Source organism: Cyrtonyx montezumae, unplaced genomic scaffold, assembly GCF_038088225.1.
Source record: "Cyrtonyx montezumae isolate F1298 unplaced genomic scaffold, pur_monq_1.0 scaffold_5, whole genome shotgun sequence".
NCBI lineage: Eukaryota > Metazoa > Chordata > Aves > Galliformes > Odontophoridae > Cyrtonyx > Cyrtonyx montezumae.
The window spans coordinates 19,102,847-19,155,000 of NW_027072056.1; the positions used below are offsets into that span (position 1 = coordinate 19,102,847).

Sequence of the window (52,154 nt, forward strand, 5' to 3'; positions counted from 1 at the left end):
TCTAGTGCAAAAAATACCTGAAACCTCTATGTTTTAAAATTTAGTTTCCCCTTCCCCAAACATTTTAATTTGTGTGAATGCATTAAAGCTACATAATTGTGAGATTTGGAAAGCATCCCAGCAACTCAGGATTACACATCAGTCAAGTAAGAAGAAAACAGCAGGAGTTGTTCTACCTCTGCTATGGCTCTCAGTGCCATCTGATAGCACAGATGAATCCTGCATACAGAATCAGCATAAAATCAAGGTAAGAAACATATGGTTGTTGTCTTTGCAAGCCTAAGACAAGGGAAACGCTGAAGTAGGTTAGATCAGGTAAGTCCTGCTATCTTAGCAATGATCTGGAATACTGAGCAATTAATAAGCATTCTGGATTAGGTTATTTAAGAATCTCAGGATATTCCGCAGGTACTCGTTCATATCCTGAGGTGTCCCAGATTTAACTGGATTGAGTTCTGTGTACTGACCCAGTGACACAGCACAAAATGATACCTTCAGATTGGAGATTATGATCCTGAGCATATCAAAATCAGTAGGAATATTTGGAGTGCCTTTATGCTTTCTGCAATCAAGTCTAATCCATTAGCTTTTAAAACACTCTGTGGCATAAACTGTTCTTATTCTTACTCTAAACATGGAGGAAATCAATCCAGGGAAGCAAAAGCTATTATTAAAAGCCACAGGGCAGCTTCTAGCTAGGAGCAGACCACCCTGCTTTGCACCCAAAACCTGTTAGAAAATGTACCAGCTTGGGTCATATAAATGGCTCCTCTTTTTATGTTTGGTGATTTCTTATTTGGTGTTTTATTGGATTTGCTTACACAGAGCCATATTCTGGCATACTCATTTATGTCATGGAACATCTTAACCCACATGTGAGCTCGAGGACTGCTCTGGGATTATTCATTGGTAAGGTATTTTAGGAAGTAAAGATATTAGATCTGCCCACTGAGTGAGGAGTCTTAGAGAAATCCTGAGGGATAAAGTACTGCTCAATTAGCCCTGAGTTTGTCTACACACTGCAGCAGTCTCCTGGATGTAAGGCACAAGAAAATAATCAGCTGGCACTTTGCTAACTTCCCAGACCCCTTCAGCATGTTTTCCCATAGAGATGCAGGTCAGTATTCAGCCTTCAATGTGGGTGACCCCTCTATCACCAATTTCTGACCGGCCGTGTTCATTAGTAGCAGCTAACCATGTTGTGCTGATACCTCTCCATTGCTTAATCCATGACTTCACATGAGGGTCTCCCTGGATTTCCTGGTTCCAGTTTCAGTTCCACTGAAAAGTGCACTTTGCTCCCACAAGCTCTGAGGGATGTGGGATTAACCATAGTGTCATGGTCAGAGGTAGCAGTGAACTGCTGCAAAGTGGGATTGGTTATTTTCTGCAGATTTCTTCAACCCCTGAAGTGAAGCAAAGAGCCCCTGTTTCATACAGTGCTAACAAAGGAGCCTTTCAAACTCTTATTCAAGGCAGGAGAGTTATCATCTCTTGTTTCAGAGCTGCACACCAACCTTCTCTTTCAATTGCTTGTCTTAATGGGACTTTCCTTCTCAAATTTGCCTTTGGTTGATCTGGAGAAACGATCCTCTGTCTGTTCTTTGGGGACGTTTGTGAATCACTCCTCTCTCACTTGAACCTCTCTAATTCAGAATGAGATGGACTTCACTGTTAGTTTGCTTGTGGTTTCTCTCGGTTCTCATCTCCAGAGTGCAGTAAGGACTTACTGTCAGCAACCTCTCCACTTGCTTTTTTTAAATTCCCTTCTCAGGCCTTTGCCCACTCGTGAATCTGTCATGCCTCTACTGCCACAAATATCTTTTACATCATTTTGATTATCCCATCTATCTGTCCGTCTTCCCAGAAATCCATCTTCCAATGTTTTCTTCCTCAGAAGTCTCTGCTGTCAAAACGGCACCAGTTTCCTAGTCAGGTGGAAAACCAAAACCGAGCAATCTCACCTTTCTGCATTTAATAGTCCCCAGTTCTCTCCTACCAACGAGCACATTAGTGGCATTTCTGTATCAACGGGTTCAAGAACCAAACAGAAATAAGATCCACAGCCTGGATGCAGATGTAGCCCTGGCACTCAGAGCAGCATGACCTGGAGGTGGAGCTCTTGGGAGAGCTGAGCATCAGTGAACCTGCCTTCACCACCAGGGCCACCAGCTTCTGGTTCTCTGCGGGAGCTCAGGCATGGGGAGGGAGAGCTGGACCGAAGTTCTGACCTGGCAGTTTAAGCAGAGAGACCTGCTCCCACCCACTCGTGCGTTTTGAATCTGTACAGTGGCTGGTCCTGATTCAGCTCTGTGCTTGTGGTGTGTTATTACAGTGTTATGTGACAGGATCCAGAGTCACTGTGGAATACTGCATTTTGCAAACTTGAGGTTGTACACAGCCATTTTACAGACTGTAACCAAGCTACCTCAGAGATGAGCTATAACACTCAGCATTTCACAACTTGCAGCCATTCAAAATACTGTAACTACAGATTGTCAGAACGTTAGTAGGCATTTCTGCAGAAGCATGGATGTGTGTAGGGATACTTTGAAACAGCCCTTTGCACTCCTGTAAGGCAGGAGAGTTGTACAGACTGTGGCAGATGTGTGTATGTTCTGACTGCTGGGGATCCTCCATGTTTCCATGTTTCTGAATGTCAAAGACATTAAGTGCCAGTATGTATGGGGCTACAGGTGTCGTTCAGTCTAGATATGGATATACCTCACCAATTGGGATACAAATTTCTAAGGATTCCATGTAAAATACTTGGAATTCATAACAACAAGCAGTTCACTGCACCACATTCCTACAGATGAGATTAATTTCAGTCATCTGCCTCCGTGCCTCAAGGTAGCATCCGTTCAGGATGATCTGCCTTATTCAGCTGCAGAAGCTACACAGAAACAACCTCCCAAAAATTCGCGTTTTCATTGGAATGTTCACTGGTCTGAATGCTTTAATACTGTTTGTTTGGTACTCACTCAAACAGCTTTAATACTGTTTGGTACTCTGCTCGCACCACTCTTCTTGCAGCTGACGGGTTCTGCTCAGATTGCTGCACAAAAATCACTTTTTGGCTTTTGCTTCTTTTCCAGGCTTCTGTTTTCCCTTTTTGTTTCCTTTCTTTTCCTTTTGTTTGTTTGCCATATTCTTAAAGGCCAAGAAAGGTCTGATCCCCTTTTTAGTAACCAGCCCCACGCCACATATTTTGGATCTGAGAGAGAATATAGTCTGGTTACCTTGAGGAAATGGTTAAGAAAGCCAGGCACTATGGTCTCCAAAACAACTCTGCAGTGGACTACTTTGGCTTGCTTGCCACCTGACTTTTCTTTTATCAAGTGTTACTTTTCAAGAGGAGCTCCTTATCAGGGAGGACACCAACGCTGTCATCCTCCAGATCCTCTGAGGAGTAAATGGCAACAGCCACACATTTTTAAGTGCCACCACTAAGTTCAGAAAAAGCAGTCTGGGAGAAACGTCAATTCATGAAGAAATAGCAGACACTACAGGAAAAGAATTCTAGTTTTGGAAGAACCAAGGACTGTTTGCCTTTCCTTCCTTCTTGCTTCAGTTTTTTTTTTTTCCAAGCTCATTAATTTCATAGTCCGTTAGTGACGTAGGCTGATCTTTTGGGAAAACAAAACAAAACAACAGCAACAGTATCCCACAACACAGTGTGTTTTGTTCAGTGTGTCTGCACAACGGAACTTCAGTTCTCTACAGCCAGATCACAGCAAGGTGCCGGTTAGACTCATCTTTAAGCAATGCCTGGACTTAGAGGACTTACTTTGAATTTAGATGCTGTGACCCATTCCCCTGTCACTGGACAAAGAGGTAAAGAAAACTCCATTGCAAGTTGTAAGGCTGTTCTGCTGGTGGTGAACAGTTAGGGCAGTGACAATCTGTGATGTTTTTGAATGATGCCCAGTGCTCTATTTCCCCATGGTTCCCCATGGTGTGATCAGCATTGCTCCAGGTAGCTGAAGTGTTGCACAGAGTACCCTGTAAATTGTTCTAAAGTATCTGATCACTAAAAGCACTGCTTTGTATGTACATGCATCATGGTTGCTTTAAAACACCTACCTTTGAAGCCTTCACTTTAAGTCTTTTTTGCTGTAAGTACTGCAAGATAGCAGGTGTCCCCTGACAGCACACTTCAATGGGAGGGTCTGTCATAGGGTTCCCATCCACAAAGATCACCTGCAGCTGTTCCAGGCTGTCCAGATCCTCAGGCAGCTGGGACAGCTGATTGTTCTGAATGAGCAGTTTCTGCAAACCTGAGCACACAAGCAGACAGCTGTGACACAAAGGACAGGAAGGATATGAAGCATTCCTGCATTCTCCCTGTAGAACAGCATATGGAGGAGACATAAGCAATTCAATCTGTGCTTATTAAGAGTTTGAGTACTAAACATCCCACCAAGAACACTGTTTAAGATTCAGAGTGCTTCTCACAGATGTGGTAAGATGAGACTTGGGCTTTCCTAGCAATGCATATACTTTACTAGGTGAAGACTTTGTAGTCCAGTGGCCAAATCTGCTAATATTGTGCACAGCAGCACTATTGAACTTACTTGCCATGCATAGAGACGTATTGAAGAACTGGGGAGGTTGGAAGGACTGATCTGAGGAGCAGAAGTCATGTTTCTCATCACTACTCTGGAATCATGGTGCTGACCCACCAGTCTTCTCCCATCAGTGATGTGCTAGGAGCTGAGCCCCAGGAACCCCACCCTTCCCAGTCCTCCAAGCTTGGGCACAGCATTTTCTTCACCCTCTCACCCCTTAACTTCTCTCCTATTTGTCCCTTACTGTTGCTGGGCCAGCACCGAACGATGCTCTGCCTTCCTTCTCTCCCTCCTTCCAGAAGACTTAGGTCCTTGTGGCCACTAACACAAAGATGATTTCTCACCTTGCATTTGGCCTAGAGACTCTGGGAGCTCCTTAAGGAGATTGTTGTGACAGTTGAGTATTTTCAGGTGGGTCAGTGATCCAACAGCTGTGGGCAGGTATTCCAGGCAATTATTCTCTATATGCAGTTCTTTCAGATTCTGGAAAATATGTGTGCATAATAACTTTTCATAATTAAAGGAATTTTCTTTAGCTTGCTGTATAATATCCTCCTCCCCACCCCCCACTGCCCTCCTGTTGTCCCTACCTGCAATTTGATATCTTCTGGCAGATTTGTCAGTTTAGCACCTTTATCTTGTCCCAGATATAATTTCTCTAATGATTCCATAAGAAAGATTTCCATTGGAAAAATACTGTATTGATTTTTGGACAGGCTGAGGCATTTTAGATTTGTCAGTTCTTGTATTTCTGCTGGTATCTAGACACAGTTGTTAAAGATACATTATGTCAATTAAACAGTTATCACAGGGACTTTTCTTTGGGAAAAATCTCTAGGAAAAGGTTGGAGCTTCACTATTATTGATGTGAACAGAGAATATTCTACTCATTAATATAACGTTATGTCTCACAGTATGGTGGAAATGTGGGGGGAAAAATTTGTATTGTTTCTTCTGCTGGAAAGATTTCTTATGTTCTTATTTTATTCTTAGCAGAAATGTTTGCCTGCTTCTTCACTTCTTTTGTAAGCTCAGTGCAAGGGAGAGTCTTTTAATGGAATCAGATCTGAAAGTGACTCTTTTGCATGAATTACTACTTGTCTGAATGTAACCTTCAAAAAGAAAATTGCACCAGTGAAAATCTCCTCAGGGTGGGGGGAGAGTTGCATTACTTATCAAGGGAGGTATATCCTCAGCCCTCAGATGAGCATGTCATACTTTAAAGCGCTGTTCGTTATCAAATGATTAATATCATCTGCTAATGATTTTGAAGGCATTCAGTGTATGACATCTATTTGAATGTTGTCCTATTCTCTGTTTCAGTTTTCGATGCATTGGTTCTACAGAAATGCAGCTCTTATTTTCCAGCTTACACAGAAAAATGATGAAAAAAAAAACCCCACCCGACTCTGAGAGCAGTCCCTCCTGTCAGCATTCATCTTCATGACAGAGCGCAAAAGTAAGTGTTGCTATGCTCCTGCTTTTCCCTCTCTGTCTGTGTACCCAGGCTGGTGATGAAGTGTTACCCAGGCTCAGGTGCACGCCATGGCAGTGTGTCTTCATGCTTGAGTGGGGGAAGGCGGTTCATGGTTGTAATGAAGACTTTGCAGAAGGGAGAGCTCAGTGAAACAAAAATGAAGAGAAAGGAACAAATATCTCCTGTATTTGATTGTCATCCAGGTTCAGTATTTCCAGGTTTTTCATGGAGCATATTCCTTTAGGAATTTCATCAAAGCAGTTTTCACTCAGATCTAGTACCCTGGTTAGCTTGGTGAAGGACCTGTGTGCAGTCCGGTGTTCCTCAGATAAACATGGGTAAGAGATGTCCAGGTGCCTGCCTGGGCCAGGAGCTCCTCCAGGCTGTTACCAGGCAGGACGAGTTCTCTCTTTTCAGTGAGATTCTTCAAACCTGGGGGAAGCTTGTGCAGGGGATTATGAGACAGATCCAGCACCGCCAGCTTCTGGCAGTGTCGCAGCGTAGGAGGAATGGAGGATAAGTTATTAAAAGCTAAAAATAGTTTCAGTAAGTTTGTCAAGCAGCCTACCTCTTCTGGGATGTGACTGATTAGATTTTGTTCCAGATCTATTATTTCTAAATTAACAATTTTACAGAGCTCAATGGGAAATTTTTCAAATCTATTGTTTTTGAGGTAAATTTCCTTGAGTTTTTTCAGGTTCACTGTTTCTTTTGGCAGACACTGTAGATTATTGTCAGAAAGGCCAAGAAGTTCAATATCATTGAGGTATTTGGAGATCTGCACTGGGATTTCATGCAGGTTTGTTTGATAGAGCCTGAGCTGATGAAGGGAATGCAAGTTGCTGATAACCAGCAGCGAACTGTAATACAGGGGGTTGTTACTTAAATCAAAGCTCAGAATGCTTTTCATCTTCCCCAGCTCTTCACGTATGTCCTGCATGTGATTGTGATCCAAGTAGAGCACCTTCATGTTCCTTAGGAGATTTATTTCTTTGGGGATGTTTACTATCAGGTTCTTCTCCATGTGCAGCTCTTCCAGATGCTCTAGACTGAAGACCTCTGGTGAGATAGATTGCAGATGCTTATTGGCTAAATCAATAAAAAAATCCTATCCGTGGCATGCCTGGGAATCATTGAGCTTCATTCTCTGGCATTTCATTCATTGGTAGTTATTGTGCAGTGTGAACATGCTTATCCTCAAATCCAACAGGGTCACCTTTAGGGTAATGAGTGGCCTTTGTACTGGCCTCCACGCTCTGCTGAGACTCAGCCATCTGTAATCCTTGTTTTTATTTCAGAAGAGAAAAATAATAACTTAAAAATCAACAGTTCTCAAACACTGAGTCAATAAGAGAGGAAGTTAAGATTCAGGGATAGGTCCTACCTACTCTCAGTTGTACCCCTGCAAAAGCTGCTTAGATTCATTGACACTGACACCTGCAATATGAACAGTGTGACTGTGAATTGGAATCCAGAACCCCAAAATGCCAAATCAGAGGGTGGCCTTTGTGAAGTCAGTGGGGCTGGAGAAAGCAACCTCCGTGGGTTTTCATTTAAAAAGATTTTTAGGAAAAGGATCTTCTATAATTGAATAGTTTCTGAGCCAGGGAGATACCAGTGAGCCTGATATTTGATAGCCCTTGAGTTGCAGAATTTGGACTGCAGAAGAGTGAGAGGTGGAAAGGTGACTGCCTGGCTGACCCTGCTGTCTCCAGGAGAGGATGGTGGCACCTTTCAGCTGACGGTTACGGGGCTGAAGTCAGGAGGAGCCTGCCAGCCACCTGGTGCCTCAGGCCCTTCATGTCCACAGTGAGGGACCACGATGAGGGGGAAAAGCCAAAGGGCACTGAGGTGTGGGGAGAGCCGTGCTAAGCTCTGTGGTCTCGTTTAAGCTTTGTATAGCGGCGTTTCTTTCTCATTAGTTCAGTGGTAAGGAGTGAGCGTCCTGTGGGGTGGTGGGAGTGTGTGATCCCAGCTCAACCTTGGGTCATATGGGAGTCAGTGGGAGGATCTCAGTAGAAAGCACACTTCTAAAGCAGGTAACCATGCAACCATGCTGGTTTGTGCCGAGGCTGCTCGGAGGGTGTGGGCAGTGCACTCAGTAAACATTGTAAGGATAAGCGAGGCTGCTGCTGCTGGAAGCAAAACACCCTGCCCAGCACCAAGCCTCCCCTCCAAGACAGGCAGCGGAGTGGTTCCTGCTCTGCTGGGTGCCCAGATCCTGCATCAGAGGTCAGCTCCATGGTAATGGGCTCAGCCTGCAGTGTGGGTTTACATGGGGAGGGTGTGGGGGAGTTGGGGTCTCTGCTGGTTTCATATTGGCCAGTGAGCAGCTCGGACACGGCTGCCTCATGCAGAGCAGGGCAAGAGGGCAGTGTGCGGGGAGCTTTGCAGCTCTCTGAGAGCCTGGGATTCATCCCAAAGCTTCTTGTTTGGGCTTTCTCATATAACTGCAGCACACGCGGAACTAACTGTCATCACAGACTGCAGGACACTGCCCTTTTTACAAAAGGAAAGGCAGCAGTCTTTGTGAACATTACTTCTACATGTTCACATTCCCTGTGATGGCAAATCAAGAGTATATACAAAAAGTCCACGCGTTTTTCCTTTTATTTTTTCCATCTGTTTGTCCATAATTCAGTTATTTTTGCATTACATTCAGGTAACTGTAACTCTTTTCATACCAGGAACCTTTTTACTGTTACCCATCCCCTGGCACAACAGAACGTGCGTCCATGGAGACGTTGTTAGGCTGCCATGGCGATGCAATAACTTTGTTTTGTTTTCAGACACGTCATGTCTGTTCCTCCAGATCTTCATCAGCAGTATTTGCAGGCTTGCCAAAACCTAAGGCAACCTGAAAATCACTTCGTTGCTCGTGTGCTTCAAGAGGCAGATGGAAGTGATAATATGTAAGGAAACAACAATCAGCATGTTTCTGAACTCCATAAACAAGATGGTAGGACAAGGAATGGAGCTGTGGGAAAGTTTGTGCAGTTTCAGGCTTGATCACAAATCACACTTAACATTTACTGCAGAAGTTCTGCTTTGACTCATCCTGACATCATCTTGGCAAAAGCCTGCAACTGCATATCCCTCCTGGGCAGCTTTACAAGCAATAAAATAAAAAAAAGTGAAAAATGGGAAGAACAGTAACTTTACATCCCTTAGAGAAGCCAAACTCACTCCCCAGTCATCCTAACTCCCTTCCTGCTGTCTTGCTCCTGTTTAGAAAGGCTGAGCTCCATGCAGTTAGCTCCCAGCTGGTAGTGCTTTCCTGAGCTGTCTCTGAGTCCTGACAAGGTGTTGACCACACTAATTGCTTTCTCTATTTGATTAGATAGACCTTTCACTCAGGGAAGCACCTGAGTAAAAGGTTGGAGTTAATTGTTGTTTGGAAAGAGAACACAAGAGAAGACAAGGTCAGGCAGGAGTTTGTGTTAGCTGTTCTGCCCTGAGAGCAGGATGGAACAGGTAAAGGAAAGAAGGAACTGATGAGGATACTATTTTCATCTGTGCTCCTCTTGTCTTGTTGTTTCCTTCTTTCTGGGCACTTTTGGTCTTGTAGCTGTGCAGTATCTTCAGAGTCATGAAATGGATCACTAGCCGTAAGCAAGTGCACCAGGGAGGGCAAATATGAATATAACTCTTAGCATGAAGAAATAATTCCTTTTACTATCATTTTCCTTCTGATGTGATAATGCTTTTATGTTATAGCAAATGGACAAAAGGGATCACATTAAAAATAGCTGGAAATAATCGCTTAGTGCCTGTGCAGAGAGTTACAGATGAAGATGTTCAAGTTCTTGCCTCTGTCTTATGCAGTGCTGTATTTGTCACTGGTAAGTATTGTGTCATGTTTGATGTTAGTGCTCGTTCTGTGCTGGTTTATCACTTGGTGGCTAACATCACACAAAAACGTAAAAGAAATATAAGATAAAACATATGTAATCTTGATTTCTGTTTGAGTTCATCTTTATTTCTTTTTATTTAATGATAAATTAATTGTATATGTTATATATGTTATATATAATTAATGCACATGTTGCATTATTCTCGATCTCTTTCAGGTTTGGATCTTAGATATAACGTATTGACTGATGTTGGAGTAAAGAACATGGCAACATTCCTCCAGGTGCCAAAACTTTCATTTCTGATAGCTTAAGAATTTGATATTTGATTAGGGTGTCTGAAGAAAGAATGGTGCAGTGAACCCAGGGGCTTTTAAGCTAACATTCAGTTAAACAGAGGCTGTAACAGAAGTGTCAAGTGCACCAGGGCCTTAGTTTTAGGTATTTTATCCTTTCTCTTATTCTTTCTGTGGGTCTAAAAACTTAGGAACCTTGAAAGCTGCCTTTTCACAATTGTAAGCACTGGCACACAGTCCAAAAATGATGACTTTCCTTTGTTGTTCACAAAGTCCCTGCAGGTCTATATCTCAGCTTGACCACCGGCTTTGTCTGATCCTGTGGGTTCCTAGGTGGCTCTTGTATGACTGTGAGGATTTACCCACTGTGTTTTTCTGTTTCTCCCCCACCTGATGTCCTTCAGCTTTCTTTAACTGCTCTTCCACATCAGGGGCTGCCTGCAGTGTGGTGCAGGACAGGAGGCTGTAAGTACACGTACAGCATGCCTCGTTTTTGAACGGTGCAGGTGTGTGATAGAAGAAGTTCTCATTGCTTTCTGCTTTATTTGTCCCGAAGCAAAACTCAACTCTGCGATACCTTAACCTGATGTTCAATGATATTGGCACGAGTGGAGCAGAGCTGATAGCGAATGCTCTCCATGTGAGTATTAATCTGGGAGATTTAGACAGTGGCAACTCGTTGGACATTTTCTGCTTCTGACGAGCAGTACTAGCTGTCCTGCCAACATCAAAGCTGGCTGAAAGGGCCCTCTGTCCTCAGCCTGCTCTGCACTGTGCTGTAACACAGCCACTGCTTGTTTTCCCAAGGCAGACTTCAGAAATCAGATTTCACACAAGAGAAAGTATTCCTGCACTGCCATTAGGACCTAATTACCACAACCATTGCTGCTGGGCTTTCCTGTGTGAAAAATATCGTTATACTGCAGGATGTGTCCTGTCATCAATGTTTTCCTCAGGTTATGAATATTTAAATTTTGTATTAAATTTGCCTGTACCTTAATGCCAACAAATGTCTTGATTCTAGATGCCTGAGACACGTTTTCAAAGCTTTGCCTTTACAGCAGCATGAAAATGTTTGTTGTTTTTAACGTGGTTTCCCAAGGCAAACGGGGCGAGCATGTAAGGTTTGTCTATGAAGTGAGACTCACGTGGGTTCTTCGTAGAAGAACCTTCCTTCTTCGTAGTCTTTGAAGTAATCTTATAATCTCAACTAAATTTGAGAGGCCTGAAATGCTGAGACTGTGTGATAGGACTGTGCATTGCCAGTCTGTGCAGAAGTATCTGCCTGGATTATTTTCAGCTTAGTGCTATCTGTTGGGCACGGTTCTGGAGGGACCTTTTGTCTGTGTGTGACAATGAGAAGGATTCACAGGAAAAAGGGCAGTGATGTTTTTATTCAGGGAATTGAAAGGAACTGATTTTTACTGTATTTTATTATTATTATTAATTTTGTCCAGAGGAATGAGACTCTTCTGCACCTGAGAATGACTGGAAACAAAATAGGCAATAAGGGTGGAATGCACTTTGCTTCAATGCTACAAGTTAATTGCACCTTAGAGAAGTTAGATCTTGGAGACTGTGATCTGGTGAGTAAAGCAGAAGAACCATCAGCAATGACATAATTATTTCAAGAGTACTACAAAGGAGCTGCAGTGCTTGATTGAGAGGAATTATCATCTGCTGTTATTGATGTGGCATTCTGTGATGGCTGGAGGTAACACAATATATAGTATTGCAGCGTGTGCTTGGAGAGGCATGTTGCAAAAAGCACTGTGAAGTAATGACCAGCTATGACACAATACAGCCACTGTCCTTGGGAATTTGGCTTTATGTGTATTATGTGTATTCCAGCATTGGAAAGGTGTTCTTCTAAAGTGCACAGTACTATCTACTGAAAGTCATCCTCCTCATAGCTCTGCTGCTCATGTTGGAGCTCAGCTCATCGATGCCACAGGTGCAGCAGTGCTGAGTTGAGCAGGAAGGTTCCTAGCTTGATTTTAGACAACTTGCTGCCTCCTGGAGTTGAGCGCTGGGACTCCCCTAAACTTCAAGGGGAAAGCCAGGAGAACAGGAGCAGGCACAAGGAGTAAGTTGGACTGTAATGTAACAGCTGTGACTGTCACCTGGAGGCTGGGAGAGATCTGGGGGTCAGGGTAAGATGTTATTATACAATATTTGTTTCCTGGAATTAGAGAACTTTCTCCCAGTCTGGAAGGGAGGAATACCTTCCAGAAACTCGGGAGGATGTTACCAATACATAAACAAGGAAAGTGTTGTCTGAGCAAAATTTATTTGAATGCTTCATCTGTTTATGATTGGCAGGGAATTAACAGAACTGTTTTAAAATGAAATGCCCTTGGATGTAGACAAGCCTAATTAGAAGGAAACATAACTGTAAGTTAGTGACCGAAATGTGGAAATACAGAAGTCTGAGCTGGCTTGTATTCTAAACTGACTTCACACGTAGTATGCGTTCACCTAGTGGAGGAGTGTTAGCTAAGACTTTTACTGAAGGCTGTAGGGAGCACACACAAGTTGATTTTGCTTCTTAAATCAGGAAGACCAACATACAGGATTGATGAAATGGTCAAGTGCCTCTCAGAGGTCCATCATTCTTGCTTTTTATTTTCTGAGTTGCTGAATTTCCTAAGTTGTTTATAGTTCTTAGTCTCATTCCACTGTTGTTCTACAGGAATTGGTGTTGGTGCCCATAAGCACTTGCCAACTGCACTTGTATTTCTCCAAGGTACAGGAGATAGAAATAATACTGCTTCCAACCAGAGCCTGCCTAGTGGTTTTGATCTTCTGCCAATCCGTTCTAGGATGCCGTGGCAATACGGTAGCTTGACCTGTACGTTGGGCAGGGTTACCTACAGGACTTGTCTGTTTTTGTTTGCAGGGTACACAGTGTCTAATAGCAATAGCATCAGTCCTGACTCAGAACAAAGCAGTCAAAGCAGTAAACCTCAATCGTCCTCTGCTGTACAGCCAAGAGGTAAGGTGCTAGACTGCAGTGCCAGCCCAGGCAAAGCGAGGGGCACAAGTGAAGACAGCACTGATGCGTTTATGGACATCTGGGCTACTCTGAGTTTTCTTAACACAATAATTGATTGTGGAAATACTTTATTTTCTTTTTGGTCCCACGTTTTGTGCAACCTCGGGCTGCCCTTGTTTAACTAGAAAGTTAATTTTGTTTTATTTTTTTCTTGGTATGTATGCATTTGTGGAACAGTGGGCTAATGGAGATGGCTGAGTATTGCTGAACTAAATATTCATTCTGCTGCCAGGCTTGGAGTTTTATGCATCATTCAGCAAACTGAGGGATAAAAGCTGTTTAGCAGAACTGAGGGAAGGACAAAAGACTGCTTTTTATCTGAGCAGAGCATTGGTGATTGCCAGAGGCTGCAGCCTAAAGAAAGGCATACGTAACAATATCCCTTATTCACTGCCCTGTGAGGTTTTGTTTCACTATGTGAACTTGTAGCTTGAATTTAACAACTGAATGAACCTCATCAATGTAAAACCTATGACGTGTTTTCTATCCAAAACAAAAGACACAAGGACTTCCAAAACAATCGAGCACTTCAGAGAGATCTGTAAGGCAGTGTTTGCTGGAGGGCAGCACCCCTGGGCACTGGATATGTACATGCAGACTGAGTCTGGGCTTCTGCCTGCAGCCATGCAGCTCCTGAGCTCATTGCTCCCACTGTTTCATCAGTGTCAGCGGTTTTCAGGCACGTGTGGTACATAGATTTTCCTGATGGCATGGTAATATAATGAATCGTTGTGAAGGCCCGCGGGATCCTCCTGTGCCCCAGAGATGTTTTCAACAGTGTAAGCAGTTATAGCTTCGGATTCCTGTCTCAGTAGAGAAGATATGCCTAACCACAGCTTTACAAGTCAATTTACATCACTGGCATTGAAAGTAAGGGCCTAGGCTGTATCTGGGGAAACTTCCTTTGCCGTTGTTCTCACCTTCAGCCCCTTCGTTCACTTAGGCCTGTGGATTATTCCCTTAATATTGGCTCAAAGAACTCATTCAGTTATTTTTGTGACAAAATGTGATGACCTCAAAGTAAATTTCCTGCGTCTCACAGTGACAGGACATATTTCTCTCCATAGCAGTCCCATCTCTTTTCATAAGTGTAATGACAAAATACTTGTAATGCTGGTGAAAGCTGATCCAAACACAGTTTTGTTGGAGCAATGACTGGGAAGGAAACTGGATTCGAGCACTGATGCTCCTCATATTTGCAGGGATGTACGGTACTGTAAATCTGCAAATGTTCTTGTTATTTTTCACTATTTTTGTTGTTGCAATAATACATCATTTCCTGGCTGTTTTCAACACAAGGCTGTAATATGCAAAACAGAACACAGGATAGCTGTTGTACATGTCTTTTACTAAAGGAAGACCATGTCCTGTCCTGAAGTATAATTTAATAACTGTGTATGCTTCTAGGAAGAGACCACAATCCACATAGCTTTGATGCTGAAAAATAATTCTTCTCTTGTGGAACTACACTTGTGCAAGCACGAAATGAAAAGCCTTGGTGTGGAGAGACTGTGTGAGGCACTGCATGAGAACTGCAGCCTGAGATACCTCGATCTTAGCTGGTAAGAGTTAGTACACGACCTATCCCTGACTGACACTGGACGCTCATTTTCTCAGTAACTTAAATACATATATGTATGTGCATATCTCTTTCAGTAATAAAATAACTCGTGATGATGTGAGATTTTTGGGAGAACTGCTGAAACAGAACCGAACTCTGGAAATCCTAGATCTCAGTTCAAACCGAATAGAAGATGACGGAGCTATCTACTTGAGTGGAGCTTTGGCTCTGTACAACAGGACTCTAAAGGCGTTAGTATTTCAAGTAACTTCCTCAGGGGCTGCAGCCATAACCTCTGAACATAAACTCAGACTCTGCAGTGGCTGAAGTGATGTGAAAATCGTGCTTTGACATTACCAGTCAAAACAGAAAACTCATCAAGTTCAGACTTCTCGGTTCAGCCAAGGAAGGAGAAAATGAGTGTCAGTGTGGAATTCATTTGCCCAGGCACCTTTTTAATTTATTTTTTTACTTTGAGAAGAGGGGGATGAAATTTCAGTTGGTTTCGTATTGGTCCTAACCACCTTACCTGTGATTCACAGACATTTTTACATTCATTTTGAGGAGGCGGAGGGAGGTGATTAGATCTTTACTGTTCTTTTTCCATCTTTAAAGCACAAGTCCCTGTGCTGCACAAGTGTAAACAAACTGGGATCTGTAGGTCTCCAGAGTTTTAAGGTAATCAGGTTCCATAAAAGGCGAAGGCTCTATATTTGCTGATTCTGATCTTCAACACTGAAGAAAATCCTCTGTTTAAGTTAGCTTCTGGGTGAACCCAAAAGAGATGTAATCTCTCCATCAGGGTGCATTCTGCAGCCCGCATTAAGCCATGTGCCAGCAGGAGGTATAAAGCTGATCAGAGGTGTTACCTGAAGCCATTAGTTCCAAGTAGCGGAGCGAGGCGGCGGTGGCTGCTAGGTGCCTCTGAAAGCCTTCCAGGTTCACCAATATAAAAATAACTGCCACTCTGTGAAGATCAAAGCTTAACCTTGGCCACGAGCCAAAGCCCGGGCTTCAAAGCAGAGGAAAGATGAGATGTGGCCACGGCACAGTGAGTCACTGCCACTGAACAACTGAACCATGGAGCTGCCTTGAGAGTGTGCACTTCCAGAGCTCACCCTGCCTATGGCAACCCCAGGAAAGGCTTTTTTTAATAGTAATGGGCTTCATGCAAATATTAACAACTAGAAAATTTCAATATGCATGCAGTTATATGAAGTAAAAACTAAGGGTTTTACTCAGTTCAACTAAGATATGTGAACACAGTGGCCTAGCACGCTTACATAACTATTCTGTTTATTAGGTTGTCGGTAGTAAGCAACAATATAAGTGGCAAAGGGCTGGTAGCTCTCTCACAGTCAATGAAAATAAACATGGAACTCTCCTATATTTATATCTGGGGGAACAACTTGGATGAAGCTGCCTGTATGGTAAGTACTCATTTCTGAACTCTGAGAGTCTGTTTATGTTTTAATGTTTTCACCATCACTGGGGAAACTACAGCAATTAGTGAACGAGGCACCTAATTTACTCAAAAAAATATTTATAGTGTGGTTTTCTATGGTAACGTGGCAGTGAGAGCAACTGGACTGAAATGATGAGTGCTTGCACACCGTGTTTTATCTTTGAGAGCCTTCCTTGCAATCAAAGTGAAATAGCAGATGTCAGATTGTTGCTTCATTCATTTCAGGCATTTTCAGAATTAATCCAGGCTGGCCGCTTGAAACCTGCTGGCACAGATGTGGACCCATATGAAGTGGAGGGGCACGTTCACCTTGCAGAGCTCTCCCATGGCCTTAAGAAGCATTACTACTGGACACCAAGCTACGGGGAGGAGAACAACGCTGCTGCTAATGCCAGTCTGGCAATTGCAGCTGTCTCAGAGTATTTCTAAGGTAGGAGCTCGGAGCACTCAGAGAGAGGTTTATCTGTCTTCTAGTAAAATAGATATCAAACATGCTGCTTGCTTCTTTGGTGTCTCTACCCTAGGAGCCTAAAAAGACTTTAAAATGCTGGAAATGCTGGAAATGCTGGAAATACAATACTGCGCAGAGGAAGCAGTCCTTGAGATTTCTAGAATGTGTGGATGATTGCTTCCTGACTCAGCTGGTGCAAGAGCCTACCAGGGGAGATGCCTTGCTTGACCTACTTTTCACTAACAGGGAAGGACTAGTAGGGGATGTGAAGGTTGGAGATTGTCTTGGCCAGAGTGACCATGAAATGGTGGAGTTTGCTATTCTGGGTGCCGTCAAGAGGGTGACTAGCAAAACTATTACCTTGGACTTCCGGAGGGCAGACTTTGACCTGTTCAGGACACTTGTTGCAAGGGTCCCTTGGGACTTGCTCCTGAAGGGTAAAGGGGTCCAGGAAGCCTGGATGCTCTTCAAGATGGAAATCTTAAAGGCACAGGAGCAGGCAGTCCCGGAGTCCTGTAAGTCAAGCCGGAGGAGCAAAAGACCAGTGTGGATGAACCGGGATCTTTTGTTGAGACTCCGAGAGAAAAAGAGAGTCTATGTCCTCTGGAAGATGGGTCAGGCTACTTGGGGTGACTACAGAGAACTGGCCAAGATCTGCAGGCAGAAAATTAGAAATGCTAAAGCCCAGCTTGAAATTAGGCTGGCTACTGCTGTAAAGGAGAACAGGAAACCCTTTTACAAATATATTAACAGCAGGAGAAAAACTAAGGAAAATTTCCCTCCTTTACTCAACGAGGCAGGCAATATAACCACAGACGATAAGGAAAAGGCTGAGGTTCTCAATGCCTTCTTCACATCTGTCTTTAATAGACAGGACAGTTATCCAAATGGTACTTGCCCTGACCTGGAAGTCCGGGACGGGGTGCATAATGCACCCCCTGTGATTCAAGCAGAGACGGTCAGAGATCTTCTCCTCCATCTGAACTGCCACAAGTCCATGGGGCCAGATGGGATCCACCCAAGGGTGCTGAGGGAGCTAGCAGAGGTGATTGCTGAGCCACTTTCTGCCATCTATCAGCATTCCTGGTTATCAGGAGAGGTCCCACAAGATTGGAGGCTTGCCGATGTGACTCCCATCTTCAAGAAAGGACGTAAGGAAGACCCGGGGAACTACAGGCCTGTCAGCCTGACCTCGGTATCAGGGAAAGTTATGGAACAGATGATATTGAGGGAGATCACACGACACGTGCATGGCAATAAAGGGATCAGACCCAGCCAGCACGGGTTCACCAGGGGCAGGTCGTGCTTGTCCAACCTCATCTCCTTCTATGACTGGGTGACCAGACAGGTAGATGAGGGAAAGGCTGTTGATGTAGTCTACCTGGACTTCAGCAAGGCCTTTGACACGGTCTCCCACAGTATTCTCCTAAGGAAACTGGCAGCCCGTGGTGTGGACAGGTTCACTCTTCTCTGGGTGGAGAACTGGCTGGAGGGCCGTGCCCAGAGGGTAGTGGTTAATGGAGTTAAGTCCAGCTGGCGTCCTGTAACGAGTGGTGTCCCCCAAGGGTCAGTTTTGGGGCCCATCTTGTTTAATATCTTTATTGATGACCTAGATGAGGGAATTGAGTGTACCCTCAGTAAGTTTGCAGATGACACAAAGCTGGGAGGATGTGTCAAACTGCCTGAGGGTAGGGAGGCCCTTCAGAGGGATTTGGATAGGCTGAACAGCTGGGCTGAGCAAAATGGGATGAGGTTCAATAAGACCAAGTGCCGGGTCCTGCACTTTGGCCACAATAACCCCATGCAATGCTATAGGCTTGGGGCAGAATGGCTTGAAGAATGTAGAGAGGAAAAGGACCTGGGGGTGTTGGTTGATGCTCGGCTCAACATGAGCCGGCAGTGTGCCCAGGTGGCCAAGAAGGCCAACAGCATCCTGGCCTGTATTAGAAATAGTGTAGCCAGCAGGAGCAGGGAGGTGATCATCCCCCTGTACTCAGCTCTGGTGCGGCCCCACCTCGAGTACTGTGTTCAGTTTTGGGCCCCTCACTACAAGAAGGACATTGAGGCCCTGGAGCGTGTTCAGAGAAGGGCAACAAAACTGGTGAGGGGCCTGGAGCACAAGTCTTATGAGGAGCGGCTGAGGGAGCTGGGATTGTTTAGTCTGGAGAAGAGGAGGCTCAGAGGAGACCTTATTGCACTCTACCACTTCCTGAAGGGGGGTTGTGGTGAGGAGGGGGTAGGCCTCTTCTCCCTGATAAGTAATGACAGGACGAGAGGGAATGGCCACAAGTTGCGCCAGGGAAGATTTAGATTAGACCTCAGGAAGCATTTCTTTTCTGAAAGAGTGGTCAGGCACTGGAATGGCCTGCCTAGGGAGGTGGTTGAGGCACCATCCCTAGCGCTGTTCAAGAAGCGTTTAGATGAGGTGCTTAAGGACTTAATTTAGTAGTTGGGTAGAGATAGTGATAGGAGGATGGTTGGACTAGATGATCTTATAGGTCCTTTCCAACCTTATGAACTTATGAACTTATGAATAGCCGTAAAATCTGTTATTAAATAATGGCCAATCTACTAAAAGCCCATTATTATGAAAACACATTTGTTTTGCTAGTCATGACTATTGTGCATGCATGTCCTTTGCTGCACCATGATTAGGCACAGTTCCCTGTTTGCCTGTGTGTATTGAAGTGACGTGCTGAGATGGGAACAACTTTCACTGTGGCATAACGAACCGTGAGACACCAGGTATTCTCTGCAGTGATGCAGAACGTAGCACTCACTGACAAGAGGTGTTGTGAAGGCTTTAGACATCAGCAGTGGCATAAACTGAGCTTCTAGCAGCTGCACTGCTCAGCTCTATTTAGGAGTCCTTCTCAGTTGAGAAGTTACCAAGTGCTTATTTAAAGAGGATGCAGGAAGTGCTTCAGAGCAGCAGCAGAGCCTATGGATTGAGCTCTGAGACCATACGTCCTCTGCCCCAGGGCTGCTGCACAGAAGCAGCTGCTGCTGCCCTTCCTGCAGTCAGGTTTCCCCATAGCAGGAAGAGCCCACAGCCGTTACTACTGCCTCTCTGAGGGCTGAGTGCAGCTAGGCAGACCACGCAGATTAAAACAAACAGAAAACTCAAACTTCCATCTAGGACTGCTGCTCAGCAGCAGATTTGCTTGAGAGCAAATGAAACGTGGTGGAACAAGATTCCTGTCCGTTAGGAGTTTGAGTAAATCCATTTGTCACTACTAGGCTCTCTATGCTTTCTCTTTTTCTTTAGTAATGGCATGCTTTTGTTGTTTATCCAAGCGTACTTTATATTTCTTTTTAAACAAGTTCAGTGAATTTAAGCATTTACTTCTGGAAGTGTTTATAACAACTGGATGTTTGACCCAGAGGAGCACTCTGTGTTATTGACAAGATCAGTAAAAATAGCTGGTGCTGCAGCTTGCTTTGCAGGAAAGGGCTGCAACATCATTCTTACTGAGTTCTGGATCGATGCTTTCCTGCAAGCTAAGGTAACTAGCAAAAAAAAAGAAGAGTTTGGGGTAAGAAGGCCCATGCCAGAGACACTGCTTTCCTTGAAATTCCTTGCGTCCTTCTGAACGAGAGAGTTCACATAGGCTGGAAGTTCTTGCCACGTGGCAAGGTTTTGTGGTTTTTGTTGTGTTTTCTATTCTAGTAGCTAAAAAAAAAAAGCACAATCCTGCTCTGTAAGCCATTTCTTCAGCTGCTAGAACTCAAAGCTCCTTTCAGAAAGGCATTTGGGCCCCAGTTTAAAGGGAAGGGAAATGAGTGATCCAGCAGGCCGGTGGTACAGTGCAGGTCCACGAAGCCCTGCTGAGGGCTCTAGCCCTTATACACCTTCTGTGAAGTTAAACAATTCAGTACAAATAAGTTAATAAACACATTTTGATGATGAAATTCACTGTCATCTTTAACAGAAACAATGAACTTTCAAAGCGCTCTAATAAAACAACACAGTGCTAACAAAAGAGTGATCATATTAGACTGCATCTAGAAGAAAAATGTTTAATTTGGTTTGAACAGATCCAAAATATCTTTCATCAAAAGATCAGGTGTTTTTACTGCCAGGGAAGTGCAGTAAACCTTGTTGTACTAGTATGCTGTGCAAAGGGCAACCTTGTGACAGGGTGCTTCGGTGGTTATGTTAGACTGCTTCCCTCCTCCTCTTGTTGTTACCCCTTGCAGTTGTAAACAGCAGACACGAGGTGAGGGAAAAATACAAAACAAGTTTATTAAAGTCTAACATAAAACACTTCAGGCTAAGTATGTACAACTCCCTGCCCAGGAGATTATAAAACTGAGAGTTGAGCTATATACAAACAACAGAGGAAATACTGTATATACACGAAAGATACTTCAAAAATAATTTAACCAAAAAGCAGTCATTCATCTTAACTCCGCTGCAAGGCTTACTGATATCCACTCCAAAATCACAGCCCTGAAATCCTTGACGAGGGACTTGTCCATACTTGACAACTTTTCTTAAACCATTTTTCAAGAAAACTTTTGTACTTTGTGCCTACAGATAGGCACAGATTCAGAAGGAAATGCCATACAAGGTGTTATGCTAACCTGAGTATTTGAAACAGCTGATTTAGAGCTCTGTAGATGCAAATAACCTATTCAGGTAGAACAGAAACACTACTGAGACAAGTGGTGTTTCTGAGATAAATTGTCATTTTCTGTAAATTACCAATCATGGATTTAAATTCTCTTTTGTTTTGCAGGTAGGTCTCCAGAATGAGAAGTCTCCCTAGAAAAATTCACTGCTTTCCCCCATTAAACTCTTAAAGAAGTTATTAATGCTGGTACACCATGTACCTCCAAAATGAACTTGGACTCTTCAAGGCTATGAAATGATGTGCAGCTGATTTCCATGCATCTATTGGCACAAGGTACTGTACACACCTGCTGCTTCAGGCCCTACAGCACCCAGTCTGAACACTCCTACAAATTTTATACATATATATATATATTTCTATATATATTTAAAATCTATATTCTATTAAATGAATACAGTTGATAGAGATCATACCTCAGCAGCTGAGATATCTTTGCAAAAGATGAGGGGAAGAATCAAGATTCTCAGATAAGGACTGAAGAGTGCAGTTCACTAAATTATTGCTCCAAGACGAAATGAGAATGCTACTAAGAAAGGTTAAAAGTGTTGTCCTGTAAAAAATAATGATTACCTTCTTGTCTACAAAGAAAACTAAATGACTACAAAAGAAAGCAGTACTGTTATAAGTATCTAAACAAATCCTGTATAAACCTAAGCACTGTTCTTTTAAAAAGTCTGAAAATCTAAGACTACAGCAATAAGCTATTATGTTAGAAATACACAAACAGTTCAAACAAGCATTGCTATGGAATGCATTTTCTCAGTAGGAATGTGGTTACTTCTTTCTAGAGCAAAACAGCTCTTGTCTTTTATTCTGGGTTTTACATTAATCTTCAGATAACAATAGCATATCACTAGTTTATCTTCCAAAGTTGGTTAAACATGAAACTTATCAGCCATATGATGTTGCTCTTTGCCTATTCTCATGGTTAAGTCTACATCTACCCCAAGGCTCCTGCTCTGTTTTCAGAAAGTAAAGAGGGATCTCAGAGCAAGGTTTACAAAGTGTTGCTTCTGTTCAGTGGAGTCAGGATTCTGATCTTTGTGAATGTTTGTTAGCTATGAAATCCTTCAGCTCCTACCTCGACAAAAGACACTTGGAAGAAAAAAACAAACCACGGAGAAGCATTAGTGAGGGGATGCCAACCAAAACCTATTGTCCCATGCCAGCCTTATGAAGGACATCAGCTGTTCACAAATGGCGCAGCATGGAAAAGCAAAGAAATTAGGTGTCAAGAAGTATGGCAATAATTAGCAAACAAAGTGAGAAACGCCTGCATTAAAAAGTTCCTGGGCCACTCCATGCTGTCTGTGGTAATTTTATCATTAAATTGGCCACATATTACAACTTATAATATGATAAAGGAGCACAGTTCTAACCACGCCCCATCCAAAGATAATCAACACAAAGAAATGGAAGATCTGTTACTTCAAAAGTACAGATGTGGAAAAAAAATCCACAATCATGCTCAGGAGTCAAAGGACCATTGGCAAAGTATTTAAATGAAATCCTCCAAGAACTTTTTCACAAGGTTGTTTAATTAAGTTGCAGATGAATTATTACTCTGTGTAGAACACAGTTAGAGGTATTTCCTATGCCCTTCTGTTTATCAGTGTCTGGACACAAGGCATCAGTGGGAATAAGATGCTAGCACCAAGGAAATAAGCAAGAAATGGTATCTTTAGATGTTTTGGTGGTACAGTCATAAGACTGTTGCTTTACTATCTAATGATTACTTAGGTAATGCATATATCATGTTAATGGCACAAAATGGAGCATAAAAAGAGTACTCCTACTGTCAACCAGTCTTTAATGATCCTACCAAGACCCTAAAAACGTTATTTAAAAAAAATAAAAATATAAATTGCTAATAGTAAAACATACCTTTGCAAGAGTCTTGCTAGATACCTCTGTGGATATGCAACATGAAAGGTAAAACAATATATAGATGCTTCAATTGACACAAGTATCATCCTCTAAACTATCCATGCCTGGAAGAATAGGAATCTGCCCTGTTGTATTCTTCCTCATCTAGCAGTCATTCAGTATTTTCACAGTGAAGGGCAGCATTTGCTTCTTCTTTTGTACCTACTTACTATCTAGCACCACAAGCAGCACTACTGGAACAAATGATTATGAAGCCATGGTTCACACATCACGATTCTGTCGATGCATCTTGTCACCTCACCTACAACACACGTGTTCTAGCTCTCCTCGTGAGCAAATGCTGCTGCTTGTGCCAAAGCCAGGACATCTTAGACATGTGAAAAAACAAATCTTGGACAAGTTACAACACTAGATTCACTTTAAAAATGAGTGACTTGTTGGAAAGAATACACAGCAGTATATGTGCCATTAGAACTCTCTGAGGTTACCATGCTAAAGAAAGTCCTTTACTCATCTCGTCGGGGACGTAAGCACAAAGCTTTCTTTCCCTCTGGTCAGACTTCAGCTGAAGATGGGCTGCTTCTGGCAGGCAGCAGTAATTCTTTGAGGACCTTGAGCACTGGCCTGTCTTCTACCACGTACCATTACATGACCTCAGGATGCAGAAGTTCAAGCTTTTTAGGGCATTCAAACTATGACTTTCCCCTTAAAAAAACCAACTGTGGACTGACACTTTTTAAACTACCAAAATATGGCTTAAGTTGTCCTCAACTCACAGAGTGAGGGAGGAAGGGACATCTGGAGGTCATCTGGTACAGTCTCCCTGCTCAAACAGCGCCACATAAAGCACGCTGCCTAGGACCACGTCCTAGCAGCTTCTGAACATCTCCAGGCATGGACACCCCAGCAACCTCTGCTGGCTACGTGCTCCAGTGCTCAGGTGATACTGCCACACACCAGATCAGCAGGAACGTAGTAGGAGATCTCCAAAATGCATTAACAGAGAATCCTTAAGGTGGGCGTTGCAGGAAAGTATGCATCTCCTGGACATAAGTGTTAATTGCAAACAGAAGTCTGATTGTAGATCAGCACAATTCAACAACAACAAAAAGACAGCACGGTACAATGGAAATGCCTACAACTGTCCTTACAGAGAGAGGGAAAAAAAAAAAGAACAAGAAAAATTCAAAAAGTGACTGCTTGATTGATTAAGTTCATCTTTACCAAAGGTATGCGAGCTCACTGCTGGATGACCTTGCTGGCTCTGCAGTGTCAGTATAATTGCTGCAAGAAAATAAACTGAGGTTCTGAATATCCAGTCACAGCAGATCTCAGCAATGTTTCTGATGACGGGGACTGACTCCCTGCCACAGGAAGAAGCATCTGATGGTCTTCAGTACCAATGGGAAGAGGAAGTGGTAAAGACATCTCAGAGGGTTTCACATCTACAGACTCTGATAAAGGACTCTTCTGACTCTGAAGGGATTCTTGTTCATTGAAAGAATTATCAAGTGTACTACAATCCGGGGGAGTTTCAGATCCTGGCCAAAAAAAAAAAATCCCAAACATTTATCTTCCCCAGCAATTAACATATGGAAAAGCCTTGCCAGTGATGCAGGAATTGTTATGAGCAAGAACTAAGGAAGACTTGTTCTCAGAGAACGTGAGCTAACTGCTTTTAGAAGTCTTGCTACAGATAGCAAAGCTCTACAAGAAAAAGCACAAGTGTCTTTACATGGAAGAGTAAGAATGAGCAATGTGACAGATGTCTGCTGAGGACGAGTCAATAGCTGACGCTGCTTCTCAACCTCTCTTCACACAAAGAACTTACCTGTGTGAACTTTCGTTTTGTGCTTCTTAAGGTTTTTGATATCTGTGTAGGAATTTCCACACATTTCACAAATGAATGGCCTTTCACCTGCAAAAAAAAGTGAGTTTAACAGAACAGTGTTAAAATTGAAAGAAGACACAGCTGCTGATGTAGGATAGTGGATTTCTAAGTTGCATTTTAAAAATGCATTGTTATCACTCAGCTGTTCTGTCTGTGCCTTTACTCAGAACGTTTCCAGAACAGTAGATTAAAACAAAGAAAAAAGCCTCAGTGCTGGAGGTAAAGCCCTGAGCATACAGCAACACTTAGCTGTTACATGCAGACATTTGTCTGGAATAGGCAATTAAAAAATTCACAGACATTTTCTGTAAATTATTTTCATGCTGAGATACATAAATTAAGAAACTACTACTTTTAAGTGCAGCACAAGATTGTGTATTTTAAAGGCAAAGGGGAAGAAGTAGGATATTATTTATTGTGCAGGAAGCAGCCTGTCTGGAAACTGACCTGTATGGGACCGAAAATGTTTATTGAGTTCTCCAGAGGAAATAAAACTCTTTCCACAAATGCCACAGATATATGGCTTCTCTCCTAAAGTAAACACAAGGAGTTTGTTATTTCAATATATAAACCAGAATATACAGCGTAAAGAACAAATTAAAATGAAACAGGAGTAATATCCAGTGGGAGAAAGAGCTGCTTAAAACCAGAGTCAAAGAGAAATGAGAAAGAAGTGGATGAGAACACCAGAGGTGACCCCAGCTCATCCCAATGCAGATTTTCTGCTCATTTCCCACCCCAACCCTGTGCAGCAGCCAGGCCTGCGTGCCTATCTCTGTGCAAGGCCTCCCCTTACCTGTATGTTTTCGGGAATGGGTGATGAGAGAACTTGAGACAGCAAAGGCTTTTCCACAGGTGTCACACACGTAGGGTTTCTCCCCGGTGTGGCGACGCACGTGGTAGGTGAGCGTGCTGGCCTGAGCAAAGCGCTGCCCGCAGCGATCACACACGTAGGGCTTCTCCCCACTGTGCTTCCTGTGAACAAAGGCACGGTGATCTGCTGGCAGAAAGGGAACTACACAGATGTACAATCCAGTGTGCAGTGTGAAGCAATACCCAAGATAAGGCGTCACTCTTGCTAACACCAGAGTTAATCATTCTGCTTCAAGAAATGCATGGACAAACATCTTCAGGCTCTCACTTCTGCCTACCTGGCATGAATCTTCAGGTTGCTTGAAGTTGCAAACTGCAGATTGCACACATCACATTTGTATGGTTTCTCTTCTCCGTGATGCATCCGACTGTGGAACACTAACTGGCACTTCTGAGCAAAGCCTTTGTCGCACAGCTCACATTTGTATGGCTTCTCCCCTGGCAAAGAACAAAACCCTTGTACTCTCCACATTGATGTAAGAAAGCTTTCCAATCCATTCCCTGACCAAAGCTCAGTGTCTGCTCTAATACTTCTTACAAATACCATCCTTAACTGGCCTGCAGCGTGCCAGGAAAACAGCAGTTAACACACTACTGATGAACATATTACCATAACAGTAATAATTAATACCTTTTAATAAAGCCACTTCCCCAACAGTATTTCGAGAGAGCTATTGCTATGTTTCCAGGCTTTTTGATGGTTATGTATCTGTTGACTGTTCTGGATATCTGAGATGGACAACCAGTGAATCACCTGCTTTTTCCTGCCTGTAAAACAACAAGCAGTCTTCAGTGTTCTTCAATGCTCCCTCTGGTGCCTGTGAATTCCTCATTAGCGTCTGCTGTAGAATGCTACATGCACTTTTCTGACTGTGATTTCTGAGTCTCATCAAAAGGACTGCACAACTCCACAGACTCAGACAATGGGATGAAAGAGGCTGCACTGCTGTAGCAGTGCACAGCCCAACTAAGAACTCAGTAATGCTCAAGCATATTGTTTACGTAAAAACTTCCCAAAAAATCCAAGTACTGACATGTAAGCTGCCACCCAGCAACCAGCACAGTGAGATCCCCTACCTATACATGCAAAAAATCCAGTAACAACACCCTCAAAAGTAAGGAGAGCAGCTAATGTTCCTGCCAGAACACTGTCCTGGAATACTGCGCCCAAGCTTCACCTTGCTCATGAACCTCTGGTTTGCCAACAGCTGGGAATACATGAAATCCTCTCTCTTGGTTACTGAATGAGCAGCTGTACCTCAAAAACTCCTACTTCACCTCTTCTGCATCTTCACAGCTTGCTGGAAAGAGCTCCACTGCTGACCTCTGCTCACAGTTTTCCAAAAAAGAGCAAAAGTAAACAACTGTAATCTTTTTCACCGTTACTTTCAAACGGCAGCTATAAAGGGAAGACAACTACGCAAAGTGTGTCCCTCTGCTGCTCGCTGGGTTAAGCACAGCAGCAAAACCAGCTACAGCGGATCAGACTGAAGAGAGAGCTGACTCAGTACTAAGTCTTCCTTCTCTGGGGAAGAACTTAGGAAAACCAAGCAAGGTTCTTTTCCCACCTTTGTAATCAAATATATATCAGAACATTAATAAACATTTAAAAACAGCAACAGAAATCCTGGTATGCAGCTTTTCACACTCTACAGGAAATAATAGTTCCTGGCACTGCATTCCATTTAATGACAGAGCTAAGGGCAGCCAGCTCTCTGCATCCTGCCAGGAGTTGAGATGCTCTCACTAAGCCAGTCTCATCTAGATGTTCAGAGTAGGAACTATGATTCCCAACTGAAAAATCAAAACGAGAAGACCTTTTTGGCCCTAGATCCACATGCTGCTATTACAGCCCCCCACAGTCCCCGAAGTCAAAGCCATTGGCTTACCTGTGTGAGTTCTTACATGTGTTTTCAGCTGGTTGCACTGTGTGAACGCCTTCCCACACAGCTGGCACACATACGGTTTCACCCCTTTGTGTATCCTCATGTGGCGGCGGAGGCTGCTGGCTTCCGAGAAGACTTTTCCACACGTGTTGCACACGGGTTTCGCTTTGGAGTACTTCTGGTCCAGCTCTTCTCCTGAACTTTCCAGCTGGTAAGCGTTCTTCTCGCTGGCTATGTTGGACATGCAGTGCTCCTTCAGTGCACAGCTCTGCTGAGGCTTTCCCCGTTTCTGTTTCGCCGCAATAGTCTGAACTAAAATCTCCTGTGCTGCCAACGTCTCACTTTCCACCACGGCTGCCAACTGCAGCTCCGAGCTCTCGCTGCCCTGCGCAGCCTGCTCTGTTATCTGTGCAGCCAGCTTGCTGGCATCCAAAAACATTTCAATGGATGCGTTCTCAGTCACATCACTCTGGTATTGCACCGATTTGTTCTGCACGCTTTTTGGGGAGCTGAAATTCTTTTTCCGCTTTTTGGTTTGAGCCGATTTCTTTTCTAAAGCCGATTTCTTTGCTTGAGGTTGAACCAACTCTGCAGGAGGAAGATCGGCCTTCTCCCGATTATTGTAATCTCGGAGGGTCAGGAGGCAAGTCTGCTGGTTCATTTCAATGTTTCCAGTGATGCTAGATGTCTCTGTGGAAGAGGGATTAGCAATAAAAGCAAAGTCTTCCATCTTTATTTTGCATTTAGTGACCACTTCTTCTACTTTGAGGTAGTCGGCAGCCTGGTGAATTTCTTTAACATTCCAGCTGCAAGAAAACCAGACTTTGGTGACAATATTCTGGACAAAGCAAGAACTCCTGTGTTAAACACAGACGGCAGAGCTAAGAAAAGTTACAGCTAGACAAAACAGCAGAGCTGCCTTAGTATCTCACATCACACTAGCACTGAGTTCTAAGCAAACCCTCCTGGTTTCACTCAAGCACCCACAACAGAACCATGGAAGCTGTGGCAGCCACCTGAGGGACACATCACAGAGTGATGGGACACACTGTCAGACCTTGCTGTCACAAACAGTTCTGGGTGAGAACACAGCTTCTGCTTCCCACTTCCTCAGCATGAATCCCCAGACTCTCCTGCTGCAGGCCCACCAGGAACACTGCACACTTGTACATAACCTGCAAACCATAACTTGCTGACCTTCGGACACAGCTGTGTACGTTGCTCTATTAGGGTTAACGCCTGCAGCAAACAAACATCCTGCATCCGACCACTTGAACTATCAAACAGGACTTTTCAGGTACCAATAACAACAAAGATTTATTTATAAGTGCTCTTGGAAGCAGATATTGCAAACGGGGTTACACTGCTGGGCTACACACCTGGAAGCAGTCACACCTCGCAGACACGTTCTTTCCTCCCTGCTACAAGGAATCCTCACTGCACACAAGGTAACACGACGTGCACAACATCAGCAAAGGGAAAAAAACTTTTCCTGCACCTGATTGCTTTGCCACAAGGAACTCTGCTTTGGAGAAACAGATGATGGAAACTCTACCAAACAACGTTCCTTTAAGCGGTGCTGACGCTCATCTGCTTCTCAGGCTTCAGTGTCTCTGTTGTGGCAGTCAGTGTTGCTCTAAAGCATGCAGTCCATGTGCAGTTGTCAGCACTGTTATGTGCTGCTCCTGAGCGCATTACAGGAACGCAGAACCCAGCAGCGCCCTTACACAGTGTATTCCCCATCACCTTTCCCCTTTAACAGCACGTATTACCTGTCAAGGTTTAGGTTGCCCGTGTAAATAAATTCCAGGAGCTTTTGGAACCCGTCGGCCTTCACTTGAGCCTGATCCAAAACGACGTTGCTGTCGCTCGCGTCCCTGTAGAAGGCTCCGAAGAACTCGCTGAAGGAGGCGAGCACGTTGCGGTGCGCCTTGAACTGGCACTCTCCGATCACCACGGTGCAGTCGCAGAGGAAGCCGGCCTCGCGCTGCTCGTTCAGCCGCTCCAGGAGGTGCTCGCAGTGGTGCGAGTACTGCATGGTGACAGCACCGCGGCCTGCCCGGCCCGGGACGACGAAAGCGATCGGTTTAGGCGCAGGGTTCCGCTTCCACGCCGTAACGGGGCACGGCAACGATCGCAAAGGGCGCGGCCCCGGCCGGCCGAGCCCCGCCCCGCTCCCGCCGTGCCGCTGCGGGGCGGCCGCGTCCCACGCACCCGAGGAGCAGCGGCGGAGCGGCGTCCCCGCCTCAGGCCGCCATGTTGCGGTGACGCCGCGCGGGCCGCTTCCGCTCAGGGACTTCCGGTGCGCCGCTCCGCAGGGGTAACGCCGGAGCGGTGGGGGAGGGCCGGTGCGCTCAGCGTCACGCGGCTGTAGCGGGTAACGCTGAGTCCGTGGCGCTTCCCACGTGGGTTCTCCCACCAAAAATGTTGCCGTTAAAGGAACAGAGCGGAGCAGCGGTTGCAGTGCGCAACAACCAGCGCTCGATGTTACGCTTTAACGGCAAAAAAGTAACCGGCAGCCGATGTTTCCGCCCGGTTTCGAACCGGGGACCTTTCGCGTGTTAGGCGAACGTGATAACCACTACACTACGGAAACGCCGCTTGCGCACGCTTTCTGCCTGCTATACTAAACATTTTGCCGCGCCGGCCCCGAGTGCCCACACCACCATGGAGTTCTGCCCGCTCCGGATCCACGCGTGGGAGCGGAGCCACACGTGCGCATTTAAGGCAAACGAGCCGAAGAGTTCTGCCCTCCCCTTTGTTTGATTCTTGTAAGTACACAAAGTGCGTGGATCGTCACATCCTGGGAGCGATGGGTGCTGTGTGGATGTTGCATTGGCCTGAGGGGCCGCATCTGCTGCAGCAGAATCCTGGAGGTCCGGCCCCTTGCCTGGAGCTGCAGCAGGCTCACTCGAGGTGTCCCAGGTGAGGTCGGTGCTGCCTCAAGGGAAAGGTCTCAAGTTTGGTTGTGGAACTTCTCGCAACTCCGAGTCGTGGTATCAAAGGATGGGAACTGGGCCTCGCATGGTGCGCAGCACACGGCTCTATAATAAACGCGCTTTATAGTGCATTTTACTTAACAGTTCACGGAGAAACGAACACCTGGATGGTGGGCAAATCCACAGCTCGCCTCCGAAAGCCCGGCGCAAACCGTAACTTTCGGCAAGCTTGTTCCCTCCTTGGCCCGCGAGCACGTCTCTTTGCGCAGGGAGATACGGGACACGTGTTAACGAGGCTCTTCGTGGGATCAGGCTCCCAGCCCCGCACCCTGTCCCGCAGCCACCGGCCCACAGGAAGGGGCGGGGCACGCGCAGGGGGCGTGCGTGGGGCGTGGCCAGGCCCGGCACGCGGCGTGGCGGGAGATGAACGACCGCGGGGCTCCAAACTCCCGCCACCGTCCCCTCTCCGCCCGCTCTCCTGCTCTCGGCCAATGGCGGGGCAGCAGCGTGCGGCTCGGCCGATAGGAGCTCAGTGGGTGTGGCCGGAGGAGGCTACAAGAGCCCCACGCGGGGTACCCCCGGCACGCGTGGCGGGTGGAAGGCTCCGCTGTGTCTAACCCTAATCGGGGGTATTGATGGTGCTGTCGCCGCGCTCCCTCCGCCCGCCCGCCCGCTGTTTTACTCGCTGACTTTCAGCGGGCGAGGGGAGCCGCCCCAGGGGGAGGCGGGCGGCGGGAGGGGGCCGGGGCGCTGAGGCGGTGAGGGGGGGGGGGGAAGAGAAAGGGCCGGGAGCGGCTCTTCCACGAAAGAAAACAAAACAAAACAAAAAAAAAACGTCAGCGAGGGGTCCGCTCGCCCCGAACCGCCCTGGGGTCCCCGCTCGCACGGCCGCGGTCGGCCGGCACCCGCCATTGCCGCCGCGAAGAGTTCGCCTCTGTCAGCCTCGGCGGCGCCCGGGAGCTGCGGCGCGCGGCCCCGCGCCCCCAGCACAGCAACACGGGAGCGGCGCCCCCGGGGCAACCCCCGCGCCCCCTGCGCCGTGGGGCGCGCGGACGGCGTCGCTCCCACACGCGCGGCCCCGCGCGCGCGACCGTCGGGGCCGTTTGAGCCGCCGGAAGCCCCCACGGGGCCGCCCCGCTGAGGTGGGCTCGGTCCCCGCGAGGGTGGAGCCCGCCCTTTGTCCCCCTCGGGAGCCGCGTGGACGGTTAGAAGCGCGGAGGAGGGCGCGAGGGAACGCGCGAGCACGAAGGGGAACGCTGAGTGAAGGAGTGGACGGTGAAGGAGCCGCTCGGGGCCGCTGGGACCTGGCCCGCTCCGAGCCCCGGCCTGGACGTGCGGCCGTGTCCCGGTTGGAGCCCTCCACGAGAGCGGGCCCACGCGTGGGCCGTGCGGGGCAGAGCTGAGCCCCGCGTCATCGCTCGCCCCGTGGCTCCACGTGCACGTGGCCGGTGCCATCTTGTGGTCTCGGCGTTCTCATTTCCCTCCCCCATTTCGCACGAAGGATCAGCGAGCGTGGGCGCTTCATTATGGTTTCGTTGCGCGACGGAAACCCATTGCCAGAAGGCGCGGGAACGGAGAAGTCCAATACGCCCGGAGATGTGCGGGTCCTGCGGGCGGAGTCCTCATTAACGGCCACTTCATTAACCCGTGGGGCCGACAGCGTAGGGCTGTGTGGCTGCGTTCCTTCTGCTTGCGGAGTAACGCATCCCGAGCAGCAGTCGGCATTGGATGCTTTGCTTGAGGTTGCAATCCGGCAGCACAAAGACAAAGCCAACACGGCTCAAGTGCTTCCCGATATTTTTCAAGTGAACCTCCTCACTCCATCACATAAAGGACCTTTCCCTGTATATATCTCCTTCAGCATTTACAGTGTTTTTCCCCTGTTGCTTCTGAAGGAGGAGATGAGCATCCCCTACTGCTTTATGTGCGCAAAAGGGAAGGTGTGTTCTGCACATTCCCGTACGGGACAATACACGCTCAGAAACTCGGTCTGCTTTTACTTCTGTTCCTCTACGGCAACAAAGATAACCTCGTGCAACAGTGTTGCTGTGAAGTATGCCACAGATGTAGCTGAATCTGAGCACGGGACTGAGCCCGGATTTGAACTCCACGCCCCTTATGGGTCCCCCCAACTCAAGGCAGACTATGGAGGAGCTGCGTGTGATGGCCCTGCTCTGAGCAGAGCTCATCCGACTGCAAAAGCCACTCCTGGAGATGCAGAGCTGCCGCAGTGCTGCGCTTGGGCCACGAGGAGTTCAGCAGATGTTCTTCCCTGCAGAAGGTGAGCGATGTTATTATATATCCTTGCTTGTGTATATGTGTTTGCTTTGAAGTGTAATGCTTCGCTGGAAGCTTAGTGCGCTGAGTTTACGGGCGCTAGCTGAGTGACGAAGCAACGTGGAGAGGTGATGATGTCGGGGAGGAGTGCTCATGCTCCTCATTGCAGGCATGCTTTATTGTGGCTCGTGCTCTGTGTTGCCACTGGGATGGCCTGGGGTTGTCCTGGTTGTCTGTTGTTGGGCGTCAGCTGCTTGGATCTTAGCACACAGAAGTCGGTTGTACTCTAAGGAAGGCATAGATGGGGAAATTTGAAGGGCGTCTTGCTCACATCTGCTTAAGGCATTCAGATGATATTTGTGTTATCAGGTTGGTTACGTAATAAGTGCTTTGGCCAAAGGGGACAAAGCAATTTCTGTCATGCTAGTGTTAAGAAATGGTGTCACGTGCATAGAGCTGCATTCCTGATGCATGGTCACGGCCAGTATGCGTGCTTTGTAGAAGTGCCCAGGAGGGCTTTTGTTCTTTTTGCCTTTGGGAAGCTGCTCCCTTTCTGTCAAGAACCTAAAAACAGTATCTCAACGCAGGTTTGATCTCTGAGACTTGCTCCATAGAATGGATGTGATAAAGTGGTGAAGGGCTGTGGGTGCCCCACCTCTGGAGGTGACCAAGGCCGGGCTGGATGGGTGCTGGGCAGCCTGAGCTGGTGGGACAGAGATCCGTTCAAGGGCTTTCTATGCTCTAACACACAAATTTGGTACAAATGTATGTGTGAACTCAGAATACTCTTCACTACTTTTTCTGAACAAACAGCAGAAAAGCTGTGTTTCTTTTGGTACCGAACATTCTGCTGATTATTTGCAGTAGTTGTGAAGGATGGCAGTGCGTGCAGAACTGCTCAGAGGAGTAAAGCAGAGTTAATACTGAGTGCTGAGGCTAACGCAACAGTTCACGCTGACCTTGCTTGAGAGACAACAGAAACTGTCTTAAGAAGAAACGACAATTATCGAAGAGTAAAGAATGGTTTAATTCAAAGGCTGTTTAACCTCTGACACGTCTGGCAAACATTAATAGAACCTACCTGAATTCTGTGTGCAGCTTGCCTCGGCAAGGAGCACTGCCAACGTGTGGTAGGATGTTGCATTAGGAGCACTGATCAGAGGGTGAAGCACAGAATGAATTTCTGTGCTTTTCTTTATGTTGCTCATGCCGCAACGCACCACACCTGGGAAGCTGTTTCTCCTAAGGGAAGCTTGGGAACAAACCCAGCCCCGTGGCAGTGGTGAAGGGATGTGGTGTTGGTCTTAGGGTGCGCTGGGTGACGGTGACCTGCCCGATGGCTGTGGCTGTGTGCTGCACACAGGGGTGTAATGCTCAGTTCACGGAGGCGTGATAATAACTTTGGTCTAGAAGGATCTTAACTTCGAGTTTTTACTTCACGAGATCCAACTGTAGCCATAGTGACTGCAGAGCTGTATGGAACAGAGTAAAGCTGGGATTAGTGTATAGCTCCCGAGTGTACCAGACCTAAAATGGGAATGGTTCAGGAGTAAGAGACTTTTTTTTTTTTTTTGCCTCTATTTGATTGAATACTGTATTTGAAGGCTTTCAGCAGAGAAAACCACTCTCCAATGGTTTGATGAAGACCTTTTCCCTTTTTGTTAGTGCTGTGAAGATCTGCTGGTATGCTCTTGGTGCTGATTATGTTTTCCCAACGGTAGATGGCAATAGCTATTCATTTGTGAAGCAGGAGTCAAACAGTGCATTACAGAATTGAATGTGTAAGTAGGATCATCCCCGGTTAGGGATCCTAAGGGGAACTATATAGAAAAACCTTATTTAATGGTGCTTCACCTGCATTTGAAGAAAAAATAGCAATTAAACCCTTGCAATTAAAATGAAGTTGTGAAATCCACTTCAAAGTAAGACATGTGAGAGAGACACAGAGCAAGGTGCCACACTGTGTTGTCATCCCTCCATAAGAAGGTATTAAACATGCATTTTTATTTTCATTCTAGCAAAGCTCAAGTGATTGAAGAATTCTAGTTAAACAGATGTTCATTCCTTTACAAGCTTGCTCAGATCAGTCATAATGTTCGTGTCATGTTTGGCTTAGAAGCTAATTAGAAGCTGTCTTTCACAACTTGAAGAATTTTATTTCCTCTTCATAAACTTTAGGGTTCTTCACACTGACAAATCAATTCAAAACCTTCACTCCCTCCCTAAAATAACATCAGAGATCAGCATTTGCAGTTCTTACATTTTATTTTTGCTTCTAGAAAAGCATAATTTAGTTTGAAACTACAAGTGCAGACATTGGCCTTGCCAGTGTACAGCAGTGCGTTGTGGGGTAAACTGCCCTCTCCATTTCTCACTTATGTTAATACATTTGCTTCTTGCTTTTGTGGAATGTGTATTTTGTTTCCCAAAGGCAAATGTGGGAGGTATGTGAGTGAGGAAGGTGGTCACCTATAGCCACGTTATAACCAAGTCATGGGGCTCTGGGGGATTTGACAGCTGTGAACCAAAGTTCTCCTGCTTTATCGCAGCACTCTGGTTTGTGATGATAACGGGTTTAAAGGCTGCTGTTCCTCTGGTTTTGTTGAAAAATAATCAGACTTCTGCTCAGTAACGATGGGATGTTGCTGTCTGTGAGAAGTGGGTAGGAAACGTTTCAGTGCAGCAATTAGTATTGGAATGAGGTTGTTTCTTTATAGTGTGTGAGCATCTAAACCCTAAAGTTAGGTGCCTCTGTATGCTTTGGGGGGCAAAATGGGGCAGAAAGGATAGAAGCTGGCTGCAGTGATGGAGGGGGCCAGCTGCAGGTGGGCTCTGCTGGGCCCCCAGCTCCTTGGCTTCCTGCAGTGTGCAGCACTGTGCTCTGCAGTGTGCAGCCAGGAAAGTGTACCCCCGTACACCGAGACTTTCTCTCTCTGCTTCAGCCTCTGAGCCTCCTAAAGAGTGGAATTCCATCACTTCTTTCATCACCCTAATATTCCTTTAAACAACTGTATCATGGGATCTATTGTACTTAGCTACACTGCGTCTACCGTACAGTCCATGTTTTTCATCACAGGAAGCAGCTTGAACTGCTTATAACACATGGAGTATACATTTGTCTTCTTTTAGAGCAGCTTTATATCATTCAGCTGGCTTTATGGCCTCTTCTGAGCCTGGAGATAAGTATGTTTAAGTATAATCCTGAAGTTTTTATCTTCTGCATCATCAGCCTGCACTTCAGTTACCACTCCACGTTATGCTTCTCCAAGCAGCTCTGAGCAGGCTTAGCTTGACAATTAGGGGAGTGACCTGGCAAAACTCTGCTCATTCCTCTCCCTTTCCTTTCACTCTTATCTCATTTTCTAAGGTACACGTTTTTATCTACACATTTCCAAGAAGGTGTTCAATTAATAACTTAGACGAGTCAGGGCTGATAGGATCTTTTCATGTATTAATTTAACTCTTCCTTTTAAAGGGAACGCCAGAAAATCACTGTTTTCATGTTTTCTCTGTTTATTTTGGCTGGATGTGTTATGCTGTTGAATTTGCACTCTGTAGCCCTTTGATTTGGTTCCCAAGGAATTATCAGGGATTACAGCAGTGGGCTTTCAGGTAGCTTCTCATTACCATATGGAATGGCAGTTTTTTATTCTGTATTAATGTTGAATCATTTACAGTGGTTATTTTTGTATTATTAATTTACAGGAAAAATAAAAGGGAAAAAAAGGTAAATCTATAGACTTGGCCACTGAGGATCTGGAAATGATGAGCTCTGTTACTCGGTTTCTTGTGTTTGTGTTTTTCTAGTGGCAAGAATGATGCAATAGAGCTGACAACAAAACTAGTTTTCGGCGGAGCTAAGCACAAGGCTTTGTGCAAAGACAGATTATTTTGTCTGAACGAGGCACTCTCATTTAGCAGTTGCACACATCGGACTTAAAATCTCCCTCTTCTCTCATTAGACATGAATGAGAAGGTTTCATTTCCACCAGTGCTGGTCTTGCAGCAGGTTTGAACTTGCGATAGATGTGCAGATGAATTGATACTATAATAAATACTGCCACTCTTACCTGCAGTTTAAATGCATCTGGTCCCCAGAAGTACCTACATCACTGTCACTGTGAGCTGGGAGGTACAGGAGAACCATTGTCACTGTTGGCTAAAGCTGGAGGTGGGGGCACCCAGAATCACAGAATGGCAAACACCGGGCAACGGCAAGGGGAGCCTGGCTCCTGAGTTTCCTTGTGAAGGCATGCAGACCTTTCAGCCATCAAAATGTATAGAAATCTGATAGAATATAAAGTTAATGTTATCCAGTACAGAAATTGCAATGAAGTATAGAAAAATTCTACCAGTTCATCAACCTTTCAAAATTATCTCTTCTATCAAGTTGGCTTTTTATTCACCAAGCAGAGGACTTTCCATACTGTTTTTTTTCCCCGTGGGAATGCCATTTTTAATATAGCTAAGTTGTAAGAGTGGGACGAAACTTTGGTTTATATCCAGTGAGGATCACAAACAGATGTGGACTAATAGCTCAACTACTGATTCTGTGATTAATATTGACCACCGTTTTAATTGCCAGTCTATTTTGTGGAAATCTTCTGAATGCAAAGCCCAGGTTTAATAACCTTTGGGGCATACTGCAGCGTTGGAAGATTTCCAGTGCTTCACTGCTATTTTCAGGTTTATCTCAGTGCTATCACTGCAGCAGATGACATGTGAAGCCGCAGGTGACTTGCTGGCTTGCGAGCCTGCGGTGTTTTAGGACTTGGCTACAGCATGGTAACTCTAAACTTCTTTAAAGCACGGCTCAGTCTGGTAATATAAGCCAATTCATGGTCTTTCTATGTATCTGTTCAGTTTGACTGGATTTTTGTCTGATTGATGAAGCAAACAGCATCAAAGTGGAGGTAAGAAACTGGCTTTGGCTTAGGCATTGAGTAACTGTGAGCGGCTCACCCGGCTGAGAAGGTTACACACAACCTCTTGGAATCTGATATTTGGATGTGTGATTTACCAGCTGTTACTGCTTTTTCATGGGAATTTTAGTGTCATAAACGTGCCTTTTAAAGTAGCCCTCTCTAGTAAATAAGTTCACTGGCTGGAGACCTGGGAACCGAATTTGAAACCCAAAGGAGACGTAATTGAATGCACATTGGTGGAAAGACATAGGTGTGGGGCTGTGAGCAGATCCCTAAGCACCGTGTGCTGCCTGACAGGGAAGAATATGGATTGACAGCGTTCCTTATGGCATGCCTCAAGGACAGAACTAAAACGCTCTGTAGGGCGTAGCCATCAATCTCCAGAAGGATGTTCTTGTACACCAAGTACAACACAGCGCAGCTTTCCAGCGACCTTAATGCTCTGGCCAACACAGGAGCTCGCTGTAGTAATTACAGATTACATTAAGTATCAAGCAAAAGCCAACAGCCAACTACTAGGCGAGCCTCTTATGCATTATTGAAATCATATCCTTCCCACAAAGTTCAAGCTAATAAAATTGAATTTGATAATTCAATCAGTAAAAAGGAGGTCTAAAAGAAATTTGCCTTTGCTGATAATGTCCCGAGAAATCCCGTGTTTTATACAATGCTTAATATACCTAAGTGCTGAAATAATCCCTCTGCTGTACATTAACAGTTTCAGCTGCACTGAGATCGCCTTGAATTTTTTTTTTACAGCTATATGTTTTATTAATAGCTGTTGCATGCTGGCTGTGCACTGCAGATAGATGAACAAAGCCCACGCTCGGCTGATAAATCAGCAATTAGAACGCAGAACATTTCCAGAAGTATGAAACCAAAAGGATTGTTCCTAAGCACCAAGAAACTAGTTCTCTTCCTGAGCAACTGGCTCACCAGTTTGTTAGGGGCCCTGCAAAGCAAAGCCGACGAGAGATTTGTGTACCAAGGGAGGAGGGAGCGAGAACTTTGTTTGTAAGGAGACTCTTTGCTTCTAATGTTCCCTCGAGATATTTGGTTGCCTTTGTGCAGCCCTGGCAGGCTTGACTTTTGGGCCAGATGTTTCTGAAAAACTTGACGTTTTGAGGAAGCATCACAATGATAAGTTTTCTTTTGTCTTGGCCAAAATGATTTATTTTGTTATAGAATAGAACCAGGGTCCCTGGCGCTGGAGAGCTGATGCTGCACAGCAGTTGCTTGTGGGAGGTTAGTGGTCAGCCCTTGATTTCATGTAACTCCTAAAGTTTTAAAATGAGGTGCAAGCTATTCCCACATATCATATACAAAATTAAGTTAATATTGAACAGTGTCGTACATCTGGGTTAGTATTCTGCTGCCCTCAGCCTAAATGGTCCAAGAGCAGGCTGTAAAGCTGTCAGCTAACGAGCTGAGCCGGCACTGAGCATCTAGAACATGGTGCGGAGCAGGGTGATGTGCAGACCTGAGTGGGTGGTAAAACCACCCAGGATAAATATGGCAGGATGAAATGGTTTCATGACAATGTATTTTACACACAGAATGCCATAGCTGCAAAATAATATCTTTCATTGCTAGCTGGGACAGTGATGTAAGAGCCCACCCTGGCCATGCATGGACCTGGACCTGTGTGCTTACTTGTTCTTTAATTTGCCCAAACTAGGATGAAATGCTGTAGTGCTGTGCACTACGTCACAGCTGCTGTCTGAACAGGAGTTGCTGCCTGGTCAGGTCCTGCTGGAGCACATGGGGATACTGCTCCCGCTAGGAGTCAGCTGAGCTTGTCATTCTTGGTTCAGACACTTTGATATTCCAGGTCTGGGTACAGTCTGAACTGGTGCTTCTGAATCAAAGTTGCCCTAATAAAAACTATGCTTACTTCTTACATTTGGTATATTTCAAAATCAAAGTATAGGTTCCCGTTTTTTATAAACAAAACAAAACCTTCTGGGACGAAGGACTCAGCCTGTTCGCTGTCCCAGAAAACTTGCCTGGGGCAGCAGTGGCACAGCAGACCTTCCCTCGTGGCAGCACGGAGCACTGCTGGGAGGCACGCCTGCTGGGAGCGGGGCAGAACCTGCTCCTCTGTTCTCACTGCGAGCAGGCGTCCTGCTCCGGTGCATTAGAGGCATCCTCAAGAACTTTCCAATTGATTTTTTTCCACTCGTTTTCTTTCTCTGTTGGTTCTGTACGTTGGTTGAGTCGCATTTCCCCAGCTTTCAGCTGTATGCACAGACGCTAGAAAAACTCACTCTCGTGCAAAATGAAAAAGTTTCAGTGGAGGAATTTATTGGCTACGGTCTCCATTCCTGCTCTATATCTTGCTCTACAAGCTCCCACAGCAAGTGAGTGGTAGAGCCAAGAATAGAACAGCACTTCTCCGACACCCAGTCCTGTGCCTTAACCCCTGCCTCCCGTGAGAAATTGTGCTTTGGTTTTCTGAGCAGCGCGAAGATAAGATCATACTTTATTTTGGTGCACAAATTGATCTCTAGGGTGAATGAATAAAGTTGGGAAAAAGCCAGAGAATAGCACGGTGTAAACAGTGAAACATAAGGAGGATATATATATATAATGCTGCAGCTTCTCAGACTGGTGTCTGAGATGTTATTTGGAATTAATTCTATCTTAGCTCTGTGACGTGGTTGAGTTCTTTGTTTCGAGTACACCCAACTCCTCTTCATCAAGAAAGCAGGACTTCACTTCTCAGCTGGCTTGTGTGTGGGAGCAGCTGAGGGAGGTGTTCTGCATGTGATCGGCCAGTGCTGCACTGCCTGGTTTGGGATAGAAAAAGTGTTTGGAAAAGCTGGGGTTGGCATGGGTTGGTTGCTGCATTCAGCTTGCAAAGCAGTACTGGTTTTGTAGATCGAATCCAGTGAGGAGTAGCAGGTATCAGCTTAGCGTGAGGATGTCAGTGTGAAATCCTGAACTGCATCCAGGATTCCCAGCAGCAGTGATCCCTGGCAGTGCTGGCTCAGCACCTCGATTTCTCAAATGGCTACTCCTCTAAATTTGACCTAGAGAAGAGTACCCTTCCCCAAAATACCTAGTTGCACTGGTTCAAAATGAGCTCAGCTGATCTGGGGGCTCACGTTACCCTTTGCTTTGGTATCCACCAAATCTTTTATCAGAGTTTATCACGCTGTGCTAAATTAACCAGCTCCTTTTCAGGATTCCTCCTTCAGAAAGACCTGGAGTTGCAGCGTGCTAGGGGCTTTCTATGAAATGGTTTAAACAAACATTTTTTTTTTTAAACCAACAAAATAAACCACAAGTAAGGGCATTTGCCCGGTTAATTTTAATCTTTCACTCCTTGCTTCTGTAAGGAAATTTTATTTGATATTAAAAGTAGAAACATACCTACATTTGTATGAAGTGTTTTGAAGGAGGATATCGAGTGATCTTTATGCCCTCCCCTGGATCCCACCTCTCTTTTAAAAAGCACATATGTTTGAAGTGTAAATATTTGCAAGAGATTTAGTTCCAAAATCTCTTCACACATCATAAATGAGTGCATATATGTATATATATGTGCATACAGTATGTGTGTGTGTGTATACATATAGGCACGTAAGAAAAGGAGTTGCTGTAACAGGGTACTGAGGCTGTCACAGTAGCTTTCTGTGTCCTGTAACCACACTCACTACTTTTATGAGGGCACATACAATGCACAGTGATCAAATGTGTTTGAAGATGACTGTGGGTTCCATTAGGCACCCAACGAGTGGGTGCACAAGCAAGTTGCCTGGGGTAAGCTGGGGCATGAGCTTACGGCACCACTGGGACAGAGAGATCCTTCTCTGCTGATGGTAGAACAATACATTTGCTCACTCACTCGCTAGAAATGATTGAGAATTTTTTGGCTGTGCTTTTCGCTCGGGAACTCTTTATTTCTCACCACTTAAACATTTGGTGGGAACATGCCAGTTTCAGTGAAACTTCTGTAATAAAAAGATTGTTTTCAGGCTAGAATTGAGAGGGAGTGTGCTCTAACTCTGTGTGTCTGAGAAAGGGACTTAACCCCAAAACCTTCACGTGTCCAGAGAGCTCTAATTCTGCTTACAGTGTTGTTAGAGAGCTCTTTCCCATTTCCTGTCCTTTTGGACAGACAAAACAAGCAAACAAAAAAAGCCAACGAACAGAACCATGTCTAAGTTTGCCTTCCTGCAGTCGGGGGAACTTCTGACATGTCAAAATGATTTCTGGGATGGGAAAAAATATTTTTCTTCTTTGTACCTCAGCACTCTGTCATGAACTTTGCGTTTGAGATTTGGCTCTTGATGAATGAGCTCTCATCCTTAAAGGCTGATGTGAAAGAGACTTAAGGACTTCCCTGAATAATGGAAAGCAAAAGGCTGGACTGCAGGCACCTTAGGAGATGTGAGGAAGGAGAAAAAAGGAGATCTTTGCTCTCCTGCCTCTTCTTTTGGGTTTTATCACTCATTCTGCAGCCAGGTGCTCTCATTGTAGGGACTGTCTGCTCTTGCTTGAGCAGCAAATGCAATCAGAACAGAACTTGAAAATGCCTTGGGTTTCAGTGTGTTTGAGGAGTTGACACCCAATCCTCTGGGGTTCCTTGGCTAGCAGGAGGTCTGAGCAGTGGTACCTGTGCTTACCTCCTGAACTGATGCAGCAGGCTGTGAGGTGTGAGTTGTGGGCCCCACGACCTGCCAGCAGCAGGTGCAGCCTGCATGTGCCCATGTGTTGCTCAGTACGGCTTCTGATACGAGAGCAAACTGAAGAAGTAGTGCCCTAACCTTATCTTCCTCCTTAACGCCACGTAGAGCAATTAAATCCAACTTGAATATAGTTTTATCAAATTTTTCAGTGCGTTTGTGCTCTCACAGTACTGAATGCTATGCCAAAAAAGAAATAATTTTAAAACATTTTTCAAAGAGAACAAAGAAAGAATGTGGTTTATCTCAGCTGGTATGGAAGCCTTACGTTCGTAGTGTTTAAATTTGCTGTGTGCTAGAGAGCAAAGCAAGGCAAGAAATAGGACGTTTTCTGAGTTATTGGTGAATCCCAAATTTGCTTTCAGCAAAAGTCTTGATTTCATGTTTAGTGTTTATAGATTGAAGGTTTTTTTTTTTTTTATGTATTTATTCTGGCCTTCTTTTTCTTTTCTTTTCTTTTCTTTTTTTTTACTCAGACTTTGATGGTTTTAATTCAGCAGGGGCTGGAGAATTGGAGGCAGTGTTTTGTTGCAGTAAGTGTGCTACATCTCAGCATCATTTTCTCCTCCCCGTTCTCTTCGCTTTTGTTCTGCTGTGGTGCTGTTCACATGCAAGCTACAGCAGGCACCAAAAGAAATGTTTAATTAAGAAATATGATTAGAGGTCCAATTTAGGATCAAAGATCACATGCTATCAGAGACTCCGTGCCTTGATACAGCAGCAATAGGTGCCTCAGAAATAGGCAGATGGGTTAGATTGGATAGCCATCTATTTTAGCTTGTTTGCTTTTCCTCAGTACTCATTTCAGATATCGTAACCTGTTAGAAGTTTTCAGAAGAAATAACAGTTTTTAAAGTGAAAATAAAAGGCTTCTGGTTTAAACAAAACTGATAAAAATTTTGGAGGTAGGAAAATGAGACCTTTAGAATAAATGCCACCAAAAGCATAATAAACACTGACTGTGAGCATAATCCGAATGCTAACAGAAATCTGTTTGTTGTAGCAAACATTTGGTCTAATTTAATCTTTGAATGTATTACTGCCAGAAAGAAAAGACTTTACAGGCTTTAATGCATTAGTTACTCAAAAAATTCAACTTCAGCTACTGATGCTGATAGTGTTTCCTACTGAAAAGACCATTTTAATTATCTTTGTCATCCATCTCAGTGAAGCCTACACATGTGTATTATTTACAGATCATTCTTCAAACGATGTTACCATTGGGGCACAGCAGCAGAGGGAATCAGAGCTCTGCGAGCTGGGAGCTTCTGGTACTGTACCAGAGGGAAGAGAAGGCAGTGTGAGCTGCTGGCAGTGCACTGTCAGCTCAGCTCTGCCCAGCTCTCACGGGGCACTGCAGGCCTCCAAACAGGGCTCCCGAATGTGCTTTCACCTGCTCACTTTTGTTCCACTTCTGAATTACTTTGATTTTAGATTGCTCAATCTAAATGTCTAGTAGAGAACAGTTTTATTTATTATTATTATTATTATTCTTTAATGCCGTGCCTAGAAATGATTCTAACAGCTCTTCCGGCTGATAAATGAACAAGTTTCTTTCTTAATGCATTTTAACTCTCAGCCACTATGAGCAGAATGTTATCGCTTTTAATGTGTTGCAGATAGGGAAGGTGGAAATGTGGGTTTGGATTTGCTTTTAGCTGCTGCAAAGAATTCCCATTAGTGTCCCAGGCACTGCCTTTTGGGAGCAGTGGGCTCTGCCCGGAGGAGCACTGCGGAGCTTCCATTCATCCTTGTGGGTCCAAACATGCTGTCAATGGGATGAAGCACTGGGCAGGACAGCAGAGCAGACCTACGGCTTGTTCTTACTTAGCTCTGACATCTTTCCCCCCACATTTTTTAATGTCTTTCCATTTTTCTTTCTTCCCCAAAGGTGGCTTTAGAAACACAGGAGGAATGCACGTAAACACGTAGTCTGATCAGTCATGCTGCTCTCAGGACTTCATTACTCCTTGTCATCCAAAAAACTGCAAGTCAGGGAGTAAATGACAGCAGTCCAGAGGTGTACTGTCACTTCCTAGCTTTTGTATTAAAAGAAATACTTGTGAATGGCAACAGAAAGCCCGGGTTCCAAAACTTGGCACTTGGTGCTGGCGTTCAGTCCTGGGAGAGAACGTGGCTTTCAGAAACAAACTCAGTTTAAACATCCTTATTTTCAATGGAAACAGACATCTTGTTTAAATTCAGAGGCAAAAATCCTAGGGTTAAGTGTAAGACCCACAATTCAATTTGCATGTTGAGTAATCCAGACTGTAATAGCAGCTTTGTCATGTTAAGGTTAGGTCTTTCCTGTGGCTGTTCAAGTGGGCTCTGAAGACTTTTTAACATGTTGCAGGATATTGAGGGGGGAAAGTCTGACCTCCACCCATTCGTTCAGACACACTTCTGCAGGTTTCATCACACTGCCCATGTCTTGCACGTGGGACCTTGCTGAGGGCAGGATAGGTGCCCAATTGCCTACATACAATTTCATCAGGAAAGGTGTATGATTTATTGCCCTGTAAAGGGTTTTGACACGAAGCCTGTGAAAAGAACTATATAAATGCCAATACGATATAAAACGTCACACAAATACTTTACTCATTAATTCCGACCCTGTGCTTTTGTACTGGAAAGAAATGGGAGTGAAATATGAACGTGTTCTTTATGCTTTAAAGGGAAAAATGGGTTTGTGGATATTATAAAGGCTGATATGTTAACCTGTCTTTGCAGTTCCTTTCAAGAAAAGCAGAAGGAAACCCGCTCTGTGCTGGCAATGCTGCTGTGAATGAAGGCAGATAAAGGACCAGCAGAGAGAAGTTCCACATTCTTGCTGACAATCCTTGGCCAGATCCTGCTCTCACTTGATACAAAGAGCTGTTTTTATTTCTGACTTCTGAAATCTCATTTCTTTCAGCATTACTAGCCAGAGGCCTTTCTGCTCTCACTCCATTCCATTTGTCCCCTTATATTTAGTTATGTTATCTCACTCAGACAGTGTGATAACCCAAAGCTTCCCCTGCCCCCCTGGCACTGGGCAGCCTGCTCTCACTGCATTTCCAGCAGAAGAAACCCTCCCAGCAGAGCTGTGCTGCCCTGCTGGAGCAACTTGGTGCTTGTTACACCATTTCCTTGGGGGCAGTGCCTGGAGGGGGCACTGCTTCCAGCTCCCAGCTCCCCCAGCTCCTTCCTTCTGCAGAGCAGTGCGAGGCTGCTGGGGTGGGGGGTTCCAGAGGGCCCCCTCCTTCTGCAGGGCTTTTCTCACCTTGCCCAGGCCATTTAGCATAGCGGGAGCCAGCCTGGCTCTCTTGGTATCAATCACGCTTGTGGTATCAAATCTTCTCCCAGCACAGTGGGGCTTCTTTTCTCTTAACCTGTTTGTGTCAGCTTTAACCGCTGCTGTGTACCGGGGGTGGTTTACTTCATTCCTCCGTTTTTATTTCAGATTGCTTTTCAAATTCCTTTCCGTGTTCCTCTGCTATTGTGATTAGTTCTGTTTTTGCTTTTAATAGGATGTCCACTTTCGGCTGATCTTTGCTGGCATTTTTCCCTTTTGATTTGTCGTACTATTAATTCCCCACCGTTCAATGTTTTGTCTACATTCAGAACATGTTTGTTTTTCTCCAGTGGCCTGTAATTATTTTCCCCTCCTCCTCTTTAATTTTTCCTCCACTGCCACTACTCTGAGAGCAGGACGGACTGAGGATAGCCCCTTGAGGGTGTGAATATAGGACTTTTTTGGCATAAAAAAAAAAGTGTTTAAAGTAGGAGCTTGGCTCAAAGGCACTGGTTGTGCTTCTAGTAAACTGGGAAATAAACATTACGGTGGTGATGTGGGTGCCCTGCTGCACGTTTAGGGATGGCTTTGCCCCAAGGCTTTCTTCTTGTTGAGCCATTTCCCCACGAGAGGGGCTGTCTGTGCCTCTGAAGCCTCTGGTAAGGCTGAAAAAGGCAAACTGCGTGGTTCAGACCTCCCTGCGTGCTCCCTCGAGACGCAGTCCTTGGTTTGGCCAAGCTTGCCTCTGCTCCAGACGAAGCCGTTTCCAATGTCCCTTTCCGCGCGAGCCCTTACAGCCGCGCTCACGTACGCGGCGCTGCGATGCGGCTCCCCCAACCCCAGACCCCCACCCCAACCCCCGCGGGGTCCGGACCCGCGCCCTGCAGTTCCGCCGCACGGCCGCACGGGGGCGCCGCAGACCGCGCGGTGCCGGGGCAGAGGCGCTCTCGGAGCGCTCCCCGCAGACGGCTCGAGGGCTCCGGGGGGAGAGCACCGGGGGAGGGTTTTGTGCGCGAAGAACGGCGCGGAGCAGGAGGCGAAGGGTGGGGGGTGGGAGGAAAGAGGTCGTAAGTAGGTTTGTTAAGGGATCCGGTAAGTTATAGGAAGCAAAATTAAATGTCTGGTGCTTACACGACGGCATATTTTTACAAGGGAGAAGGAAACTGTGCAGAAAATGCATGTGTTTTTATTGTTGGCTTTCATTGCCTGTATTGCGGTGGATGCTTTATGCTATGGAGGGCGAGCTTAATTGAACCAGATCGCTGATTTCATATAACGGAGGGCACGGGGTTTGGTTTTGTTTTGTTATGTTTTCGGAGTTAACCGTTTCGGGGACGTGAGGCGGCCAGGACCGGGCTCCGCAGCCGCCGAGTTGGGAGCCAGCAAAGGAAAACACATTGCACGAAAACAAACACTGAGCGTGGCTATCGAAACCTCCATCTCTGCTTATTATTTTCCCTTGTATTTGGACTTTTTTTTTTCCTTTCTTTCCAATCGCTTCTGTCGCTCGCAGCCGTTCCCAGCACCGCCGAGCAGAGCGGACAGCTTCCATGTGACCACCTTAGGACAGGAGGCATTTTCCACTGGGAAACTTCGGAGCGGTTTTCTCCCTTCCTTTCCTTTCTGAAAAGAAAACGTGCGATCTTCCCAGCGATTAAAGCCGCCGTGTTTGTCCGCAGACTTCTCGGGTTTATCCAAACTTTTGTGTGTTTGCCTGTGCCCCCCCTCCCCCCCTCCCCCCCCGCCTCGGCGCAGTTGTAAAGTAGCCCCATCTAGCAATGATAAATATCCCTGTTGATCACTTGATTGATTACCTCTCGGAAAGGTCACGCGGGCTTGCAGTAATTTCCTTTTGCCTAAGGCTCCCTTTTCACTTTTACTCCCGCACGACAGCTCCAAGTATACAGGATCTTTATTTTTGATTTTAACCCCTGAAGAGCCCCCCGAAAACAATGCTTCGGCCAAAGCGCGGAGCGGGCGGCGGTGCTGGGAGCCCCCGGCTCTCCGGGGGCCGAGGATTCGGATTTAAACAACCAGACAAGCTATTAATTTACCCATGCTACCCAGGGTCCTGAACCCAATTAATTTCTAATAATTACAGCCCAAGGGGGCTGGAGAGATCCCTCTGCCTCTTTCTAGCCGTGCCACTTCGCGGCGCTGAGGTCAGCATATAATAATAAAGTGTATATTTTGAAAGTGATCAGCAGAACAGTGAGTTATTGCAATGAATGAAAATTGTTTCCATTTTGGCTAATTGAGCCCACGGCTGAAAGCTGGAGTTCTGAGACTAAATAAAGGGGACTGTTTCATTTCAACGTGGGCTGAAAATCCCTGCGCAGCTTTTCGGTCACCCAGCAAGAAGCTTAATTTCTTAACAGCGAACCTGAAATCAAGCGTTGGGTAAACAGTATTAATAATTGCATTACAATGATTAAATTAATCTTACTGGTAGCTAGGAGAGAATATAGATTGAGATTGAATAACACGATGTAAAGTTCACTGCACAAAGACAATGGCGCAGCAAATACCTCGATGAAGAACTCCCAACTTTTCTCCGAGCGAGGCTCGTTCGGTTATAATGGAAGGAAGAGAAAATTTCCTGTGACGGGGAAGCGCCGAGCCCCGCGTGCGTGCGGCCGCTCCGGCTCTCCCTGCGTTTATTAGGAACCGTTTTATCCCTCCCTCCAAAAATAAAGAGCTCTTTTCGGCGGTGCCAAACGCGCAGCGCATCCCCGCACGGGCGGCAGCCGACGGAACGAAACGGATTTCCCGGGGGGGGTTCTCCGGGACCTTCGGGGGAGGGGGACGAGCGCGGCACCGAACCTGCGGCGGGGGGCGGCCGTGGGGGGGGGCAGGGCAGGGGGCGGCGAGGCACCTGCCGGGATCCCGGGGCCGCTGGGACGGTGGGCAGGTGGCGGTGACAGGCGGCGGGGTCAGGGCTGCTCGGCCCGGGAAAGCCGCAGCTGGGAGCCCACGCGTGTCCGCCGTGGGTGCTGCCCGCCGGGCGGCTTCGGAGGGGCTCCCGCTGATAGCGGGGAAGGGAAGGAGGAATTTTCCGAAATCCTCGAGAGTTTTCGCGTCTCTCTGAGACGCGGGTCGGGCCGGGGGATGTTTTAGGGCCGCGCTCGGGCGGTCCCCGCTCGGAGGAACGCCGTCCGCGGTCGGGGTTTGGGGTCGGAAAGTGCCCCATCCCGAGCGCAGCCCCGCAGCCCCGAGCTGCCCACGGAGCCCCGCAGCAGCTCCCGGCCGTCAGCGGCACCGCCCGACGAGAGCGACGGCGGTCACAACCGTCACAAACCCCAATCGCAAATTAAAACCAACGACGGCATCGAGCGCGGCTCCGCGGGGTGCGCTGGGGTCCCTGAGCCGCTTTCGGGGAGCAGCGCAGCACCCGCCCCACGCGCGAGGGTGGGGGGGGGGACCTCGGGTGGGGTGCGGGAGGATGCGGGCGGCAGCCGGTGGGGGGAAGGGGCGATGCTGTGGATTTTGTTCAAACAAAAAGTTGAGTGGCGTGTATGTACTGGCGCAGCACCGAGTCTGAAAGATTGTAATTTTCTTTTATGGTGTCTGGCAGGATTTGCAACAGATATTAATGGGAACATAAATAGCGCATGGAAGGTATTGAACAAAACTGTTTAATGCGAGGAGGTTGTACCGGAGGAAAATCTATACGTAGTTTGGATTGATTCGTACCTCGGACATCGCTGTCCCCTAAAGGAGTTCCCGATTTCAGAGCTCTCCCTCTTTGATTGGCAAAGCCTGTAATTAAAACACATGAGAGCGGTCTGCGATGCTGCTCTAAAATCGCTTTTTCTGTCGAACTGAGTGCAGTTCAAGGTGGGGAAGGTGTGCGCGCCGGGCGAGTTTGCGATGTGACGGGAGGAATACATAATTAAACATAATCAAATGGTATCTCTCTGCCTATATATATGTGTGTGTCCGGAGATCAACGATAATCGCGTCCGGATGAGAATAAACTATTGAAATGCTGCAAAATCGGAGTGAATATATAATTAAAAAAAAAAAAAAAAAAAAAGAAAGAAAAAGAAAAAGAGAGAACAAAAAAAAAAAAAGGAAAAAAAAAAAGGAAAATAAAAAGCCAGAAAGAAAGTGTCATTCCTTCCACTCCGGCCCTGCCCGGCGGAGCGCGGATCTCCCGCTCCGTCCCTGCGTGGGCAGCGAGCGGCGGGCCCACGGCCCCACGGCCCCACGGCCCCACGGCCCCGCACCCTGCGGAGGCTGCGCTTCGGCCCGGCCCGGTCCGGCCGCGGTGCCGGCTGTCAGGGTCCCCTCCGGCGGTGATGGATCGCTGCAAACTTTTTTTTTTGGCGGCGCTGAAATGTAGAAGAGCGGGGGGGAGCCGCCCGTGCGCATGTGCGAAGGTGTCCAAACTGACAATGCTGGAGAGATAGCGAGCCGGGATTGAGAGAAAGGGAGAGTGTGTGTGCGGGAGAGGGAGAGGAGAGAGGGAGAGGGGGAGCGAAAAAAGAGGAAAAGCTCCGGGAGGAAAAAAAAAAAAACAGCCCCCCCCCGCCCCCCACGCCAGCATCGGCCGCGGGACTGGCAGCATGCGATCCAAAGGCAGGGCGAGGAAGCTGGCCGCAAGTAGGTGCAATCCCCCTTTCTCTTGGCTTTTCCCCCTCGCTCTCTGCCATGTTGCATAGACATGTCTGGTGCGGCGCGGAGCTCCCCGCAACCTGCAGCATCCCGGCCCGGCCCGGGGGGGGGGGGGGGGGGCGGCGGGGGCCGGGGGGCTACGGCGGTCGGAGCCGGGGCCGGGGCCGGAGCCGGCGTGGGGGCTGCGGGAGCCCGGCGGGAGGTGGGGAAGGAGTTGAGGAAAAGTTCAGTGGCGAGCGCTGGAAGTTGCTGCCGCTGCCGGGGGCTGGAGGGGAGGGGGGGGGGATCCGAGAGAGAGGGGGGTGCGAGAGGCTCCGAGCCCTATAGTGGGCGCTGTCGGCTGTCTGTAGGGCTGGGGGCCGCGGGAGGGGGGTGCTTGGGGGGGGGGGGGGGGAGGTGTGTGTGCGTGTGAGTTCGTGTGCGTGTTTGTATTTGCGTGTGCGCGCACCGAGGGGCAGCCGTAGCTCGGCGAGTCCCGGGCGCGGGGAGTGGACGCAAACCCCCGCTCGCGTCCCCCTCTAAAAAAACAATATTCACCCACGCGATATCCGTGCGGCGCGGGGCAACGCAAAAAGAGCGGAGCGCGTGGGAGCGCGACACGCGTGGGGCTGCGCGGGTTTTGCGCGGCGTGCAGCGGGTGGATGCGGCGGGGAGCGGAGCGGAGCGGGACGCCGGGACCCGGTGCCTTCCCAGCGCTTCTCTGCTTCGGCCGCTCCCGGGGACTCGGCCGTCCACGCGCGGATGCCGACCGCTCCTATGACTCGCCGTCCGTCCGTTTCTCCTCCGCGATAGGGATCTTTCTTTACGCTACAACGTTTTCTTTTAAAAGAGGGACTCGGCAAACAAACTTCCCCAGCTTTCGCGTCCTGTTTTAAAAGCAGCCGATGTCTTTATTTCCTCTGACACTTCTGGGCAAGTTGCAGTTGATAAGCCACAGCGATGGCAAAACAACAGGCAGGGAAAAAGGCAAAAAAAAAAAAAAAGTCAGATGAAATGTTGCATAAGTTGCGTGACGCAAAAAGCAGCTGCTTATTTACTCTTTATTTGTGAAGGGAAAAAACAGACAAGCGTGGAAGCGAAAGATCCATCCGGATCCTCCCCGCGAACCTTAACAACAGCAGCAGCAACCTGCGTTGGATGCGGAGATCTTAAAGCGGGCAGCCCGGCGCGCGCAATTAGGAAACAAACACGCGTTGAAAGCCGGGCTGGCTGCTCCGCTCGGGGCTGGCGGCTCCGTACCCCCCAACCCCACCCCCCCGGCCCCTTGTCCCCCCACTCCCCCACCCCTTGTCCCCCAGCCGCAGCGCTGCCCGCCCCAGCTGCGCTTTCCCCCATCCACACTCGTTGCCGCACGCTCCGAAAAGGGTAATCGCGGTTCAAAAGCTGAGATTATTATTTATTTGTATTTATTTTTAATTATCATTATTATTTTGCGCTCCGAAAACCAAACCAAACAAAACTCTTTCTTTTCCGCCGGACTGCGTCTCGGTTTCGCGGAGTGGGATCAGGGCTGGAGGTGACCCGTGGGCT

The 52,154-nt window shown here is 46.5% G+C and overlaps 3 protein-coding genes and 1 non-coding gene across 9 annotated transcripts in view; 2 read left to right on the top strand and 2 right to left on the bottom strand.

Moving 5' to 3' along the window:
• Positions 1-5,894: 5,894 nt before the first annotated feature.
• Positions 5,895-22,883, top strand: LRRC34 (leucine rich repeat containing 34). The gene is given in 13 exon segments (XM_065748513.1): positions 5,895-5,966; positions 5,969-6,030; positions 8,838-8,960; positions 9,766-9,890; positions 10,119-10,183; positions 10,752-10,835; positions 11,653-11,781; positions 13,095-13,190; positions 14,658-14,812; positions 14,907-15,062; positions 16,115-16,241; positions 16,502-16,706; positions 22,423-22,883. Coding segments are annotated over 12 exon segments (1,392 nt in total). The 5' UTR covers positions 5,895-5,900; the 3' UTR covers position 16,706; positions 22,423-22,883.
• A 1,236-nt stretch (positions 22,884-24,119) lies between these two features.
• On the bottom strand, positions 24,120-29,984 carry MYNN (myoneurin). The gene is made up of 7 exons (XM_065748514.1): positions 29,674-29,984; positions 27,905-28,707; positions 26,294-26,453; positions 25,939-26,117; positions 25,590-25,673; positions 25,083-25,169; positions 24,120-24,792 (listed from the first exon to the last, which is right to left on the bottom strand). Exons 1-7 carry the CDS (start codon positions 29,937-29,939, stop codon positions 24,524-24,526), a joined length of 1,848 nt encoding a protein of 615 aa, XP_065604586.1. The 5' UTR covers positions 29,940-29,984; the 3' UTR covers positions 24,120-24,523.
• A 440-nt stretch (positions 29,985-30,424) lies between these two features.
• Positions 30,425-30,497, bottom strand: TRNAV-AAC (transfer RNA valine (anticodon AAC)). The gene has a single exon. It is a non-coding gene; the product is annotated as a tRNA-Val (tRNA).
• Positions 30,498-50,315: 19,818 nt separating this feature from the next.
• The window catches only part of MECOM (MDS1 and EVI1 complex locus), a 295,256-nt gene continuing 293,417 nt past the window's right edge, over positions 50,316-52,154 (top strand). For 3 of the 6 annotated variants that reach the window (XM_065748455.1, XM_065748454.1, XM_065748456.1), the window contains exon 1: positions 50,324-50,612. In XM_065748455.1, coding sequence (XP_065604527.1) covers positions 50,576-50,612 — 37 coding nt within the window. In that variant the 5' untranslated portion in view covers positions 50,324-50,575. Of the gene's footprint in view, positions 50,613-52,154 lie in introns of all 6 variants that reach the window. The other 3 variants (XM_065748457.1, XM_065748453.1, XM_065748461.1) reach the window with 3 other exon arrangements.

Bases quoted from the DNA above. Each gene is read 5' to 3' on its own strand.
- MYNN (XM_065748514.1), bottom strand. From the start codon at position 29,939: ATGCAGTACTCGCACCACTGCGAGCACCTCCTGGAGCGGCTGAACGAG. The intron at 26,454-27,904 runs GTAAGCCAATGG...GTTCTTTGCCAG, and splicing joins ACATGTAAGAACTCACACAG to GGGAGAAGCCATACAAATGT. The intron at 25,170-25,589 runs GTCAGTTTCCAG...TTTTTTTTGCAG, and splicing joins ACATTTTCGGTCCCATACAG to GTGAAAGGCCATTCATTTGT.